The sequence below is a fragment of the Amia ocellicauda genome, chromosome 8 (assembly GCF_036373705.1).
Source record: "Amia ocellicauda isolate fAmiCal2 chromosome 8, fAmiCal2.hap1, whole genome shotgun sequence".
In the NCBI taxonomy this organism is placed as follows: domain Eukaryota; kingdom Metazoa; phylum Chordata; class Actinopteri; order Amiiformes; family Amiidae; genus Amia; species Amia ocellicauda.
Window position 1 is genome coordinate 21,893,253 of NC_089857.1, and position 61,928 is coordinate 21,955,180.

A 61,928-nucleotide genomic window follows, 5' to 3' on the forward strand; every position below is an offset into this window, starting at 1 on the left:
TATTATGGATTTGCAAACACATTCATAAAAATCAAAAACAAAACTTCCCAATAGATTTTTTTTTTCAGATTTGGCTAAACAGCAGAAATGTAACTCCTCCATAGAAATTGCCTTTCAAAATACGGATGTATTGTGAACTACAGAAGTAAAGTATCTGTGGATCAATGAGGACAGGGATATAAAACTAATGACACATCTTATAAAGGATATAAGCTAATTAAGAGAAATATAACAATGGTTTTTACTTTTGGACAAATTAACTCATTAATAATTTGAAGTGATCTTCATATATGTAATCTCATTAGGACAAAAGGTATATAGAAAGCATCCTGTGTGTGGAAGTTAATATTGCAATATTGCATTGACTTGATATTGATCAAATAACAGTATAACAGCTGAATTTCCATGTCAGTGTTCCTTCCTTTTATCCAGGCTGGATTAACCTTTATGAGGGTTTACAAATTATACTGTTATACATCACCTTCAGCAAAAGAAACAAGAAAACACAGTAAAAACATGTGCCAGGTAGAACAGTTTTCTAACATCATAAAAAAGAAAAACTGTACCTGGCAGGTAAGCCACATTCATGAAGAGAACAGTCCACTGAAGGGCACCAGCCAGGCCAAGGATCTCTTTATCTCCATCCTCTTCATGAGAGTTGGTTTTACAGTTTTTCATCACCATGCACACCTGGAGGCAGAGTGCCCCTGGACCGTACATGACCAGGTTTGTGGAAATGGTGGCATCTGCCCTGTGGAGGGTAATGATTGAGAAGGCACAGGTGTCTGTATTGACATGGTAGATGTCTTGGAGGCTGAGAAACAAGCTAATGGCCACTATATGAGGAGCGACGGAAACAACGACGCCAAACAAGAACCTCCTGGCAAACTGGTTGCCGAAGACGGTGTGAAGGAAGAGCACGATTGTGTCCAACATGCAGACGCAGAAGAGGAGGTAAATGCTCAGGTGCTCGGTATAGAACAATATGGAACAGCCAAGCCTTCCGTAGCGCCACCGCTCACTCAGCTGGGAATCGGCCTGCAGGGTCCACACCCCCACAGAGGCGAAACAGATCAGGGATATGTTGAAATAAAATCCACGCACTAATACGTTGCCTGGCTTTCTGGGGTCAGACACTGAGGCCAAACCAACCATAAGAGCAGAAAGAAAGGCCGGGATCATGAGTGCTATCTCGATGCCAGATGCAGCTTGTGTAAATTGTATATCACTGAAGTCGCTTGATGCATTCTGCTCCATTCTTGTCACTGGGCGTCTCAGAGAAAAGCCAACCAAAGGATGATTGTGCTCCTTTGCATGAGACAGCAGTCAATAAACTATTTGCATTAATGTGTTGAGGTAGATTAGGGAAGCATCAATGGGTTTCTTAGTCAAGCAAAAGATCATCATCATTGCTCTTCTTATGCAAGACTCCAGAGGGTTTATCAGACAGAGATCCTGCAAAACAAGACTGCATGTGCTCAGTAAAAGTCTTGTAAAAAGGCACAAATATTTCCCTTTTTTATGTCACGTTTTGCATTAGCTACCTTAATAACTGGCCAAAAGTAAAACATAAAAAAAAATGTTTATTGTTAATGATGTGGGTGAAGTGAATGTTTTCTCTTGTCTTTCTGAAACAGTATTTGGTCTTTTCTTAAACTCAACAGCGAGGTCATTTTAAACAATAGCAATTGTTTCCACAGACCATACACTCAAAATATTGCCTTCATTAGACATAAGCATTAGTTATTTTTTAGCTAGGTATGTGGCACACATATGTCTGTACACAAACATCCTCACACAAACACGACAGCCACATCAAACATTTAACATAACAGCTCTTCTTACTTCCTGTTTCGTATTGGTGGTAAATTGAAAAGCAGTGCTAAAGCTGTTGTCCAAGAAAAATGATACAAAAATCGATCTTTTTCCACATTTTTGTCATCTCTTTTGTTGCTATCCAAGCCTCAAAGCATTTCAGAAGTAAGTATTTGTAATTAATTTTGGTGTATTCATTTTAACTTAATCAGCTGTATTGCAGATACTCCTGTTTTTATTGGTTGGTATTTAATATTCTTGAGGTTGCAAACACAAAATAATGGTTTATGTTATTTCTTAATCTTATTCACACTTTTTGTAAAACAGTAATTATCACAATGGCTACTTTTTTCTCTTGTAAAAAACCTGTTTGTGTTCTACTTTGAAGTGGTAAACTTCAAAAAAGAATGATTGTGATACTTTCTGTTATTGCTGCTAATGTTCAGTATGGATCTTGCATAAACAGTGCATTGTTTACTTTGCATTTACAAATTGCAGTCAGATACTTTGTTTTTTTATTAACTGTAGGTTCATGTGCAGATTTATTAATAAAGGTTAATTAATAAAATGTATGAGTCTAGGAACTGTGGAGGTAATGTCATTTTCTTATTGTATAGAATTATGCAGATTGTCTTTATCATAAACTTAAAACAATAGTTTGTACAAATTACTTTCAGAGAGTTTATATTCTAAAATGTAGCTTCCCAAAATTGTGAATTGTCTAATTGTCTATTATTCCAAGAAGAGATAAATAGACTTAGCATTTTGGACAGCAGGACAGCATGTTGCTACTGAAAATTGTATTATTCAAAGGGTTGCGAATATGTGAAGACTTTACTTTCTTATTTACTTACTTATGTAATTACTAATCTACTGTATTAAATTACAGAGAAGAAGTAGCCTAAGAAAAAAGGGAAACTGATTTTGAAGCAAAGGCTTTTTCAAGACTAAAACCAACTTCAACATTAATATGTGAAGAACTGAAAATAATTCCAGCAACTATTAGCTATTAATTCCTCTTTTTAATTTTCTTTTTTACATTAAAGCTAAATATTTTGCATTTCAGAAAAGATTATCCCTTTTTTTTTTCTTTCATACTCATACCAAGATGGTTTCTGCAGTGACGCAGTTGTGTGTGATGGTTAGCCATTAAGCCAAGTAACTAACACAATTAATTTAAGATGTACTTGCATTTAACATTCGTCTCTCTGACAATTGGACCGGGTTAGGCTAACAGGATTATTTATGTAATATCTGTATAATATAATGTGTTTAAAATGTATGTCAATATGGACTCCAAACTATTATTAGTGTAATGAGGGAATATACACATTTATTATTTTATATTATTTCACTGTTAGTTTGCGCGGAAGGAGATTGATGTCAAATGAATAGCCTAGAAAAACTTCATACACAAACAGAGGGGGGAGACGAGAGAAATACTCCATCATTGTGTCCCTCAAGTCTGAGATTGATTGGTTCTGGAGTATGTAGCACATATACAAGTGATCCCAGAATATTATAAGGGTTATGTTCAAACATGTCTTCCACAGCATAACCTATTCCCCCTTCTGTGAAAGCAACTTAAAGATTGCAAGTGCATATCCATCAGGGGTAATAAAAAGAGCTATGAAAAACTATGAAACTTCTGTGTTTCACTTTAGCATAGTAAGACAGAATCGGTTTACTTTAAAGGATTTAAATGGCTGCTTAAAAGTGATTTCCTTTTGAACAATCAACATTTGTTTATCTTTGTTTTTGCAGATCTGTGTTCACTTCAACGTCTACACAATATAACTGATAGAAATGTGTCACAGGTATTTACAAATGGAATGAATTACACTTTGAAGTGCTCTGAGGGCTTTATTCAAATTAAGAAGGTTGTCCAATGTATCACTAAACATCATGCATTTAAATGGACCTCTGAAAAGCCTTGTGTGGGTAAGCATTCATTCAAGAAATTGCCTTTTTACTCCATTTGCTTTGGGAATACAAACCTGAGACATTCAGAGAAATACTGAGTAGGAAACATGTACGTTGTAAGAAAGCTGAAGTTCTTATATCTGTTCTGTCACTCTCCTCATAGCTGTCTCATGTAAACTATGGTATACCGTTGCCATGCTATCTTAATCTTTATGTCCATTCACCTCTCTGTCCAGCTTCTCTTTGCTGTCCCTTTGCTTTTCCCTTTCCTTCTCCTGTCACTATTTCACGACTTAGTTTGGGGTTGTCTTCGTTTGTCCTGTTAAATACGTCTTACTTTCGAGCCTTGCAGGTGGACGTTACGATCAATGTGCTTTCAATCCCACTCGGGCCTCTCAGAAGCTTTGTGTCCCCTGTGGTACTTTTGTAAACGCTATGTTTGGTATCTTGAACCTATCCTCCACAACTGCAAATATAGCAGCAGTAGTATCAATTCTTACTGCAGGCCATGACAAAGAATCCAATCTGAGCGTGTTTATTGAGTTTATGCTTCTTACAAGTGGTATTCACTTTATGGCTGATGGTGTGTTCGTTTGTTTTGCACAGAAAAACCGAAATTGTGGTTGAATTGGAATGAGAGTTCTTCAGAGAACATCAGTGTGACATGGAACTACACAAGGAATGAACTGCATCCCTATTATCTCAATATAACCATGACTTGTCAGCTGGAGATTTCCTTTGGACAGAACTGCTCAGGGCACAGAAATACAACTGTCCATCAGGATGGAGACACAGCTGCAACTTGCATGTCACTCCAGCCATTCTCCAGCTATTCCCTGAAATTCACAGTGAATATATATAAAAATGTAAAACGCAGGCTGTTGAAACGAGTGCCTCTGGAAACCAAGGAAACATTCATCATCAGCACAGCTCAGACAGGTATCCTATTTGAATCTCACTGCATGTCTTTCACTGTGTCACGCTGTGAATTAGCAACAGTCTTTGCCAGGTGTTAACAGGACTGAAATGCTCACAAATAAAATACTTCAATGAATGCAGCTTTATAACCCTCATAAGCCTGTGTAATAATCCAACAAAATCCACAAGCTTTTTCTAAGACCATATATTGTAAATAACAATATAAATAACATAAAACTTGTGTTTACAAAAGATTATACCAAGAGGTAGTAAATCATATTGTAAAGCTTTCTAAAGCTCCATGTAAATTAGCCCTCAACAGTCCATATAAATTTAATATTTTGTCTGTTGAATCAATACCTTGCATTTGAACTTTGCACAGCTGCTTGACAAACTAAGTGAGACTCGCCTCATACAAGAACAAATCGAGTGCCATGTGTCTCTCATTGTCTCAGTTCCAGACAAGCCAGAATTAGAATTTGTGCCCAGCAGTGGATGGCTACAGTGGAAACCACTCTCCAACTGTGCAGGGAGAATAACAGCTTATGAGGTATGAGGCGTTTACAGTAATGGGTCTTCTTTTGGGGGTTTCAACACCACGACACTGACTCGACTAAGTTTCAGACCACAAAGAGACCACAAATCTGGAATAACACAGGACCAGCATCTGAGGAAATAGTTAAGAAAAAAACTGTTTTGCTCTTCAAAATATAGAGAGACTAATTACATTACAAACTAAAGAGACTAGAATCATGCCCAAGTTTCACAGAGGCTGTTTTCTGCCCAAAATCTGCATTTTCACTGTCGACATCAAAGTCTGTTTAGGTGTAAAATGTTTAGGTGTAATTTTCCATTACAGAGAAACTAATACGCTTATAACTTGAGTGTATACTTGAGGTTTTGTTGTTTTTTGTCTTTTAGCTTAACTACAGAGGGAAACGAGAATATAATAAATCGTTCGAAGAATCGTATTCCCTGCTCGTGAATTCCTCAGTGACAACCTGCGCTCTTCCACATTTGAAAAGTGCCACTAATTACTCCCTGGAGGTACGCGGCTTCACCGAGGCAGGAGCTGGAGATGCTTCCCATTTGGACATTGAAACAGAGCTGAAAGGTAGCAATGTCACCTATATGTGATTAATTTGAAGCATTAATAATGAAGCTGTGGGCGCACCATTTGGACATATTCCAGTGGTTTCGTTAGCTGGGCATTTCAGTGCAGTTTCTTGCCAATTTGACGAATCCTAATGAGCCTACTTCTATAGGGACTATCTCTATTATCACTGTCACTATCTTTGTTCCTCAGCCATTAAATCGTCACATTTAAAGAACAAGAATAACACATTTAGTTAATCCACAGCCACAAACCTAATTATATGCTGTAAATACACTCTTCTTATATTGCTTTGCTTCACCAGAGTTCTCAGAATGTAAATGCAACATTTCCCCTGTAGATATGAAGATTACATAATCCATGTATTTGCCTCCACAGAGCCAGCTCTTCCGGATATTGGCATCCTCACCATGGTCAACATCACTGGAGGCACGGCTCTGATCCGCCTACTTCCCGCCTTTGACACCAATGGACCAATCAGGTACAGAGGACAGCAGGGGTGAGTAATTCCAGTCTTCGAGGGCTGCAGGGGATGTTGGATTTAGTTCAACCTCATGACTCAATTACTTAATTGAAGTTGTTAATAGTTAAGCAGTCAAAGCACCTGTTTATTCTAGGTCTTTATTAGTTGCTGATTTAAATGTTATTAGAGAACCTGCAGGAGCCCAGCCCTCGAGGACTGGGATTGCCCAGCTCTGGTCTACAGTATGTTGTAAGAATTGTTCTGTATTGTTAATTTGTGAACACAACATGTCCATCATATAGGTTTTGATCACATGGGGGTTAATCATAGAACAGAAAGCTGAGATTGAAACATGAACAGGAAGTCAACTCACAACTGTCCTGCCTGTTTGTGACTGGCAGACAAATCCTTTGATTCTTGGAAGCTGATCTAGTAAAAATTGTTCTGTTTCATAATTCATGTGGTTTTTGCTGGCAGTAGAAACATTTCAGCCATGACACTACACAAATTCAACTGAGATTGTGAAATCAGCTGAATTGGGTCATTTCATGCATTACAAAGGACTTGTTTGTAAAGAAATGAGGGCAGTGGGGGCGGGAGAATTTAATTATTACTGACTTCCGTGGTGATCTGCTCACTGCTTCTTTCAGCTGTTATCAAGTTATCGTGTTGGAACATGAACCTGCTGGACTGATGGGAAACACAAGTTTAGCACACATCTGTTCCAGCACTGAACTGGTGGGGTCCCGCAATATGAGTTCTGGGAGAGTGTACATCGCTCGAGAAATCCAGCCCGAAAACCTGACAGAGCTCTCAGAGTTCACATTGGGCGATGGAGGCCAGTATGGAAAGTTTCACAACGTACCACTGCAGCTTGGAAAAAACTACTCCATCCTCATCAGGGTCATAAGTAGATGGAAGCAGGTACACCTGTATTCTGGGAAATAATAATAATAATAATAATAATAATAATAATAATAATAATAATAATAATAATAATAATAATAATAATAATAACAACAAGGCAAGATATCATATGTGGGTGCTAGTAATCAGCATATAATTAGATTCAAAACGTCTTGTGTACATGTATGTAAGTATGTATGTAAGTATGTGATCTAGTTATGTTTTCCATATTAGTATTTTATAGGTAACTGTACATAGGGGTAGACCAAATGAACTTTACAAATCTGTACTATACTGTGATACTCAGGTGGGTTTGGGTTTTGATTTGGTCTCATAGTTTACTTTGTAAATAAACTATTGGCACAGTGTTATTACAGTGTAATTACATTGTAGTTAAGTGCCATGTGTAACAAAGTGTTGTCTTTTCTCTTTTTTTGTACTAGGATAGGAAGTTCTCCTGCTCAGAATATGAATCGTTTTATAGTAAGTAATGAAGTGCAAATACATAAATAAAGTAAGAATGGCTGAATTCTTCAAGTTAATGTGAGGCAGTTTCAGAAGAGCTTCAGAACTTCTCTGAATGGGGTTGGAGATACATCATTGATGGATTAAGTGTAACAAGTCTCAAATTTCAAAATCTTGGCCTCTCGGTCTTGTGAAGTGGCAAACAAGCAATTGTCAATTGTCTCATGAACAACAGACTGGGCCCCCCAGCAGAGAGTCCAAGGCCACAAGACTATAGACAATTTAAGTAACACTGAAATTGGACATCGCATTATCACTTGAGGTGTCCTTAAATATAATACTATAATTTGTTAAAAGGCCAAAGTTTGGTATGTTTTATTTATTTTAGTTTTTTCTTTATGTGTTTCCATATGGCCCTGGAGAGCCACTATTCAGTTCAGTGGCATCCCTTGTGAATTCAGTCACTTGTATCGGCAACATTTTCTGCTTCTCTAAATGGAATAAAAGACAGAAAAATCATTTTAAGGATTTAGGATTTTTATTATTATCATGTTGTGCTATTTTACTAGGAACTCTAATTAAAGAGCTAGTCTAGACACAACAAAAGTATTTTGGTATTATTTATTTTTTTGTAATTTCAATATCTCATATAATGTCATTAAAATTAACAAATAACAACAATCAAGAAAACTGGATCATTTCCCAGAAATTCCCAGGAAACACCTCAGGAGGTTCACAGTTCATTAGCTGGTTCTATTAAAACGAACAAAAGATCTCAAACAAAGGTCTTTTCACAATTCAGTCACGCAATTAGTCATGTGATTTAATGAAGAAATGACTCCCTCAGTGCACTAGTTACACAGCAGAAGGTTAGACCTGAGTGTGTGATTACCAATGGAGATACGGTGCTCTGTGCTCTGTGTGAGACGGGAATGATTGAAATGCCATGAATCATGAATTAACTCTTGTGAATCCTAGTCCCTGCCGCAGAGCAACAGATCGCTGACCACCTGATCCTGCTAATTGCTCTGTGCGCATCTGTCCCTCTGATGTGCAGTCTGGTTGCCTTTGTCTACATAACTTGGTCAGTATAACTGTGTTTTCTTCTTTATTTAGTCTCATTATTTAGGTACAATGGCACAATGGTTCTAGACAGTCAGGATAGTATGGTATCCCCTCATAGAAAATCTCCCTAACCTGGTCTTGAACAACTGTAGTCATCTAATCCTTCTGTACCCTCTACCGAGGCTTTGACTCTTCTTGTAAAACAGTGACTAATAGGTGACTAATGTGTCAATTAACCACCAGTATTCCTGTCGGATTCATTGGCCGATGTAACATTGATTGCGCTCTGATAGGGTGACCTTTACTGAGAACTGCAGACTGCATCCCGTTTATTCCTGAATAAATGGTAAAGAAATAAAACAATCATTTATGGATATTGATCCCATAACTGTGTGCTGCTGAAAGACAAGCAATGTTCTGCTAAATTATCGCTAAAGACCCCAGTGTGAGACGTATATAAATAAATATGTCACATTTAATTGGTTTGACAAATATATATTATTCAATTTTTTCACGCCTCTGTATGTGACATTTAAGTGACACTATATTCCTAAGAGATAATATATAGACTACCTACTTCTTAATTTTTATCTCATTAGGAGGAGGACGCATAACTGGAGAGAACCACAAAGCAAAAGAAGCGTCCATCTCTCAGTTTTAATACACCCAGGTAATGGATGAGCCAGGCAGTGATACAGTTCTACTGTTTTCACACAGTAGTAACTTTATTGACCAATATCTCAAAGTGCTCATAATGGTCAAATAAAATTATAAACACAGATCTCGTATTGCCAGGGAACTCCAGAAAGCAGAATACATAGCAATGCTTAATTATGTAATAAGAGCAAAATTCACACGTAGAAAAGTATTAACCTGTTATCTTTCAAGTCAGAAGCATTGCCCAAGGTGGAGGTTTCTGCACAATTCCATAGTCAATCTATTAAAGCTGACATTGGCTCCTGTGCCCGTCACTCAAACAGGTCCCTTCCCACTTCCAGTTTGTATAAAAGGTGATGTCTGCACATGATCTTCCTCATTTGCCGAGAGCTAGGACTCCCGCACAACCTTGCAACCCTTGGGCAGTGCTTCCTTTTTCAGATAACCGGGTTTGCATTCGCAACCTATCGTTATCAGATATTGATATCGATAGGTTGCGAATGCAACCCCGGTTATCTGAAAATGGAAGCACTGCCCAAGGGGGAGGGGTTTCTGCACATTACCGTAGGAACCTGATCAAAACGTCACTCTATCACAGCTGCCATTGGCCCCTGCACACATCACTCGGAACAGATCCCTTCCCACTTCCTGTTCCATAAAACATGACGTCAGCGCAGGTTTGTCCTCTTTTGCCGGGAGCCAGGACTCCCACGCAACCTTGCAACCCTTGGACAGTGCTTCTTTTTTCAGATAACCGGGGTTGCATTCGCAACCTATAGTTATCTTTCAAGTCGGAAGCACTGCCCAAGGGGGAGGGGTTACTGTATTACTAAGCCGTCGCAAGGGAGGAGGTAGCGAGCTGATAAGGGAGCCTGCCCTGAGGTGACCGCTAGGGGCCTCGGCAACACAACTCCAGACAGTAACCTCAGGCATCTGACCCGCCCAGGAGCCAGGACCGTAGTCACGCTCTTACCGGGAACTGTCTAGAATCAGCATATGCAAGGCGGGGCCACAGAGGTCAACTCTTACGCCCTCCGCTCACAATAGCAAGGCCGGCTGCTCTACTAGTACAGCTAGGAGCGAGGCCAAATCTACTTGCACAATATCTGGCGCAATAACTTGTGCAGCCTCCGCGCTTATCATGGCAGTGGACTCCTGATCCAATAGGAATGGGGCCACAGATACAATGTAAAAACAACAGAATACATAGCTGGCTAGTCAACAGAGTAGCCGAGCTGAACAACAATATACAATATGTACATACGTGCGACATCTTCATGCTGTCAGCGCGCAGCACAGGAGCATCCAACTCAACTGAATAGTACAGAGTGGAAGAGCTCTATTGTGCTGACAATTAGATCTCGTACAAACAAACTATATACACCATAGGCCGCAGGAACCTGCTCATGCACCACACATGGGACATCAGAGCGGTGGTCGCTTGTTCCACTAGCACAGCTATAAGCAAGGCCATACCAGCTTGACCATGTCGTGACAAACAAACTATATACATCACTTGGTGCAGCAGCCGGCTCATGTGCCTTACGTGGAACACAGGAGCAGTTGACACCTGCCGAATAGCACAGCTAGCGTAGGGCAACTACAGCTCTTATCGTGTGAATAAATGAACTATGTACACAGCGGGGCACTGGAGACCTCAAGTGCCCTCCGCTGGAGGACAACAGCAGTGGTCCCCTTGCTCCATGGCATACATAGCCAGAGCGGGCCACAGACCTGCTGACCAAGGAACTATATATACAGTGAAACTTGAGCGCCATCAGCTGAAAACAGCGGCAGTGAGCTCCATGCTGCACAGGTCAGGTGGAGCCACAGTGCTGCTGTTTAACACATATTATATATATATACACTCACCTAAAGGATTATTAGGAACACCATACTAATACTGTGTTTGACCCCCTTTCGCCTTCAGAACTGCCTTAATTCTACGTGGCATTGATTCAACAAGGTGCTGAAAGCATTCTTTAGAAATGTTGGCCCATATTGATAGGATAGCATCTTGCAGTTGATGGAGATTTGTGGGATGCACATCCAGGGCACGAAGCTCCCGTTCCACCACATCCCAAAGATGCTCTATTGGGTTGAGATCTGGTGACTGTGGGGGCCAGTTTAGTACAGTGAACTCATTGTCATGTTCAAGAAACCAATTTGAAATGATTCGACCTTTGTGACATGGTGCATTATCCTGCTGGAAGTAGCCATCAGAGGATGGGTACATGGTGGTCATAAAGGGATGGACATGGTCAGAAACAATGCTCAGGTAGGCCGTGGCATTTAAACGATGCCCAATTGGCACTAAGGGGCCTAAAGTGTGCCAAGAAAACATCCCCAACATACTGAATCTCAGTAAACCACACAGGCAGTATATTTCGTGTACTAATCAAGAATTAGGTAAACCACAATTACATAAATCCTAGTTGTGTATGAGATCTAAATTGTAGGAACAGCTAGCGTAATCATAATACTTGTTTGTTATTTTACATGTTTCAAAACTCAAGTATTGGATAGATCTCCTCTCACTCTTACTTTTAATATTATCCACCCTGCTTGTCTCTATCCTATCTTTGCAAATTCATGTTGTCTATTTACATTTTTAATAAACCTATATCTGTATAAAACGAAACAGCCTCAAGGTTAATTCATGCAGATCAACCTCACCACTAATCTGAATTTGTATTACTAAAGTATTGTGGTAACTTGCATATCAACCCGATCTCGTTTTCAGAGGACTTGATCGCTGTGGGTTGTATGTATGGGGGTCACTAGATAACAGGACTTTATTCAGCAATTATTATTTCTTCGGATATTGATACCAGATAAAACGGAAACTCTAGTTTAAAGTCCTAAGACAGTCGAAAGTACTTACTAATAAAACAATAACTGTAATGATAAATTAAAACAATTTGTCCATTGCAACATTTTGGCTGTATCTTATGAGATCAGCATCCTTTCATTTCACCAAACTATTTATAAAACTATATACAGCGTGGCTTCATATGGCAGCGTGCCTGTAGGCCGCATGACAGACCCTGGGAACATATCGACAGGTCTGACAGTAAATCCAGGAGCAGCTTGTGTGGGTGCTCGACTGAAAGGCATAGTCCGCGCAACTGCGCAAATTTAAGCGACGAGGCCCAAGCTGCAGCCGCACAAATGTCTGCCAAGGGGCCGCCTTGAAAAAGGGTCCACGATGTGAGTGGACCACCAGGTGTTCAGGCACCGGGGTCCCGGTGGACTCATAGGCCATGGTAATGGTGTACACAATCCAATGCGAGAGGCACTGCTTTGAAAGCACCTGGCCCTGTGTCCACGCTCCATAAGACACAAACAGTTGGTCTGAGCGCCGAATGTCCTTAGTGCGTTCCAAATAGTACCTGAGGGCCCGCACCAGGTAGAGCAGGTGAAGCTGACTCTCTTGCTCTGAAGCGAAGGGAGGAGGATGAAAAGCCATCAACTCAATAGGCCTGTTGACATGGAATGGAGACAGCACTTTCGAGGGGAACGCAGGGTTAGGCCGTAGCGTGACCCTGGAGCCATCTCCCGCAAAACGGACACACGATGGGTGTACGGACAGGGTGTGTAACTTGCTCACGCATTTTGCAGAGGTGATTGCCAGTCTTAATTATCACCAGCTTCAGCTCAGCTGAGTTCAGTGGCTCAAATGGGGCTTGGGAAAGTGCGTCCAGCACTACTCGCACTACATGCGGGCAGTGAAGGAGTGCGAGGAGGCCACAGCCATCAAGCTCCCTTTAAAAACTGCACAGCCAGAAAATGAGACACAGGGGGTTTGCCATCAATCTGGACATGACATGCAGAGATGGCCGCCAGATACACTTTCAGCGTGGATGGGGACTTGCCCTAGTCCAACAGCTCCTGTAGAACTTTAAGGGGCAATTAATTGGGTCTTGACCGCCGTCTTGGCACCAGGTGCTAAACGTCCGCAGCGGTAGAAATACTGTGACCTCGTAGAGGGAGCTCTCGCCGACTGAATAGTCGCTACTACCACGTCAGACAGACCCCAGGCAATCAGTCGCTCCCGCTCTGGGGCCAGGCCCAGAGCTGGAGGAGGCCCGGATTGGGGTGCCAAAGCGTGCCCTGCACCTGGGACAACAAGTCTGCTCTCACTGGGAGCCGACAAGGCTCTCCGTGGAGGAGGGCGATCAGGTCTGCGAACCAGAATCTGCAAGGCCACCGAGGGGCTATCAGCAGAACTGTTGTTCGTTCTCTCCTGACCTTCTCCAGGACCACCGGGAGAAGGGAGAATGGTGGGAATGCGTAAAGGAGACAGCACGGCCACGTGTGGGTTAGCGCGTCGATCCCTAGGGTTCCTGAGCAGTCTCGGACGGAGAACCATAGTGGGCAGTGTATGGACTGAAGAGATTCACATCCGCCCTGCCGAACCGGGTGGAGGCGCTATTCCGAAACTGGGGGGCTTCCCCGGGAGAGGAGGTCTGCTGCCATGTTGGACAGGCCTGGGAGGTGAACTGCTCTGATGGAGCGGAACCGTGGCTGCGCCCACAGAAGCAGACGGCATGCTAGGCAATACAGTCTGCATGACCGGAGACCTCCTTGCCTGTTGATATAGGCGACCACCGCTGTGTTGTCCGTCTGAACCAGCACATGTCTGTCCCGCAGGACTGGCAGGAAATGAGACAGTCCAAGGAGTACTGCTTGTAACTCCAGGACATTGATATGGAGGGCCTGTGCTGGCTCTGTCCACCTGCCTCGGTCTCCACGTCCATCACAGACTGCTCGTAACCCTGCTTGTTGGCGTCTGACGTCATAACTGCTCAGTGGTAGACTGGTCCCAGGGGCACACCAAGGGTAAAATTGTGAGGGCTCCACCACCAACGGAGCACCTTCCAGCATGCCGGAGTAATTGTGACCCGACGTACTCAATCACGGCGAGGATGCATCCTGAGAGACCTGAACCACCACTGCAGCCGCCTCAATTGGAGGAGGCAGAGGAGGAGGGTCTGTGATGCAGCCACTAGGAGGCTCAGCAGCCTCTGGCAAAGGGACACCCTGACACGAGCTCTCAGTCGGAAGAGGGTGTTGGGGAAAAATATAGAAATCCTATCCTATTAGTTTAGATTGCCAATGAAATCGCTGATAATTATTAGAAATTACCATTCAGACACTGATTATAATATGTTAAGGCCCCTTGAGGGTATGTCCCAGAGGGGGTATAAAAGCTTTGTTCTATCTTAAAACTTTTGGGGAACAGCATCATGCCGGCATAAAATCCTTTGAGTTTTGTGTTGCGCTGTTCCTCCCGTGCCCGTAATCAATTCTGATTAGAACTCCCGACTCCCGACTCCCGACTTTTTTCCACTACAATTGAGAGACAAGTGCGTATGGAGGCAACTCTCTCTGGCGCCAGCGTGACAAGCATGGCAGCGGAATCGATGCGCAGTCCAAGGAAGAGGTGGCCTAAAATCAGGTTTGTGTGTTTCTGAAACCGCTCCCTCAAGTGAGAACAAACCAGCCAGTCGTCTAGATAATTGAGGATGCAGACCCCATGACAACGCAAGGACATGGTGCGCAGGTTGAGCATCTTGAAGCGCAACACCTTGAGGTGGCAGTTCAGGCACCTCAGATCCAAGATGGGACTGAAACCGCCATCTTTCTTGGGCACAAGGAAGTATGGGGAATAGAATCCCTCATGCTGCGCCGGCGGGGGCACTTTGCGGATTGCTCGCTTCTCGGATTTTACTGCCTCTGCTAGCACTCCTGCTGTGGAGGAAAAAGCCCTGTGGACATAAAAACAACACAGCAAGCAGACGGAATATATAAGGTACTATATAAACTCGACTATTATTTTTAAAGTGTACTATTTGTAACTGAAACTGACCCGAAACTGAAACCGAAGTGCACCAGAGCCCCGGAGCGCGGATGGAACAGAGTTGGATTAGCTATTAATAATAACTAAACAATACAAATAGTCACAGTGATAAGTGGTGGTGACAGCACAGCTGTGAAGCCAACCAACAGAATAACAATAATTGTTAACAACAATAAGTCTAATGCACGGACAAGACACAGAGAGCTCACATTCTCGGGTCCAGGCGAAGTGGCATCAGAGGAAGAACCTGCATTGATGTCACGTTTTATGGAACAGGATGTGGGAGGGGACCTGTTCTGAGTGACGAGCACAGGGGCCAATGGCAGCTTTGATAGCGTGACGTTTTGATAGGGTTCCTATGGCAGTGTGCAGAAACCCCTCCCCCTTGGGCAGTGCTTTGAAAGATAACTCCAAATTTCACTAATGTCCTTCAGTTATTCATCATATTGAAAATCATATCTATATAAACAATGTTAAAATGAGTCCTGCTTCCCTCCGAGGCCCTCTTGATGGTGCCGATTTGTCAGACAAGCAGGACCCAGCAGAGGAGATTCTACAACACATGCTCCGTCTAAAGCAGGAGGCCTGGAGAGGAGAGCACAGTGAGGAGGAACACGGCCTTACCAAAGAGTTCAAGGTAGTAACCTTAGATATGGCTCCATTGGTACTGTAAAAATATAAGAACATAAGAAAGTTTACAAACGAGAGGAGGCCATTCGACCCATCTTGCTGGTTTGGTGTCCATTAATAACTTAGTGATCCAAGGATCAGGTCCTGTCTTTATTTGAATTTTCCCAAATTGTTGTCTTCAACCACATCACTGGGGAGTTTGTTCAAGATTGTGATAACTTTGTCTGAAGAAGTGTCTACTGTTTTCTGTCTTGAATGCCTTGAAGCCCAATTTCCTGGTTTGATGTGGTTGATGCCTTGATTTTGAAGACTTGAATCAAGTCCCCACGTAGTCTCCTCTGTTCCAGGGTGAAAAGGTTCAGTTCCCTCAGTCTCTCAGTAGGACATTCCCTTCAGACCTGGAATGAGTCTGGTTGCTCTCCTCTGAACTGCCTCTAGAGCAGCGATATCTTTCTTGAAGTGTGGAGCCCAGAACTGCACACAGTATCCAGATGAGCTCTATCTAGTGCATTGTACAGTCTGAACATCACTGCCCTTGTTCTCAATTCTACACTATTGACAATATACCCTAACATCCTGTTTGCCTTTTTTATTGCTTCCCCACATTTTTGGATGTAGAAAGTGAGGAGTCCACATAGACTCCTAGGTCTTTCTCATGCGTTACTTCATCTACTTCTATTCCTCCCATAGTGTAATTATAGTGGACATTTTTGTTACCTGCATGTAATACCTTGCACTTGTCCACATTGAATTTCATCAGCCAGGTGTCGGCCCACAACTGAATGTTATCTAAGGCCCTTTGAATAGCCACCTATCTTAGTATCATCTGCAAATTTGACAACTTTGCTAACTATCCCAGAGTCCAGATCATTAATATAGATTAGAAAAAGCAAAGGCCCTAGTACTGGTTTTGTATAAATTTCTCCTGAGCCTCAAGTAGTATATTTTTAAAATATAACCATCCATTTTCAACTGAATCTGTATCCAGTGTGCTCCAGTCTACCTCTTCTAAGTGCCGCCTTATACCTTCAAGATTTGTTTTTCTAAAATTGTAGACCATTGTTTTAGACTTGGTCCTTGTTTTTTGAAAGAATGCCTCAAACAACACCATATTGTGATCACAGTTTGCCATTGGTTCTCTAACTAGTGTCCCTCTGACTCTATATTGGTCATTTGAAAAGATCAAGTCAATGCATGCACTCTCTCTGGTTGGTTCCCTGACAAACCATTTCTATTTCTGCTTCTGTAGTCCCCACTGGGCTTTCCCAGTCTATGTTTGGGAAATTGAAATCCCCATTATAACAGTCACATCCTTGCTACATGCAGTCCTGATTACATTGTGCAATGCAACATCTTGCTGAATATCTGAGTTGGGTGGTCTGTAACACACTCCTACCACTACTCCTGCAGATCTTTTATTCAAAAGTTGAACCCACAACGATTCTGTTTTGCTACTAGGATCTAATTTGAGTTCTTCTGCCACAATGTCATTTCTGACATATAATGCGAACCCACCACCTCTTTGATTTTGCCTGTTTCTCCTAAACTATATGTATTCTTTGAACTTGTATTCATCCCCATCATTTTCTGTAAGCCATGTTTCAGTCACTCCTACAACATCATAGTCACACGCCAGCACTGTGGCTTCAAGGTCTATCATCTTACAAACATTTCCTACTAGCAGTTTCCCTTGGTTTTCTTTCCTTAGTGGAACATCTCCCATTGTCAGAGCTCCCTGCCCACCTGGTCCCTAGTTTAAAAGATTCTCAACTACTCTGCACATATGCTCTCCCAATGCATTAGCCCCCCTTCTGTTTAGACCTAACTCTTAAAACTTTAGATACCATGCAGGTCTCCTTATCACTAGAACACACTGTGTGATCTAAGCCTCTAAGAAACGAGTATCCTACTATAACTACCTCCCTGTTCTTAGGGGAAGTGGGCACAGTGGTGCTCCACTGCTCAACAGTAACCCAGCAGTTCTCTACACTTTCCTGCTCTAAGGTCTCAACTCTCCTAGGTTTTGGCGTGGACACCATCTCTCTAATGGGCTGATTGACCAATTCTTCCATATCACTAATACAGCGCAGATCAACAAGCTGAGCCTCAAGATCACAGACTCTGATCTCTAGGACTTCAACATGCTGACAACGTTCACAGAGTAAATCTTTTTCGATGAGTTAATTCAGGAAGGGAATCATTCTGCTGTAGTAGCCACATGCTTCTAAATTTAGCAAGTTGTTGGTGCCCTAAAACGTCTCTTGGTGTTTGTCAACTGCTTGACATTTTTGTAAACGAGAAACAGCACAGCTTTTGTACCTTTTGCCTAACTGCCACCAATCGACACCTAACTAGCTCCGCCTGGCACAATGCAATTCTCAGAATTCCTCGAACTTCTTGAATATATTGCCTCTCCTTCAATCTATTTACTGTAACTGTAAGTCAGAATCCTATTCAATTCACTCTCCACCCTCGCCAGGCAGTATTGAAGCAGCATGCTGTCCTGGATGTCTCTTTCTTGCACAAACTCTAAAAGAGTAAAACATTCGAAAGGGTTCAATTTCTCATTCTTTATCATCTTGAATCACTTTATGACATGTATGTTTTAAGTTACCAGTAGTTAGTTAGTTACATTAGGAAAACACATAGGTTGTCAGTATTGTTCTTGAAGCCTTATGTCTTACTAAATTTTTACCTTTACTCTTTAATAAATACTGAAATGCAGAATATGTTTATGATCATTTTTGATGAAAATGCTTTTAAAATCTTATTATTTTGTGTATGCATTTGAGAACTTGGACATACATTCAGACTGCAGAACAAATACATTACATAGAAATAGAATTAAATATTAAACTGGATTTAATAGGTTATGTATGTATGTATGTATGTATGTATGTATGTATGTATCTCTCGCTCTCTCTCTTTCTATATATATATATGGTAAAGATATACACTATAATTACTGAGTCTCATTTCATATTGAGTCCTCAATTAGGCTTGCATTTTTTCTCTGGTTGCTATTTATAGCTTTTATTTGAATACCAAGAATAACTTTTATAAACTCATCTTATTCTAATTTGAATGTTTCCTCTCTAGAGCTTACCCAAGAACTGCTCTGGTACCTGCGATGCTGCTAAGGAGCTGTCTAACAAAGCAAAGAACCGTTACAGAAACTCTGTTCCTTGTGAGTTGAAACACACAGCTTTGTTCATGACATGCTGTGTACTATGGGAAGAGGCCATTTGTAAATGATTGCCTTTATGTGTACTCTATCAATGTTACAACATTTCTTAAAGGTTCCCAGATATACAGCATGCAGGAAATCTTTAAAGACGAATACGTATAGTACTGGTATCCTTCCAAGAACAATAACAGTCCTTTAAAAATAAAGCACGCTTTACCACTTCCTGTGGGGGTCGTGACAATGAGTAGCAGATCTGTTGCTTTAACACAGAGAATCATTAACAATCAACTTGTTTTTGCAACATAGACTCATCTGCATAACAGAACTAAAGCTAAAAAGATAGATAATTACTTTTATATTTTTATAATGCCTATTACTATCCAAGCACTGTTTTAGATATAGTGTTTTTAAATCACCAGGGATAGACACATTAATTTAATTAATTTGCCTTTATATATACTTTTTGTTCATATCCTATTCTTATACTTCTGAGCCAGGTGGTCCCGCATTCAATATGTCAGTGTGCAGCTGTGAGAGCTGTGTCTTGCAGATGCCAATGCCAGTGTCAGTTGCTGGGGAAGTAGCTAAAGGAGATATTAGTAAATGACACACTCAGCATATTTCAGCATCAATCATGAGCTTTAAGCCAACGTGTCAGACACATTTAAGATTGTGTAATTCAGGAGTTCCTTTATTTTTAACACACACTGCTATTAAGATTATGTTTGTCCTAAGAAATATATAAACAAACAAAAAACACATAAATAAATAAATAACAGCAACTTGTTTGATCTCATAATCCCATGGAATGTAAGTTTGATTTAAAAAATACATTGTGTTGTTAGCTATTGTGTGGTACTGAAACAATATTTTAAAAATATAAACTGACAGTTTTTTTGTTTCGATTTGTTACCTAGACGATGCTTCGCGGGTCATTCTGACTTCATCTTTAAATGATCCTGGATGTAATTATATCAATGCAAGCTACATAGGTGTAAGTGAGAACTGGAGATACTTGTGTTTTTGTTGTTGTTTTTTATATATTAACAGAATGTGTTACATATGGAACAAAACATCTCTGTTTATTACAGGGACTGGAGAAGCCAAACTGCTACATTGCAACTCAAGGTATTTTTTCATAAATCACATGACTGTGCTGTGTGTTTGAGGATTTAATTCCTAGCCTGCTGTTATTAATCTCTTTAGCCCTTGCTACTGGCTGCTGTCTCCTTTTCATGACTGTTCTCATACTGAAAAAAGGGAAATGCTTGCTACATCCTTTTTATCCTGCTTAGTCAGTTCCTCATAAATTAATTAACCAATGTACCATATCGCTTTAAAAATTTAATTAGAAACAATATAAAAGCTTTCCAGATCACCATTAGTCACTTGTTGGTTGCTGTCTCCGATGCTTTTTTCAGGTCCTCTCCCCAACACAGTTGCAGATTTCTGGAGGATGGTGTGGCAGCAGAAAACCTCCATTATTGTGATGCTTACAGGTGTGATTGAAGGGAATAAGGTGAAAACTAAGTCCATCTTATTGACATTTATAAAGTCGGTAAATACTTTGGCTCCAGTTATGTATTATACAGCAGATTCATTATTTTGATTTAATGCTATTAGGATAACACAACTGTTGGCTGCTTTAATCCATTACTATCGCTTTCCTTGCAGAATTTTTGTCAGTACACTCCATTCAGGTCGTTTTCCGTAGAGAGACGATACAGAGCTTTCAAATGGTTTTATTCAACAAGACACCTTAATAAATCTGCAACAAATTGCTTTCTATTTTGGATAAATCATACATTCTGCTAGGCGACCGTCAGGACAAGGCATAGAGATTGATTCATTATATGTAAATAACCGCTAATGTGCTCTCCCTGTGGAGCTTTTAAGCCCATTTTCTCCACGACACTACCCTAATGATGGGTATCAGTAAATTGTCAAAACATGTAAGTGCTATGGATATCAAACTCCAACATATCACATCAAATGTCATGTTGGCATATGAGTTAGGTTGGGTGAGTTGGGTATTGATCTGTGCTAGGGCAGTGCACCCACCTTTTTAGATTCCACTACCCTGTAATCGACTTCAAAAAGCACCACACACCCATGGTTTTGTACGCTAAACTTGGAATTTGCTGTGCAATAGAACGTGCCCTCGTTTCTATGTACGACAGACAGCCAGACACAGAAAGGTATTTCAACACCAATTTGCACCCTCCATATTTCTTTCTCTCCATCATTCCAGAGTGACAGGTGCATGTACCAGAAATTGGGTTGTTCGATATTCTCGCTTCTCTGTCTTCAGGATGACAGCAGGGTTCTGCTCACACTCAATGTGCACAGATTAGCTAAACCGTGTCTTTGAACACAGGGCCCCACTAATAACAGCCCTAAATCCAGTCGGTGAGGCGCTGCACACGCACAGAGGATATGATCAAAAGAGAGACGCGTCATTTGTAGAAATCCTTACAGTCTTGCATAATTCAGGTTTGTACGTATGTGTGTCCATTTCGGCAGACCAAGTGTGAGAAATACTGGCCGGATGAGTTGCAGGTCTATGGTGATATCCAGGTTACACTGCAAGCCCAAACGATAGACTCGGAGGTGACGACACGGGTCTTCGGACTACAAGAGGTAAATGGACTGAAATCAGGCAAACGGGGTGGGTGTAAATAAACACAGTAGAAGAAATTCCTTCAATCCATATATTACATACCTTACATACCTTGTGCTTTCAATGTAGGTGTTTCTTATTGTGTCTGTTCTTCAAGGTCGGAGGTTGTAAACACAGATCTGTCAGACAGTTTCATTACACGGTGTGGCCTGATCATGGAACACCTAAACAACCACTAAGTCTTCTTCGCCTCATCAGACAAACTAACAGGTGGATGATGGATACCTCTGGGCCAATAGTGGTCCACTGCAGGTAAGACATTTTAAGAATAACACCATAATAACACTTCAGCATATCAAAAGTGAGTTATTTCCATTGCTTTTATCAGATTTGCATTCAAAATTGGACTGGATTTTTTTCTTTACATAACTAATAACAGAAACAAAAATCAAATTGGGGCGGGAAACTATGGGAATGTTCAAGACTACATGCATAGAATACATTTAATATTGTATAGATTAATAAAGGGATAATTTTATATATCAATACCTTTTTGGTTTATGAAAGGTTATACTTAAACCTATTCCTCTGGGCCAAATATAGCACAGATGCTGAATGAAACTCACAGTTGTTGCCTTAGCAGAAGCTTTAATTTCACGACAATATATAACTCAATGTGCTTGGAGCTTATTCACAAATGCTGTAATTAAAAATGTCCTGTCAATGTGCTGGAACATTGCCTTTTTTATTTTATTTATTTATTTTCTCCATAAGAGTTGTAATTATGTTATATTAAAAACCCTGAAGCTGAATGCTAGGAAGCAAAGAAGCGAAAAGGAATGCAAATGTTTAATAGCAGTCTATATGGATGGTTATTTTGGAAGTTGTTAATTGAAATAAAGTGAAAAGTTATTTAGTTGCCAGACAAAGTACACTGACAGGTCTATGACCAACCATTCAAAACCATCCATCTTAGGGGCTTATTTTAGCTGTTCATCAGACCTAGCAGAGGTTCAGGAAATTAGGTTAACATAACTTATGTCTATTTGCATTGCTACAGAAATAATAAAAAACTGAAACTAAGACTGTATTTTAGTGAGGTTTTTAATAGATCTAGAGAAAACATGTCTAATGTTCACATGGGCTTTGCTTTCCTCAGTATGAAACAAATAATTACCCGTTTGTTCAGATGACACATTTTCCCATTAATTCCATGTATGTAGTCATCTATGGTTTTAGATTAGTGCTAAAAAAAAGTTGAGCAAATCGTGGTGAGAGGAGGTCGATTTTTCAGCTCACCCTCCCTGGTTGCAGTGCAGGGATTGGACGCACAGGTACCTTCATTGCTGTCCACCAGTTGCTGGCCACGGCTGAGAGAGGACACAGTGTGAATGTGTCCCAGTGTGTCTCCAACATGAGGCGGAGCAGGGACGGCATGGTGCAGAACGAGGTCAGCAACGAATCCCCCTCACCTGGCTTTCCCACGTCTCCCTTCACCCACTTCCACCCGACCCTCAAGGCTTTCTTTCTCACTTTCCTTTTCCAGTTTTTTTCATCCTATCTCCATGCCACATATCTGTCTTCCATCTCTCCCTCTATGTCCACCTTTGTGTCACATTTAACTTATGAAAATTCAACTATATGCCCTCGGCAAAAAACAAAAACAAACGATTTTTTTTTTTAAATAGTTCCTCTCAATGAGCGTCTGCCCGGTACTGAGTGTCAATCTGCTGTTCCCTTAGTCGGTTTACTGTTTTCCTGTTTTATTATTTAATTCTTCCATCTCTCTCTCTCTCTCTCTCTCTCTCTCTCTCTCTCTCTCTCTCTCTCTCTCTCTCTCTCTCCCTCTCTATGTAATTAATAATGCTATAAAATTATATTTGCAAATGTATCCTTTATTATATATTGTACATAACTGCATACATTATACATACATACATACATATTACTATACAGTGTTGTATACACAAAACTATGTTTACTGCACTTTATGGGCGATTTAAGGGATTTTCAAGGGTATTTTTGACTATATGCAATTTTCCCCTTATGCACTGACATTGGAACTGAACTCCCATGTAAAATGCGATTCCACTGTATTGGCGTATATTTTACATCTGTTTTAGTCTGAAATCCATATTTATATTTTACTGGTTGACAATATATTGTAGAAATTAACCTCACCAAATATTTTCAACTTATTAAATAAATGTAATCTAAAATAGACTTAAAATGCATCCAATATATTGGAAATATACATATAAAATATGAAAAATATATATTTGTTTCATAAGGGTCAGTCACCTTGATTCTGTCTAAAGTATATTTTGTGTTTAGACAAACAATTCTGATCTCCTCTTCCCTTCCCTCTATCACTCGCTCTGCCCCCCTCCATTCCTTCTCAATCTGATCTTTAATGACTCCAACTCTTACTCTTTTTTCTCTTACCAATCCTATTCTACTCATCTTCACGCCTCAATACCTCTTCCCCTCTGTCCTCCTTTTAATATTTATTTCTGCCACCACATTTTTTCTCTTCTGTTTTTGCATTCACACTCTCCCCCAGAGACAGTACATGTTGGTCTATGATGTTCTGCTGGAGGCTTTGTTGTGCAGTGACACCCAGTTCCCTGCCTCAGAAATTCACCAGCAGGTCAGGGAGCGACAGAAACAGAGGCCTCACTCCCCCTTGACAGGATACGAGACAGAGATGCAGGTAAAGGAGCAGGTCATAAATGCTGCATTTATTTATATGTATTTACTTCATACTGAAGCACCAGTTTGGCAGTTCTGAAAGGGCAAGTATATAAAAACTGTTGAAGCTTATTCAATCTCATTCAAACAGACCCAGTAAAATGTCACTTGAATAATCAGGAAGGCACTATAAACAGGGCGTTGTGACACTTTGTAATTGGTAACATGTTCCCAAGACAAAACTTTTACTTAGAATCAAAATGCATTCTGTTGTGTTTATTTCGCAGGCATTGAAAAGGTTATCAGCTCTGCACTTGGCCGCCCCACACTGCACGGCCCTGAAACCTACTAATCAATCCAAGAACAGGGACATCAGCATTTTACCAGGTGTGAAAAACACAACATGCTGAAGAAAGTTGAGTTCCAATCAGCACAGCTCTCCATTTTTATCAGCAGCTTTATTTTGGATGTCTGTTTTAGTTCCTTCTTTCTCATTTCCTGTTTTCTGCCTGTACATATTGCCAGCTGAGAACCACACCACTTATGTGTCAATTTCTATAGCTGTGTTCTCTGTTCACTGATTTCTATCTGCTACTTCTGTTGACATAAAGTGTGCCATTGCATATATGCTATATATGTTAAGATCGTGCAGCATGCCAATGGTTTTCTGTCTTTCTTCTTTGCTTAGCCATTTTGAGATGCTAAAACCAATGGTCGCAATAGACAAGTAACTGTCCATGTGTCTATGCACACATTGGGACATTTGGTATGTGTTGTATCCCACGCTGTAGTGAACAATTCACTGAGAAAATTCAAATGCATTTGCATAAGTTCCCATGTACAAAACTAACGCTATTTTTAAAATGATAATATTATCATAATTCCCACTTTCCAAATATTCCTCATGTTTTAGTAAAATCGGCTAAAATCATTTTGAAATGGATACATTAATGTGATATTTGGACAGATTGAATGTTTTCTAACAAGCAGGATATCATTTTTGTTCCAGATTTTTGGCTAAATGAAGCGAGCAGGTATTACTAATGAGTGATTTGCATGTAATTATGGCCTATTTTTAATAAACATCTTTTCCAGCAGATTTGTAATTATGACAGCTTAATTTTGCTTGTTAATATTGGCAGCGCTTCAGAGTGTGATGGTTGCCTTGGTCGCTATTATTAGGCAGTAAATTACTGATTGATTCGTTTTTATGAAAGGTGGCATAGAAATGAGGTTCCTTCATTTCAAATCAGTATGCTGTTCAAGCATAAATATTTTGACTGAGACTTTGACTGGTGAACAGGAAACAGTAATTAGTATGAACTGATCTTAAATTACTTATTTTTTAATAAAACTAAGGGTGATAAATAATACCTAAATACATACATACAAACATACAAATGTCCTGTTCAACATAAACTCAGATTGGACTTGTCATGTCAATGTGGTATTTTACTAATAGTCTTCTGTGTGACCACCTGCATGAGACCTAGAGCTAAGTTACCCGACACAGATACACTAGTGCATCACTATTGTGAGTTTTGAGGTTTTGCTGGTGAATTATGGCCATTATCTGGTCAAGGCTGCAAACTTTAGCATTGTCTCTTCTGTTGTTTTTTGCACATCTGTATTTCAAGCAAGACTATCAATATTTTTGGCCATTTCTAGACCTTGTTGATGATAAAGAGATAAAAGTTGTGTGGTTCTGACCACTTCCTCTTCCCCAGCCGATGACGTTCGTTGCCCTCTTATGTCTGTCACTGGTCCTGACGGGTCTCCAGGTTACATCAATGCAGTGTTTGCAGATGTGAGTCAATACCTCTTCACTTATAACATTGCTATTACAACATTGCAGAAGTTCACAACTCCAATTCAGTCTTGGAGTGAGTGATTCAGGGGGTGGCTGGTTTGGAAGCAGGGGGTTAAAGAGGTGAAACTGAGCTAGGCGAACTCTCACGAGATTGCTTGGGATCTAGGGGGTGTGATCTCTAGGCCAAAGCATAACAACAATGGCTATTGCTTAGATCAGTGTTTGTAATGGTCAGGTTCAAGATAAGAACATAAGGAAGTTTACAAGTGAGAGGAGGCCATTCGACCCATCGTGCTCGTTTGGTGTCCATTAATAACTGAGTGATCCAAGGATCATATCCAGTCTATTTTTAAATGTTCCCTAACTTTCAGCTTCTACCACATCGCTGGGGATGTTGTTCCAGATTGTGACGCCTCTCTGTTTGAGACATTTTTCTAACAGAATGTTAATTGCTTTTCAGGGCTTTATAAAGAAGAATAGATTTATCATCACACAGCTCCCTCTAAAGGCAACAGTCATTGATTTCTGGTCACTGGTTTATGACTACAAATGTTCAACTGTGGTTATAATGGACAAATCCAAGCACAAAGATGAGGTAAAAAGATCAGTATATTCAAATATTAATGAGAGAATAAGAGAGGCTGTCAATGTTATAATGAATAATGATAAGATTGCTTTTTTGTTGTTCTGTTTCTCACAATTATGTTTGTTTGTTTTGTCAAAACTAGACTTTTCCAGTATTCTGGCCCCGTTCTGCAGTTTGTACGCATGGGCCCTTCAGTATCAGTCTCTGTAAGGAGGACCAGAAGGATGGCTTCACTTCCAGAAGTCTAAAGCTCAGTCACACCAAACAGGTGAGCTCATGACTGAAATATGCTTTACAGGACAGTAGCTGCAGTAATGTCAGCTGCAATACAATACTGTTAAAATGAGGAGAAGGAGAGACTGAATTTAATACTCCTGATTCACAGCAGTCTTGGCCTTATGTGTTTGTGTGTTTGTCAGTGAAATATTAATATTCCAAAAGAGCAATCCTGATGAAAACAATAGTCTGACAATCATGCATGCACACGAGCAATAAATCCAGCACCCGCTTCAATTATCTCTCTTCCTCACAAGTAAAATGGGTGTCTCCAAGGACCCCAGATGTGTGTCATTAAAAAGTGCTCAACACCATTAAAATGCGTGCACAAAACGAATACTAAATGATGTTAATCAGAATCACAGCAGAATGCTTACCTGTTCTTTTTGTCTCGTCGTGTGTGTGTGTGTGTGTGTGTGTGTGTGTGTGTGTGTGTGTGCTTTAGAGGATGGAGAGTACACTGCAAATAAACATGTTCCAGCTGGACAACTGGCCTGAAGGAGACACTGTGCCTAAGACAACAGACACCATCATCAGATTGTGTATTGAGGCAGGACAAAGCCAAGACTCTCCTATTGTAGTCATGTGCAGGTCAGCTCCTCACACCTCAAGCTCACCATAATGATCTCAACCACTATGAGCGCCTTTACATATATATACACTCACCTAAAGAATTATTAGGAACACCTGTTCAATTTCTCATTAATGCAATTATCTAACCAACCAATCACATGGCAGTTGCTTCAATGCATTTAGGGGTGTGGTCCTGGTCAAGACAATCTCCTGAACTCCAAACTGAATGTCTGAATGGGAAAGAAAGGTGATTTAAGCAATTTTGAGCGTGGCATGGTTGTTGGTGCCAGACGGGCCGGTCTGAGTATTTCACAATCTGCTCAGTTACTGGGATTTTCACACACAACCATTTCTAGGATTTACAAAGAATGGTGTGAAAAGGGAAAAACATCCAGTATGCGGCAGTCCTGTGGGCAAAAATGCCTTGTTGATGCTAGAGGTCAGAGGAGAATGGGCCGACTGATTCAAGCTGATAGAAGAGCAACTTTGACTGAAATAACCACTCGTTACAACCGAGGTATGCAGCAAAGCATACACGTACAACCTTGAGGCGGATGGGCTACAACAGCAGAAGACCCCACCGGGTACCACTCATCTCCACTACAAATAGGAAAAAGAGGCTACAATTTGCACAAGCTCACCAAAATTGGACAGTTGAAGACTGGAAAAATGTTGCCTGGTCTGATGAGTCTCGATTTCTGTTGAGACATTCAGATGGTAGAGTCAGAATTTGGCGTAAACAGAATGAGAACATGGATCCATCATGCCTTGTTACCACTGTGCAGGCTGGTGGTGGTGGTGTAATGGTGTGGGGGATGTTTTCTTGGCACACTTTAGGCCCCTTAGTGCCAATTGGGCATCGTTTAAATGCCACGGCCTACCTGAGCATTGTTTCTGACCATGTCCATCCCTTTATGACCACCATGTACCCATCCTCTGATGGCTACTTTCAGCAGGATAATGCACCATGTCACAAAGGTCGAATCATTTCAAATTGGTTTCTTGAATATGACAATGAGTTCACTGTACTAAACTGGCCCCCACAGTCACCAGATCTCAACCCAATAGAGCATCTTTGGGATGTGGTGGAACGGGAGCTTCGTGCCCTGGATGTGCATCCCACAAATCTCCATCAACTGCAAGATGCTATCCTATCAATATGGTCCAACATTTCTAAAGAATGCTTTCAGCACCTTGTTGAATCAATGCCACGTAGAATTAAGGCAGTTCTGAAGGCGAAAGGGGGTCAAACACAGTATTAGTATGGTGTTCCTAATAATCCTTTAGGTGAGTGTATATGTATATGGTTTCTGATGCAAAACTTGGAATTTGTGTAATTTCTGCACCATCTTTCAAGCAAAAACAGAATGAGTATTATTGTGTGATAAACAAAAAGTTCTCAAAATGGCGTGAACTCAATACTGTGCTGATTATCACCTAGAACAGAATTCGAATTTTTAAGTCATACAGGACACTAAACTGACATATTTTACTATTTCCCCACCACATTGAAATGTACATATGTTTTTTGGTGCTATATATACACACACATAAACATTAGAGTAACCACAGTCAATAGTTTTACCAGACAGCAAGAATATGCTGTGGGTTTCATACAATGTCATGTTTTTTTGCTGATTTGGTGCAAAATGAATATATAAATAACAGAACTGCTTCACAAATGCAAAATGCAAATCTGAGGGGTGCAGTTGCACAATGTTCATTCTCAATGAGCTGCCTCATAGCCCTTTGTCTCTGACCTGGTATAGTGGTTTAGAGAACAAGATCCCAGTCATGTTTGTTTTGCAAGTGTTAACAGTGATTGACAGCGTTTGGTTCCCATTGTGTATGATCCCCTGACATTTTCATACCAGTCAATTATAATGAAGGGCCAGGCTTGACATTTGGAAAGCAATTGGGAGTTTCTGATTCATACTCCCTCTTGAAATACAGACTAAAACCACTCGCCTGCTAGGTTTCCTAAATGAGCTGAAAGGGTCGAGTCTTCTGCTACGCTTGTTAAACTAAGTTGCACAAAGCAGGGCTACATGCATTAATTCAACTTCTTTCAAAGTTTGCAGTGTTTTAACTATTGCTCCAGGCTCTCAATTAATTACACTTGCCATCAATGGTACTAAATGGTCTCCGTGCAATAATCACATTTTCTGTTTAATTGCGTTCATTTTGTCCTCAAAAAACCTTAAAATGTATCAGCAGGATAATTGCATATAGTCTGTTATAGTTTCTCTGCATTTAACATAGTTTTTTGTGCGTTGTTGTGTACACATTTAGACTATATTGATTATAATCAATGTAGTCTAAATGTGTACACAACACAGCACAAAAAACTATGTTAAATGCAGGGAAACTATAACAGTCTTTATGCAATTATATTGAGTATATCGTCTGCACATACAGACACATAATGCCTTTTAACGGCATGGAAAATGTGTAACATATGATTTATATGATTGTTTGCTTGTACATTGGAGAAAATGCTTCCCTTAGGAGTCCAAAAGTGTATTTTTCTCTGTGTGTAATTTATACAGCCCTTGTTCTCAAGCTGTCCATTTAGTATCGCTTCAAGATTGCCTTTGAATCACTTCTAAGTTCCAAATTAAACTCATATTGGATTCAAATGGGGTATATATATATATATGGGAGACTGTAGATAATGAAGATAAAAGGGATGTATGGGGAGGTACAGATACACCACAGTAACATGCCGACTGATTCCCCACAGGGACGGGGCCTGTCGTTCCGGGCTTTTCTGTGTGGCCAGTGTGGTTTGGGAGCAGCTGCAGGCAGAAGGACAGGTGGATGTGTTTCAGAGCTTAAAGACTCTGCACAGGGCCCGGCCTCAACTCGTCAAGGATATGGTAAGCCTCTGTTTAGCCCATGGCTTAGGGTGAGGGTTCAAGGTTAAGGTCTTGGCCAGGAGTGACCAACCCTGTTCCTGGAGATACATTTAAATAAAGCATTTAATAGTGTATATATATATATATATATATAAATAGGACAAATACAAGATTGTCATGAGGTTTTTAAGGTCCATAGTTTAAAAGGAAGGGTGTGTAAAAAAACTAAGAAAAACTATATATATATATATATATATATATATATAGTGGCACAGTGGGGGGGGTTGATTTAGGTACAAGCAGGTTGTATGGGTGCTTGCAAGTAGGAGAAGTACCCCTGAGGCTGTGGTTCTTTTAAAACAGAAGTCAAAGGGTCGTTGTCATTGTTCTTCTTTTCCTGTTTTTATGCTGCTACTCAGCTGCCCTCCTTGTCCCTGTCCACAATGGGTTTGAGACAAAGAACTAAATGTTTGGGTCCTCCCTTTTATGCAGGCAGCCCTCAGACACATGTTCCTGGTGGTGGGTCAGCTGAATGCTGGAGTAGGTCAGCTGACAGGAAGTTGAGTGCTGGGGTTTGTGGGCAATGTAGTTTTTTTTCTGTGTTTGTAGGCCTAGCAGCCAAAAAATGAAAGACATGTGCAGGGATATATCTGTCTTATTTCTTCTATAACCCTGCCCCACACTGTGTTACTATATATATATATATATATATATATATATATATATAGGTAGATAGATAGATAGATAGATAGATAGATAGATAGATAGATAGAGAGTGAGAGAGTAAGAGATAGAGAGAGATATGTTTTATATATATATTAATGTATTCATAGATTTATTTGTTTTCTTTTCCCCACAGGATCAATATATTTTCTGCTACAACATTGCAGCAAATTGCATAGACCCTTAAAAATCTGGTCCACCATTGCAGTAAATCACTTCTGTTCACCAATGTTTTAAGACAAAGCATGAATTACTTATTTTCACATGTGTATATGAATAATAAAATAAAGTTGAAAAAACTATGCAATGTATTGTGCATGGGAGATTAGCATTTCTAAAAAAAGAAAATAAAACTTGAATACTTTTTTATTAGTTTTAGTATTTTACATCATCAAAAAATAAAAACATTCAAAATTGTAATGCTTTTGATTTTTTTTTTTTAAATTCCATTCTAAAATCTCTAACATTAAAATCATAATTGATACAAAAAACAAAAATTCTGAGTGAATTCAAAATAAACATGTGCATCAAAGCAATCAATGTGTCAATATGGCAAACTGCCAAAAGAACAATTTAACAAAACAGTCTAATACATTGAAATTAACGGGAAATGCATCAGATAAAACAGACAGAACATCAAAGGAGCAAAAACAAAACAATCTGATGAATTTAAAGGAATAAGAATGGTCAATGCATTAGACAAAAAACAAAACAAAACCACCAGTCAATCAAAACAAAAAAATCAAGTGTATTTTAAAACAGATCTTTCTATTAAAAACTGTTAAAACACAAGTAAAAGCACATTCAATTAAAAACACTTGGACTAGGGCTCCAGCAGGGGGAGTATCTGTCCTCGGAGGTGGTATCCCAGCATGGGATTTTGAGCTCTGATATTCCAGTTCTTAAAGGCTTCCTCCTTGCCCCTCTGATGGATCTCCAGATTGACATGATCTCTCACTAGGGTCATGCCCCTCTGTGCGATGGTCTTTGGATCCAGCTCCTGCTTATTGAACAAGCAGATGTTCCATCCCTCGCACAGGGCCTGTTTCACCGCGCAGACGACACGCCACCAGCACCTCAGAGGTATAGATGTCAATCCTCTGGCTGGACTGTACAGGATCTGCTGGGCGGTAATCCGCACAGGAACGGTGAACCTGTGGAGGAATGGACAAAACAAGAGCCAGACCCAGCAAGCGGAGGGGCAGTCCCTAAAAGGCAGCCCTTGTAGGGGCAGGTGTCAAACAGGGCTAAGCCCTTGTGTATATGAACACTCGAGTGGGGAGACAGTGACTCACAGCCATCCAAGAGACCTCTTTCTGCATATTCGTGAGGCAAACATGTGTTTCTGCAGGTTTTGGGAGGAAAATCTTCTATTCTCCTGGACCAGCGAGGCTTTATCAAGGCCTACTTCAAGTGCAAAGTTTCAGAGTGCCCTGTAGAACAGCGGGGGATGCCATGAGTGCGGCCTGGTATTGTCCATGGTGCAGAGGCCGAGTGGTCTCAGGCTGCTGGCAAGAAAGTGAGTTTCATTAACTGTTTTTACTTTGCCAGCAGCCTGGATGTTCTTAACCACATATGCCAGCCCCTGTGTTTTAATGAGCCGCACCACATCAGCGACACCCCTACCTCCATCCAGGGCGCCCTTCACTATCTGCCCTTGTTTCAGCCTCTCCATTTTACTCCCCCAGACAAACCGAAATATAATTCTTGTAATCAAGTTTACTTGTATGCCTGTCTGGGGGAAATATCATGCCTACATAGAGAAGAATATGGAAGAGAATGGCCTTTATGACCAGCACCTTACCAGTCATCTTACCAGACCTTACCAGGGTCCTTGTGCTCAAGCCGTGCATCTTCCTTTGTACTTTGGATGAAGCTTCCTCCCAGCTCAGGGTGCCCGTGTTGCTCCCGTCAATCATGATCCCCAGAACCTTAATAACCGGATTCACAGGGAACATGGTCGGCGGGTCATGCGTGGGAGACGTAGACCTCACTCTTGCCCTTATTTACGACAGCCCCCGTCGCTCTGCAGAAGCTGTCCAGCAGTTCTTCCACCCTGGCCACGGACGCGTGTCCGTGCAGACCACAGCCACATCGTCCATGTAGGCCTGGGCTTTCAGTTGCTCTCCGCCGGCTCCATGGGCATCCCGGCAGATCACCTTCATGAACGGCTCCAAACAACCCTGTCGAACCCCCAACCTGACCGGAAATGGTTCAGTCGGCCGCGGTTCACAAGGACCCTGCTGCTTAGGCTGCAGTAAATAATCTTCGCCCACCTCCTCAAGCCAAGAGCGAGGCACATCCTCTACATCACGAGCTGCAGGTATCCGTGGCCCACTCTGTCGAAGGTCTTCTCCTGGTCCAAGCTGATCAGGACCAGGGGAAGCCTTCTCTTGTTCCAGTAGGCCACAACGTCCCTCAGCAGCATGGCGTTGTCAGCCGCCGATCTTCTGGTCCGGACCCACGACTTGAGGGACCGGCCACTGTAGCCAGAGCATAAGTGCTTTGGCCAGTATCTTGTAGTCGGTGCACAGGAGGCTGACCGGCTGCCAGTTCTTCAGATCCTTTGGATCTCCCTTCTTATGGAGAAGAATTAGGATAGAAGGAGCCAGTCTACCCTCTCTGTACACCGACCCCAAGACCTGTGCCAGATCTTCCTTAAGCAGCCCCTAAAAGATCTTGCAGAATTCAGCAGGGATTCCATCGGGACCTTGTGTCCTTCCAGAGTTAAGACTCTTCATCACCTGGGAGAGTTCAGTCCTCCTCCTCCTCCTCGTCCCCCTCCTTGCGGGCCTCCAACAGGGACAGAAAGTGATGGATCACAATTTGATCCACCACTTTCTGGTCATATAACTCCCCATAGAAGTCCCACACCACTGTCTCGACAGCCTCTCTGCCCTCCACCTCCTGCCCAGAGGAGTCGATCATGGAGGACATTGCAGGTGGCCTCTCCTTTGTCTTCTTGAAGAAGAAGCGGCTACATTTCTCATCGTCTTCCATGATTTGGACCCTGAAAAGGACCTTGATCTTTTCCTGTTCCTCCCTATAGAGGGTAGAGGGGCTCAGTTTAACCCGGGCCACCTCATCAGCGAGGTTGAAGCCTCAGAGCTGCAACAGACCCAGGCACTTGAGGCGGGTGTTCAGATGGGAATATCTCGCCCCTCTCGTGAGCTTTCCGTTTCTCTAGCTGAATGAAGTAGCCCTTGGTTCTGACCTTCACCATCTCCCACCACTCTATGGGAGAATCAAAAAGGTCCCTCAGGGTCCTCTACTCCTCAAGGTGTCTGCTAAAGGTCTTTACAACACGAGGATCATCGAGTAGAGAGGTGTTGAGCTTCCAGACCCCAAGGTGACTAGACAATTTAATACATTTTTATTAATTTAATCTTTTTCTTTGTCCACTCAAACTATACCCTCTCCATTAATTGAAATGGATTTGGGGAATTTACATTTGGATACATGCATTAATACTAATACCAGAGCACAAAGAATCTGAGGTTTTATGAAATATGCATTTTTACTGTGCCTAATACCACAGGGACTTAAACAATTCAAAAACTATATATGAAATGATGAAAAACCTGGACTCCATTATCATCGAACAAATAGAAATAATGCAAATGGCTTCAAAGACTGAAATAAGTAAATGCACATCAGCACAGATCCACATAAGACATTTCAAAGCAACTGCTTACCATACTCATTCATATTTTCTTTTCCTGCTGGAAATAAGTAATTTTAAATTACGTAAATACAGAATACAGAAACAACAGTTAAAAGCCTTGAACAAAAAAATAATAATAATGTAAAAAGCTGATTTTGATCCCAACCCTTCATTAATGTATAAGCTTTGGTGACCTCTGCTGGAAGAATATACTCAGAGCAAGTCAACTCCAGATTGAAAGCTTATTGATAAAACAGAAAGTCATATTATTGCCATTCCCATGTTCTCCTTATTAGAGAGTGGATGTAGCAACTTGATTAATTGCAATACAGCACCATTTGATAAGAAAATGGAGCAGTGGTTTACTATTCTTGTGTCACACCGGGACAACTGTGAAAATGTTATTATTATTATTATTATTATTATTATTATTATTATTATTATTATTATTATTAATAATAATAATAATAATAATAATAATAATAATAATAATAATAATAATGTCTATACAATACTGAAATTATATTCTGATATTCCATGCATTCATCTCCTTTGTCATAATATTTACAGATGAAATCAACCCTAATATTGTCAAAGACAGAGAAGCTGTTGTTCAGCAATAGTTCCACCAGAATGAATTGTGCAGTTCTAACAGGCTTTGGATATTGATTTGCCGGTAGGAAATGCTGACACTAAAATAGAAATAAGGTGCATTCTCAGCAGGCATGTAATGACAGCTAAGCATTTCTGTGAGTTTGCTCCGTCCCATAGAGGGATTCAATATTAAACAATAAGCACTCATGATAGCCCATAACAGCTGTAAGTAAGCCACTGAATTTCCTTGTTTCCAGTCCAGAACCATCCAATCAAGTCTATCAAGCCAATCAAATGAAAGTAAAATACAATGCACCAAAAGTATAATTGCATGAGCATCAAACAGATATCTGGTAAATTACAAAATATTGTATGGGCAACTGATGCACATACATATATGCATTTACATGCGTCCCAGTCATGTATCAATTATGGCAAGCCAAATTATCATTTAGAGATATCTCTAAATGCATTTAAAGATATCTTCAAATATTTAAAGATATTTCTAAATCATTTAAAGATATATATAAATGATTTAGAGATATCTGCAAACGATTTAGAGATATCTAAATAAGGTGCTTTTTAAAGATATCTCTAAATGAATTGCAGATATCTTCAAATCATTTAGAGATATCTCTAAATGTACTTTTAAATTAGATATATTTAAATATTTGAAGATATCTGGAATTATTTGAAGATATCTTGAAATATTTGCAGATATCTTTAAATGATTTAGAGATATCTTTAAATGATTTAGAGATATCTCTAAATGATAATTTGGCTTGCCATAATCAATAGTGTAAACCTAGTGTAAAATAGTGTTCAGCTCACTGTTTTGCATCTCATGCTGCATTTCATTTTCATGTCATATATATATATTAGCTAAGGGCTTTCAGTGAGTGCTTTATTCTTGCAATTACACACCCCAGACACTAAAACAATGGCCTTGAATAAAGCCATTTACCTTTTATCACGATAAAAGGTTAATAAAACTGGCCACTTGGGTGTGCTTGGGACATGGATCTGGAAATAGCTGTGTTTTTCTACGCTGTGCATTATTTAACAGTTTCAGCTTGTTTTCCGTTCTGGCTGTGACGGCACTGTATATTTCAGGGGAATAAAAATGATTGTTCACTTATTTAAAGACGACGGAAAGAAAGTGCTGTGATGCTTTTAGTTCAGGAGAAAGACATTTCTTATGGGCTCTACAGCAGCTCGTTCACTTCAGCCTCATTGATCCTAAAGGAATACCCACAGAAAATAAATTCAACATCATACAGAAGAGTGAAAAAAAAATTCTAACAAAGCAGACCAGCAAAAATATCTATAATTTTTTTGCCTGCATATGCACTGTTCTTTATCTCATCAGTCCTGAACATACGTGCTTTAGTAGGTCACTAAAGTCATCAGTGTTATCCTCGAGGCCTGTTCTGCATAACTATCAAGATTTATCATCCACTGTTATTGCCTATGCCTCAGCATATGTCATATACGCCACGGCAACCAAATTCATTCTGTTCCTGTATGAGAAAGACCATATTGCTTCTATTTAATATTATACTTTTTCAGTGCTGCAGTTTACCCGTCAAATATATTATATTTAAAATGTAAAATAAATATATTTTTTAGTAAACCGTAAAATCACAAACAATACACATACGTATTTATGTTCAAATGCATTTAGTTAATAAATTCAATACTGTATTGCACTGTAAACTACTTCAGGGTTTATTTCAAACAATTTGCCTCAAAAAATTGAATGCAGGTAAAATCATTATCAGCTATGTGTTATGGTATTCTGGGGGTAAGAGCTTACACAGGATGATAATTAAATTTCCAAGAGAGCGCTTTGATTTTGAGAAAGGTCGGAATGCGTTCTTCTGTATCACAATCAATAAACATTTTGACAGTATTGCATTGATCGGCGCCGGCATCAATAACTATGACCTTTCCCTTCAATCAGCTTTCACACGGTTTATGATATAAACACAACCGGGAGATATTATGCCTGCTGAAATGCCTTTGAAAGGATAATTTTAAGGAGTGGATTTAAGCTCTTTATTAGAGCTCTTCAAAGGAGAGATAAATAGTATGTATAGCTACTACTTTTATACCAGGAAACATGTGGAAACACAGATATATACACAGAAAGGTACAAGAAGATAAGGAAAGATGACAGAAGCCAATTGGCGGACATTTGCGGCCCTTCCCACACAACAAGAACAGCCCCAAGTCTTCTTAAAATAAGGTCCAGTGTAACTATTTATAGGGCAGGGCAGGGGCAAAGGATTCTGGGAGATCTAGTTACAGAAGGATTGGTCACAACTTACAATAATACCAGCAATTTCCTATTGAATACTGTTTGATTACAGGATTGACATACAAATACCTCTTCTATTTATTTCAGATGTTAGTCGCATGCATGACATGGTTAGAATCAGGGTTAGGGATACAGTTACAGACTAGGGTTGGGGTGGAGGCTTACACATGAGTTTAACATGTTCTGGGGAGGTGCACTACATATGTGTGTGTGATTCCTGAGGTATTCATACAATCATTCTTTAGGAGTTGTGCTCATTAATGTGATTCGCTACTGAGGGATCCATTACTTGAACCCTTGACCTGGGCACAGGCGAAATACTACAGTAACATAGGTAAAGTTATTAATAAATGATAATCAGTCATCTATCTGTCCATTATCAATAATAGCATCTACCAGGACAGGGTCATGGTCAGCCGGAGCTAAATCTGGAGGACACAGGGCGAAAGGTAGGGTACACCCTTCACAGAAATGATGATGATGATGTTGCCTTTTAGACTCAACCATCTAATTATGGTTTAATTATGTCATTAGTCAACACTGACTGTAAAATAACTATTCATAACACACTAAAGAGTACATAAACAATAGGCAAATTGGCTGTTTATCCATTAATGCTTGGCTTCGATGGGATTTGTACTAATTTAGAAAATGAGTTTAAAATGAAAACACAGCTTCATAAAAATAATTGTGTTCATGCTTTAGCTCTGTTCAAAAGCAGACAGAATTACTCTTATAAAACAAGCCCCCACCTAATGAAGAACACTTGTTTCAGTGTACACTCGGTCTATTTTTATTGCACTGCTTTAAAAGCCTGTTTCCTTCATGAGTCAGGCAAAAATTAGCTGTTATCAGCTCCCAGCTTCCAGAACTGTTTTGATGTAGATGCCATGAAGCTTTACTTTGAGAGTCGAGCCTTTTTTTGAGCTTTTGAACACTGGGTCTGCGCCGCACGTTGCTTTGTTTATCCACTTCAGGATGGAGTGAACTTTTTCCTTTCAAAGTTTTAATTAAAGATTAGCTCACTGAGGTGAAGTCCTTCACATCTCATTTGCATGTGTTTGCTCTTCATGGGTCCCATTAATTCTGATTCAGAGGCTGCAAACAACTGCGTTTTCTTTTCTTTTTAATTTCTCCCGGCTGATTTTTCTGAGCTAGGAGGGACGGAGGAAAGAACAGATGAGTGTTAGGCGTCTGAGACTGACCGACTTCTACTACTACGGCTACTGGTGTAGAAAGGACACACGATGGAGGAAATGGGGGAATGATGGTTAATACATTTCTAGTTATTAAGCGTTCAACTAATATTGAAACGTATAAATATGATGGGAAACTGACTAATAAAAGCTGTAACTGAAATACAGATTAAGCACCTTGTGCATGATAGACTGAATCCATGATTAGCTAGTTAATTAACTAATTAATATACAAATTAATCACTAATGAACTGCTTATTCTGAATACATTATAGAACAGACATCAGTACATAAACACACAAACCTTGGGATGCTTTGAGGTGGAAGTGGCCCTAAAACTGAACAAACTGTAAAGCTTTAAGTCTTTCCTTTACTGGTAATGTAACATAGCTATTGTGAGACAACATTTCAATTAAGCTGAATTGTATTGAAGTCAAAACATAACAAGGATTTATATGTTATATTGCCTAAGTATGTATGAATTTAGGCATCAATATTGGGAAGTATCGTAAGTGTATTAACATTTAGTCCATTTATTTTTAGGGTGAAACCAGCTGAATATTTTCTTCGTATTACTAGATAAACATACTCATGGGTTCCCATCCACAGGAATAAACTCATAAACTACAGGATCTGGAATAAGGTGTGCTTTCGTATTGGGATCAATAAGCTATGAACAGCCAAATGAGCAAGATGAAGTGATTTCTTCTCCTTTGTAATTTCACCCCTATACTTATGTTCTTACGTTTCTTTTAATCTCATAAACTCTTTGATGATTCAGTAGCTCTAGGTCCACTGTCAATTTGCAGTAGCAGTGATTCACAACTCAAAGTTTGTAGCCCTCATTTGGAAATGAATAAAACAAAATAGAAGTTAAAATGGAGAGCAGTATTTGAATGGGAAAGAGATTTTTATGAGATATGACCTGTTATATTCCTTGTTTATAAGCATGCATTGCCATAAGGTATGTTCAAGTTGAGTTTGGAGAATAAGCATTGATGTTAATTAGTATTTTCTTAATTTAAATGAAAAATCAATTCACTTTCTTGGTAAACAGTAATTAAGAAGACCTAGAAGTGTTTTAATAGGTGACCTATGGCCTGTTCATTGCAGTGCAATTCAATTAGTAAGTAGAGAAAGAAAGGGAATTTGACCATCCTCACACACTTATTGTATCACACATAAACTGTAGTTTAATATAATGGGTATAAACTGACGAAGAGATGACAGCTTATTAGCTTCATTGAGTCATTTGCAGCAAAGCAGTTCACAAAGGGCTTTATAAGAATTTATAATTAAATTCTTTGTGAATGTGTCAAGTCCCCAGGGTTACAATCTTGGTCAGTTTGATTCTTCTATTTCTTTTTTGCCCTTAATTACTACTGTGCTAAAGGAGCTCTCTGTACAGCTTCTCTCTGTAAAATGTTTGTGTTCATGTGATATTTAATTGGCAATGAAGATACTAACAATGTAAGCATTATGTGCATGTACTGTCACAGCCATGGCATAAAGTCATATTGTTAGTATGTGATTATATTCAGATCATATTCAGTCCTGAATGTTATGGAAGTTGATTGCAAACCACAAATAAATCCTATGTGATGATAGTGTTGATTTCATATGATGTCTAGTGCTACAGGAGTACTGCTGACTGGAAGATTGTATTTATATGCAAACATGTTAGTGTACAGATTGTCATTGTGACGATTCCATTACTGGGTTCATTTAACACAATTACAATCCTTTCAATTTAAAAAGCATTTAGTGAGATATTTCTTATGTATTAAATTCTGCTATTGTTCTTTAGAGTATCGGTGAATCACTGAATGTTTCCCAGATTAACGATTACGAAACCTCATGTCCTGCAGCTGAACCTAGATAGATCATCAAATACAATCTACAGCACACACATGTGAGGACCATTTATTCCCCGACGATGAATCAGTGCGTTGTTCCTTACCTGTGAAAAATTCATCATCCATATTAAACTATTGCTCATACCATGGGCATATTCACAAAACAAGGATGGAGTATAATCAATTTTGTTTACAATGGAATATATTTTTTACTGAAATGTGGCATTAAAAGAAGTTCACTTTAAATGTGGATGCAAAACCTTTTTCCACATTAGGGTATGTATTTCAAAGCCAGACTAGAAGACATGTGCATGATATCTTTTGAACGGAATCAATGCAATCAATTAATATTGTGTAATCAAATCTTGGAAAGTGGTTCAAGGAGCAAAAAACACAGCCAGTGCAGTCTATGTGGCGCCACGGTGCATGCATAACTGATAATATGTCTTGAAGAAAAATGTCAGTGCTTTTTCAGGTTAAGTAAGATCACAAAAAACATGGTTCTATCTAACGGACATGAAGACATATTTAACACACCGGCCGTAGTTCAGTATTTATTTTCAAGGTTAACCAACGAGTATCTTACCAGAAAATTCCTTATTCATCATCATGACAACCCGGCCACTTGAAATTTGAAATGCTTTATCGGGATGTATCACTGTTGCCTTATTGCTGATAATATTGCATTAGTGTAGGATGGTGCTGATATCTCTATGAAAGAATGGATTAAAAAAAATGTGTCCCGTAGATCTCTAAAAGGAAAGACATTCACCTTCATTACAGCAGACAACCCGCAGCAGCAATCTTTATTTTGCAGTGCTATCAAGGCTCCGGGCACAGTGTTCTAATCCACTTGACAATAGCATTTGGATTTTTCTTCCAGTGCTTTAACCTTTGCAGAAACACCATCTGGATTTTACATATGCAAGATAATCGATTTGTGCATACTGTGCATTATCTTTGGATCTTGTGTAACACAGTGATAAATCACCCCAGTTTTAATATGAGGGCAGAGGGTGGGGATCCAATTCACCCCATTACTGCACTAATCTCCTATAAATGGGGGTTTAACTATTCTTTAAATCTTTAAACCCACAAAACAGACACCAGACATTATTTAAAAATATGTATTTTACTATAAACTCAATAGAACATGAACTGAAATTGACCTAAAAGCATATTTGGAAAAAACAAACAATGTCTTTCCTTCACAGAACTGTGTAACAGAAACTCAACATTTTGATTTGCTATAGCTTTTGGAATTAGATACAACGTGACAGATTTGTTCAATTCAATATACTTGTTTTAAATAAAAAGTTCTTATGTGAGTTAAAGTTACATGTTTTTCTGGTGTATAATATCATGTTTGTTTTAGTTTTTTTATAACACATTGATGTAGCCGCTGAGACAGATCTGCCTCCCAGATGTGTTTGGCTATGACACAGTGTCAAAGACGATTGTTGGACCATTTTAAACTCCCCAACTTTTCATCCAGTGTGGTCTTGGAGCTGCTTAAAGAACTTAAACCTTTGGTTAAATTACTAATTTTCTTCTGAGATGGTAGTTGTGGTAAGAAAAGATCTACCTTGGAGTCAAAATTGATTTTCTAAAAGCAGTTTCTTTGTGCAAATAAGATAATAATGATAATAACGAGAGCATGTGTTTTCAGTTACAAAATAAAATAAACACAGACATTTTATCACTTTGTTTACAAGACTGTGCCCTAGAAACTAACTGTTGTCAACTGAGCTGCTATTTTGGGCTAGTAATACACAGAATGAAGGCCTCAAATGCAGTCATTGTTTTTCAGTGATAGAAAGAGAGGGATTTTTTGTTTTTTAAGAATTCCTCAGCAATGGAGTGAATATAATATAAAATATAACATAAAAATAATGATGAGAGCGGCTGAATGAGTGTGTGTGTTTGTGTGGGTGTGAGTGTATGTGTGTATGAATTTATCTGGATAAACTTTCTATCAATTTGAAGAGAGAAAGCAAAGAGTGCCACAATAGCTTTCTCTGCTGAATTATTCATGAAGCAATAAGCATTACCGAGACTGTTTTTAGACCCTTTTATCTTACTGAGTTATGCAACACAGGGAAAAAATGAAGTTTTACTTTGCAGATGCTCTTCTTTCTCCACAGAGGAAACAAAACATCGAGCTGGCATTCAAGCCCGCACACACTGGCACTACAGCGAGAGCACTGTCGCATGAGCATCACTTCAGAGGCCGTGCTGGATGAGAGCACTTTTGAGTCTAGTATAAAAGAAAATCAAAGCAACTGCTTGGCAATGTTTAAAATGTAACATCTCCCTTAGTTTCCTAACGCGATCCTTTGGTAAAGCATTATTTTGTTTCACCTTTATTTCCAAATAAACAGGTTCAGTTACCAATGGTGCAATGCAAATAATGAGGAAAACTCAAGGGAGCTATGACTGGAGTTATGTTTCCTACAATCACAGAGGCTTTTAACATTTCACATCATGACAGCGTATCTTCCCCTGTCATTCTTCACTTTTAGTTTAAGATAAATAAAAAAGCACTTCCCTTAAAAAACAACACCATGTTTAGATGATAAGGGACTTTCACATCTGAGTCTCTGCTGTATCCTTTGGTCTTCTATTTCTTGGATTTACAATTTCTACAATAAATACTAAGTTGTAGTCATTTGAGCTAATGGAGTATTGTCTCTGTGTTTTGAAGGCATGCAGTTCCTTCCCCTGCCAACATGATAGCAACACAGTCAATCATCCTTTATGTCATATGTCAAATGTGATCTATTTCCATTCATGTCTACTGATGTCATAAAGTTTATGACATAAGTAGACATGAATGGAAATGGAGCACATTTAATGCTGAATAGTAGAATCACATATTATATATAATACCATATACCATTTCATACCTTTTAATGCTATTTTTGAGTAAAAAAAACAAGTGAGGCTTTGCACACGACCCGAGGAGTCCAAAGGCAAAACAGCAAAGAGGAAGTTCTGGTGTGTGTTACCATATACACCAATATGAACTTTTTTTCCTTCAAGGAGTTTAATTTCTACAGCTTCTTAATTACTGCCCAATGTGGTGAAATAAAGAGTACATGAAGTAGCACAGCCAACAGCAAACTGAAGAGTCATAAAATATGCAGTGGTTCACTTCAGGAGGTTTGGTCTCCACACTGTTCTGATGAGAAATCTCTCCTCGTACACACTTGACCCTTTTTGCACTTGTACTAAAAAACTAATGGTTAAGATGGTGCTTATACGGAAAATATCATGAATTAACCTCTTTCAACAAGAACGCTACCTGACTCATTTAAATCAGTCATAATTAAGCCTCACTTATAAAACACCAGGTGTTCAGATAGGTAGTGAAGTTAATAACCAAATATGATGTGAAGGGGTTTTAAGAAGCTTCTCATGATGCCTGAATATTCTTAAAACTCTATTTCAGGCCTGTTCCACATCCTGGTTTGTGGCCTGTGTAATGCAAACTATTGCCCTTTCTAAAAATATCATTTATATGTGCATTGTTGTGTTGGCAGGAGCGTATAAATAAAGTATCTTCAATGTTATCATATTACCAACTGTTTACACTTTTTTTTTTAATGGCGGCTGTGAAGGGGCTATAGGAGTGAATCATTCAAGTTACAGGCAGCGCAGTCTCATCACTTCCTGGATACAGAAACAGAGAGGAAAACAACTACAAGAGCAAGGGATGTGTCTTCCCCATAGTAACTTGGGTAATAAGTATGTTAAGTGATGCCTTAGCCATTGATAATAATAATAATAATAATAATAATAATAATAATAATAATAATAATAATAATAGCTGTGAATGTGCTTTTTAGTTTTTATCCTTAATGTCACAATGTACAATCAACAACATTTTACCATTAAAATACTTTAATCTACAGTAATATTTTATACATAATCCTTGACATGATTGCTGTGGCTAATTTTTAATTATAATTTTATTCATATCAGTTATCTAAAACCTTAATATAAATTGAATTAGACACCAGCATTAGGAGATACAAAAATAATAAATCACGTGAAGTGAATAGAGAGAACACAATGAACAACTTCAATGTATATCTTCTATGTATATCACAGTCTTGCTGAAACACATTCATTAACAAAGAGTCCAATGCAAAGAAATGAAGAGTTTTTGAACTGTCTCATATGCCAGCTTTAATGTAATTCCATTATCTTGTCTGCAAAGCACAAACAGCAAAGTATGAAGAAGAGCCGAGTGCCTGTGTTTCACATTACTGCTTAATGTGCTGTGGCGATATTGAAGTCTGCTGTAGAAATATGAATTTTTAATCAGCATTGCCCTTATGGTAGCTCATCTGCTGCCCACCTCACCCCCTCGCCCTCACCACACAGTTATGTGGCACACAAGGGCCACACCTGTGGAAGCCAATGCCTAGTAATGCCAGCTTCGCGAGCACCACTTCTGAAGACGCCCTCGGAGAAAGTCCACCGCTTACTTATGCGTCATCGCCGCTCATTCAGCAAGCTGTTAGAGAGCCCAGCTCCCCCTCTTGTATCCAGGCAACCCAGTTCAGTGTGTGTTTATGAATTATCATCAATAGCTTTAGAAACAGCTACCTGTCCTTTCCTAACAGTGTACTGAGCTGGAGGATGCGATAAATTAGCCAATAGAATAACCAAACTGAAAACATATTTGTGTGGTAGTTAAAATGTGTAGGTCTGCATCAGATGAGGAAAAGAAAGTGAGCAATGGCCCAGTAGGAAAAAGACATTGTGAGCTGAATTAATCACCGCATTGTCTATTGCACATATGTCTTGTTTTGTTGAAGTTATCCACAAGCTCCATACGAGAATGTGAGTGTTATCAAACAACTGCTTTTCTGAGAGAGGCAGGATTGCGAAGATAAACCCTCATCTGGCACACAATGTTGAGTTCAATTAGAGTTAGTAGTTGCAAATTATAAAGGTCTTGCCTTTTTTCTGAAACTAATTAATGAAGAAAAAACGTCTTTATACCCTTGTGCATTTGCTGATACCATCCAATTGGATATGTCTGCAAAACATCATGTATCTGCTTCTTTTTTTAGAGTGTTTATCCGATTTTCCATACTTTAATCAGACATCACTTCCTACAATTCAGTCCTAATAAACCAGAGACTGAGGTTACTGGAGCTGCTGCAAGACTCTTACATGGGGGAGATTTCCCCTGAAAGATATCCATTGCAGTTGTTTGAGGTCAAAGAGAGGATGGGAGAGACACAAGGAATAGGCCTGTCGATGCAGTGCTCTATATCAGCGGGGGCCAGGCCTGTTCGTGGAGGGCTGTAATCCAGGTCTCTCAAAATCCCCAAACACTGCATACCTCAAACGCATTGAAATTTGAACTAATTAAGACCCACAGTTGGCTCAGTTAAGCAATTGACAATCTGGTTAAAACAAAAATCAGTAGGCACCGAGGCACTCCAAGGCCAGGGTTGCCCACCTCTGCTCTATATATTGTCACTCAAAAGGGCATTTGCACAAACCGAATCAATGTGGAACTCTTAAAGGAATTTCTCTTTTCTCTTCTGTGATGCACTCATGATCTCACATGAAAATATACTACAACTCTTATCTTCTTCCATTCAAACACACGCTGGACTCTAATGGGACGCCCTCGTGTACACATGGTGCCACATCTCTGTGCTGCGCTGTGCTGCTCTCTGCTGCCTCTCATCAGGAATGCTGATGTGATGGTACATGTGCATTAGCAGTTTCAATGTTCAGTTAAGAGCACTACTACAGTGTGCATGCAAACCGTGGAGTGTGTGACGTCTCTGCAGTAATGGCTAAAGTTTTTGAAGAACGTGCGTCATTGGGGTCAAATACTGTTGCACTGGAACTCAATTGGTATTTAATCTTCTTTTTCTTCTGAGAATCTAAGAACTTGTCTTATTCTGCAAAGCACTTTAGGTGCATTAGCAAACATATACTGTATTATTAGCTGTGGCAGTCTGATAATGGTAGATTTACTTCATTCATTTATATTATTTTGGGCCATAAGCCAGTAAAGTACACACAAGAAATATCACATCTTAATCTTAATGACAAAGCAGGGGTAGGGGGGTGCTTTTGCAAAATGGTATCTTCTTAAATGCTATTCTGGATTAAAAAAACAGGGTGAATAGTTATTTGTTATTTCAGTTTTAAGGGGCATGGCATTTAAGAAATGTAGCTTGATCCAAATAATGATTAAGAAAACATTTTCTATAGTGGGTGTCCTGAAATGAATATTTTCATTTGCAGATAAGACTCAGCCCATGTTGGGCCATAACAAACCAACACTAGCTGTAATTATGAATGAAAACCAAGTTAGATTGGTTAAACACTTGAATTAAAAATGCCCCATTATAAATAATGAATTAATTTGTCTTGTGGTTAACTCTGTTTCTCAGCTTGATTATAACAACTCTGCAGAAATTCAAAATTCAGAAACAGAGCACCGTGACTCCCGCTCTCACATAACTTCCTGTTCAGGTATAAATACAGGAAATGCCCTTCCTCCTCTTAAGGTTTCGTGTTCTGGTTGGGGATTCATACTACCTCTCCTCACGACCACGTTGTTCTCCCTCGGCTGGGAGAATAAAGCCAAAGATAATCAATGGTTATCTGTTAGCTGCCAAAAGATTCACAACTGTAAATTGTGGATTGTTGACTTAATCTATTCAATCAGTTACTGTTTTTTTTCTGTTTATGAGTCACAACAAAGAGGTGTGAGTGGAAACAGGAGGAGGATTGTTGTTGTCTATTGCTTATTTTGTTTCCAAAGAGGACAGAACAAAATGACAGGGTGTTGTTCAGCGTCTACATAACAATAAGTGCTATTAACTGTTTTGGTGTCCTACACAAACAGGGGAAGAATAGATGTAAACCATTCATCTTTGTCCTCCAAAACGTCACTATACTCCTATTTTTCAATGTGTAAGAAAATATCTCTGTCTTACAGCTGAAAGAATATGTTATGGGGCATCAACGAAGTGTGAGGGAGATAAAAATATAATCTGGAAGAAATATAATCACAAGTAACCAGTTTGTTGGTCTAGTAAGTAGTTTGTCCAGGATGTTTTTTAACTGGACACCAGCCAAAACTGCTGTGGAGTTAAAAGGCAACACATACACTTTTGTTTTAATAAGTATCTCAAAACCAGGAATGCTAGATCAGAGCTGATTAAGTGAACAATTATCTGTATAAGTGGACAATAGCTGCATGGTCCTTGTGAGAAAGATCACAACAGCTCACTATAGTAGTCCTGTCATAGATATAAACAACCTTTTTCACAGGAAATCACATTGTTGGCCTCATGGGAGACCATGCAGCTGTGAGCGTCTGTGATAATTTAAGCATGATTTCCATAATATGGAATTTATAGAGACTTAAGAACTGCAACACCAAGCTGAGCAAGGCACAGCACAATCTACTGGTATTATAAAACATAATTCCATTCTGTTTCAACTGTACATAACATTAAGTTCAAAATTATACCTAAATGTTTGTGCTTAGAAATCTTAGAAAGTGATACATATTCATCCCGCTACACCTACCTTCTGTATCAAACCAAGAATAAAATAAAGAAAGAATATTAGACGTGTTAGAAAAACATATTAGGCAAATGCTATTTTTTTTAATTAAATATATGAAATATTAAAAATAAACTGTATCTACCTGTTTCTACTGTTCCTGAAGTATTTCTTTAATAAAAAAAGAATAATAAATACATACATACTATAGTATATATTTTTTCTCTTTAAAATGAAAACAAAGAATTTCACAGTTGCATTCATGAGATATGAATAAAACAAAATGCCAAATGTCATTTTATTTCTTGCAGAAGGCAGATTGCTTTAAGATTAGATGCCAGATCCTCGAGTTTTTTACCTTGGTAAATGGCATTCCTAGATTTTACTCTCTGAAGTCTGTGCTTCATTTATGAGAGATATTAAGGTACCATCTGAAAAGCTATCCCTGGGCATCACCAATGTACCAGTGCATTACTTAAATACCCATTGCTTGACAGCTGAATTGGTTATGGGATCTTGAAACTGTCCTTGTACACGTTTAAAGAACTGAGAACAATCTGCTTCAAAACATGTTTATACTGCACATTTATTGTATACTTTGCATAACCATGAAAAGAGAAGAAAAGCATACAGAGGTCTAAATATAACCTAAAAAAAATGCCAAGGTCAGTTAATCAAGATGTCTGTGCTGTTACATAATAGATTGTAAAAACAACATTGGTACACTGCATCCTTTCCATTGCACATCATATAAAGTCTACCAGTTCACACAGTGGATACATTAAGCAATTAAAGAGAATGAAAACTTCCCCAACACTTGAATATGAATTAAGATAGCAATAGGCAGATCAGTAATCGAAAGGGCACAGAAGCAAATCAAATTGCGTTGAATTCGTGCATTAATTGTATTCAGTGTGACACAGCCGGGGGTTGCAGGTCTGTCTCGGGAATAGGGGCAAAAGGAAGAGAGGTCCGGAGAAAAGCTGAAAAAACACCAAAATAAAACTATTGCTGTCCTGGTCAACAACAGACCGACACTTTTCCTTTAGCCTAAGAGAAGAGGAATGACCTCGGCGAGAAAGATTTGTTTGCATGGTTTGAGTCTGGTACCTTTTAATGCTTTCCTGGATGATTCCTTTGATTTAGTTATGTAAAGAACTGTCTTTGATGTAACCCAACCTCATCCACTGCTTTCTCCCCGGGGTGAGAACAGCCCGCCTGTATTCTGTCTCAGCCCTTCAATACCGTAGACCTCTAATCTATAACTCTGCTGTTTCAAACACTTGATTTTGTTTCAAAATGTGCTTGCCACTGGGGAGGGCACTACTAAAGATGAAGAGCTCTGATGGAGAATCCTTTAAGATGCCTGTCATGGATATGGACGAATACAGGCAGAATGATAATGGAGCTCTCAGGTTTCTGTTTCTGAGTTGCTGGCAGGTTCCCCTCCAGCAGACAGTTGGTATTGGTGTCACAGATCACTGTTTGCTAACCTTTTCAAGGCAAAGACAAACCTATTTATTGAAATGGTGCATTATCTTTCTCATGTGCATCTTTCCAAAATTCTGTCATACACTAAATTTGACAAATAGGGACCGTTAACATCCATTCAACACTCCAGTGCAGTATCATAGTCCAAAATGAGGATTCTGAACATTATGTTTAATTAGGGATACATATGCAGGTAGGAATAGCCACATTTTGGTTATTTAGAGGCCAATGTGTTGTGTAAAATAGCTCAATTAAGTACTGAAATTAAATGTAGCCTTTACATTATAGTTACTTTTGTGTCACAGTTATGGTAAGTTTATGGTTGGACTCCTCAGTTAGCTTGCTTTTCTACTGACTTAACTCAATTCGGTGTGGATTTCATAAGTGAGCGATTTCCCTTATTAGATTCCAGGATTCATTATGAGACTATCATGTCAGCAGTAATATGAAATTGGAACAGACCATAAACAAGAGAAAAATCAACATTAAATATGATTTAATTAGATGCATCCTATCCCTGTTCAATGGACAATATCCCCTCTGTCCACAGGATATAATTAGTTTTTTTTATTGGCTTCACAATCCATTTGAACTATTACTCACATCAACAGGTTCCCCTTATATAATGCTGTACTTGGATTAAAAAGAAACAAATGCTAGGAAAATAAACCGAGGAAGCATTGGGAACGTGTGCAACAATGGCATACCTCTCCTTGAAATACAATCTCTCTCAGATGTGTTAGGTTAAGGAAATAGCAGGTGAACCAGATACCACAATGTAGTATTATGTTTTGTTTACAACTTGTATTTTCTGAAATGTCAGCAACAGAACACTGCAGTTTTCGGCTAATGATTCCCAATTCTGTAGCCTCAGCAGACACGCTCTTTGTGATGTTTCACAGAAGCTTTAAGATTTACATTTTTAATTAGTGCGTTTTGCATTGCAGATGTGATGGGGGGGGTGTGGGGGGGGGTGTAGGGGGAATAATCATTATGAACCTTTTAGAAAACACATTACTGAAGTGTTCTGTTTTCTGGCAGCCACTGCTTGCTGGAATGGGAGTCAGATTGGCTTGTTTGCTTAGTCAATATATGAGATTGTCCCTCCAAGATCTTGAGTGATTTTTGCATTGCTCGTCAAAAACTGTCTGTTCTGATTTCAATTAGATGGAAAATGGATGGCAAGATAAATGGAGACATCTGAACTTTGGGACCATTTTGTCATTTCTGAAGCAACAAAACATATATCCTTTAATTCATTTTTTTTGTATTATTATTATTATTATTATTATTATTATTATTATTATTATTATTATTATTATTATTATTATTAATCAATTTAAATATAATACAGGCATAGCCACATCATAACCACTCATAGATTCATAGTTTTGCTTCCTGACAGCTACTCTGAGGTCAATGAAAGACCACCCCTGTTAATCACGGTGTGTTATTCAATCCTCCTGTGGTTGTCCAGGGAGAAATAATAAAATGTGTTGTACTTATTTATTTATTTCCATTCCAGTTTGTTGTTGCTTTGTCAATTTTATTGATGTTTTACAGCACAAGCAAGAAGCATTAAAATTCAAAGTGAAGGAGAAATGTACAATTTGTACACCTTGTGCTTAAATCTATGTAACCATTGGTTTAAACGTCTTTATAAAGACAGTGTTCCTGTAGCCTTGAAATATCCTTTGCTTGCATTTTTCTTTCGGGAGTAACTGCCTATCCAAGCAATAGATAATTATAGATTTCTGCACTTAAAAGCAATTATATTTAACAGAAAAGGCACTTTAATATTAAAGCCAGAGGCCTGAGTAATTAATTCACATTAATACGAACTTGTATTGATCCAGGATCTCAATCTGATATTATTTTAATCACTTACTGAGTTCCTAAGTGATTTCGATGTCCCTAGAAAAAAAAAGTCACATATTATATGTTTTCTGCAATGGTGTTCGGCAATCCATCATATTCTGTAAAATAGGCTGTAGAAATTCAAGCTATGTTCAATTATATTTGAATTTTACAGCTATTCATAATGTAGTTTGTGCTTTCACTTTTAACTCCATTCCAAGACACATTTAAAAAAATGAAATACTTGCTTTCTTAAAAACTCACACATGCTTATATTGATAAATATTTGTTGTCACCAAGTGCAATAAACATAATCCTTTACCTGTGTTGTTGATCCTAAAATAAATAATAATAAAAGTAGGGACATTTTTCCTCTTAAATCACAAAATACGATGATTTATTTTTTCAAAGCAAGCACGTTTTTTTTTTCTGCAGTGTGATACTACAAGTATCTGATTAATATTTGATTTGTTAGTCTATGCAGCTCATGATGGTGTGACAGTCTCAGCAAGTAGAAATACAGACCACAACAGGACTGTACATGTTAAACAACACAGTACAGTGTCAGTATAATAACCGCAAATATCATGTCAAGTGTCAGAGATAAAAAAAGCAGGCTGTTGCCCAATGCTGTTGTACATTGTAAAGAAAAAATATATATTTTCAAGTCCTCCCCTTTATAGACCGTTTACTCATGTCCGTTGGAAAATAGGTACATGACAGCATGTCTGAGATGTCATGAACAGAGACAATTAAACTGTAATGAGACCAGACACAAACACACACACACAATCTGGAACTTCAAAACGTTGTCAGTTAGAAGAACAACAATTACAACCAGGAGCGTTCCCTGAAGATGCCAAATGAGTGACAAACTGTCGATCAGTGAACTTCCTCTATTCCCCCAAGGTTTCACCAGCTCTCACTAGCTCATAGTGCTAGCTGATCCAGCAATCCCACGGGGATAGGACTCATCTGAGCTGTTCTGTGTTCCCGACGCCTCAGTAAATGTCTTTCTGGCACCGTGAGGAAAATTGACTATTGCTGGTTCTGCCGCATCAAATCAAGCCTTGGTGGATCAGTTTAAAGAAATGCCAGAGTGGTAAAGAGTATCCTCAGCTTCGTATTGAACCCATTCCAGTTTCTAGTTGAGTATGCTGTCAGCTCGGCTCAAACTCCACAGGCTAAATGATAGACTGCACAGAATTACACACTGGAAAACACTTCCTTCTAAATATATGTCCTTCTATAGGGTGACTGGTCTGGCAGGCCTGGGGGAGCTGGATTTTGTGTGCAATACATCAAAATGAAACTAGAACGCATCGCTCACAGCAATATTTCAGTATTGGAAACAAAAATATGTTCGCACTATATTGAAGTGCAACTCTTAATCTGTAGCACATAGGGAAGCTACCACCAATGTATCTGAGGTGTCGTTCGCTTGTAAATAGCGTCCATTTCACTTCCAGTATGACTGAATAAGGGAAGATTAAGGAAAAGAAGAGAGTGCGTCTGTTGTTTTTACATGACCCTCTGGTTTATTCCAGCAATGGCACTTACATACAGCTAGGGGGAATGTCAAAGCAGTGTTTGTAAATAACTTTCAAGATTGATAAATATAGAAACCGACTCAGTGAAAGAAGTGTCAAATATTCTGCAGCTATGCACATTGTGATTTGATATATTCAGTGTAATTATGGGGGCTGGGGGGCATGTGCATAACTTCCAGGTGCTTAGCTGCATCTCTCTGAAACATTCATCAAGACTTTTCTTTGTGTGTGTGTGTGTGTGTGTGTGTGTGTGGTTAATGCTTTAAGCAAAACGTTGCTGTCAGCTCCGAACAGCTTAGTTTGAATTGCCGTCAGTGTGGGAATGTGGCATTTTGAGCATTTCTAAATATAACATGCTGAGGAAACAAGAAAACGACAGACTCGACTCACGCCTTTGTTTCTTGCTTGTTATTGTACACACAGAGCAGGTGAACTGTGTGTTTGATAGTCTACGTATGTATGTTTGTATGTATACATGTATGTACAGTGCCTACACAAAGTCTACACCCCCTTGAGCCTTTTTTCAAATTTTGCTTTCATGCATTTAAATGAGGATTTTATTCCACTAATCTGCACACCATACTCCACACCGCTATAGGGGGAAAACATCTATATTAAAAATACAAAACTGACATATCATAATTGGAAAAGTCTCAACCCCCCTGAGTTAATACTTGATGGAATGGGTGACTTGGGATAATATAAGATTTGGCCACTTTTGACCACTCTTCTTTACAAAACTGTTGAAGCTCTGTTAAGTTCCTTGGGGAGTGTTGACAGATGACAATCTTCACGTCATGCCACACACTATTGATTGGATGTAGGTCTGGGCTCTGACTGGGCCACTCAAGGACATTTACCTTTTTGATCCTTAGATGCTCCAGTGTAAAAGCAAACTTTCAGCTTTCTTGCTAAGGGCAGCAGGTTTTCCTCAAGGACTTTTCTATAATTTGCTCCATTCATTTTTCCTGCTATCCTGACAAGTGCCCCAATCCCAGAATGAGAAATATCCCAATAACATGATGCTGCCACCACCATGCTTCACATTAGGGATGGTGTCCTTTGAGCCTGATTTTTGACCTTATTTTGTTTGTTTTTTGGTGCTCATGGTCGAGACTTTGCTTTGAAATGCACTATGTAGCAGAGGGAACCTACAGAAACAGCTGAATTATCCATTAAATCATGTGAATCCCTACAATTTAACACAGGCCGAGGCCACTTAATTTTGTGTGTGATTTTTAAGATGATTGCTGAGCTAATTAAGGATTACTATTACAAGGGGGGAGGACAATTATCCAACCACGATATTTCAATTGTTATTTTGAATACATTTTCTACAGAGATTGATGTGTAGATACATTGAAAACATTAACTATTTTACTGCAATTTAATTCCAGGTTATAGGGGAAAGGTGAAAATGTTTAGAAAATGTATCAGTAAAGCCATACCACTTATGATATCTGATATTGCAAATTGTCAGTTGCAGAGCTGCCTAAGAAATTGTGTACACCATTACAAGTGTGATTGTGAGTGTGATTTACACGGGACATATGCAATCATTTATTAAACCATTTCACTTAAAATAAACAATCTAATCCAGAGACATGATTAACATGTAATCTGCAAACTCAGTTACTGAGGAAGAATCCCCAACTTGTCTGACATCCAATCAAGTAACTCAGCCATCCATTCACCACCAGATGCTAAGGAAAGTGAGTGGGGAGCTACTTCTGCTTGAACATTGGTAATGCACTGCTCAATCGGCCTAACTCCTCAGTGTCAGACCTTCACTTAGATGTGAAATTATTTGTGTGTTGCCTTGTTAACAGAACACGCTACACTAGCCTTCATTAGCATTATTGTTGTGCTACTTTATATTGCACGTTTGGTAACATCTAGAGCTGCGCATCTCCATAGCATTTAGTCAAGCTGTGTGATTGTTCCAGTCTGTGATTCGGACTCAGCGGGGTAGAAACCTCAGGGCTGATCATTCGCACAGTTTAAATGACTGAATAATTTTGTAAGGAATAGACTCATTAATATTGGGGCGTCCCTGTTTAGCTAAAGCTTCTTTATATGTATTAAACAGGGTTAAACTACAATAATAACAATAATAATAATAAAGTACACTGCATGAGCATAAAACATAATAAGCTTCTATTTTCTCTACTGTAAATGGTTAGGGATAATTTAATTAATTACATTTTATCTAATAGAAACTGGATATCATTTCTCCATACTTCTTTTTCATCCTTGAAATCAAAATCTATTTCCAATCTGTCATAAAACTGAAGAATTACTTCCAAATGCTCCCATGTTCACAACTTAGTCAGAAATGGTTGAATCCCTGCAACATGTTTTCATGAATGTATATGTTCATATGTAATTTTGCACTTAAGCATCACACCTAAGTTTTTAAAACTTTTGGAAAACGGAAATAAGAGCTTAAATACTTATTTTATATAAGATATTTGTTGCGATTTTAAGCCGGTGGGTTGTCTTTACATACGATACAAATATAACTGATTTCTCATATTCCCGAAGTTCGTAACAGAAGGGTCAGACCGCACTTGTTCTATTGATTCGAAGCATAGTTTCACATGTTCCAAATCCACCAATCAGCAGTCACCTTGGCCATCCCCCTCCTCAACAGCTCAGCGGTTTGTCCAATCAGGAGAGAAGACGCCGCCGAAAAAGATCCGATAGGTCGCGGTCGAGTAGCGCAGATGTCCGCAGCTCTGCGCGGATTTGCGCGGCTCCACCAATGGGACCGCTGAGATTCTGCAGATCTGCGCGACCGTGGAGTTGCCTCGCAGACGACAGTACGCTGCCAAGACGAATGAGATGGCTATTGAAGAGCCCTGAGCGTTGCTTACTGTGGGGCAGCTTCAACGAAATTGATAGAGACACCTACGTTTTAGGGTCATGCCTGCCTTTCTTTAATAAAGGCGGGGTCTAAGCTTTTATTTTCTTGGACTGGGGCAATACATGCATTGTCTCCTGTATTGATTTACAAACGAGTGTTTAACAGGGTTGCTGTCTTTACCAAGGATCGTCCAATGTCAGTAGTGCACAAAAAGTCGATTAATCAAGTTCAGCTAGTTCACCGGTCGGGCGCTGCCTCTGATCGTGTACCTCCACACAACAAGCGGCTTCAAAGACCTGATGCTCCGTCTGCGCAAAACTTAAAAATCGCCTTTATTCGGTGTCCCTGTGTGTTACACTTCACAGCCCCACTGGCCAGTGCCGCACTTTTGCTTGTGGTGCTATAAAACCACGCATTGCCATTCAAACTTGTGGATCTCTCTCTCTCCCTCCCTCCCTCCCTCCCTCCTTCTCTATTGACAACGGGAATGCCAGTGCGCTTCGCCCAATGAGGCAGAGCCGCACACACCCGCAAAGACGGACACAAGATGTGCACTGATGGATTGACAGCAGAAGCCCTGGATTGCAACAATCATTTGAACCGCTGTCTGCCTTTTGTTTTGTATTGGCCGCTGGATCTTTCCATCAGGGATCGTGAATGTGGATGCAAGGACCACCTAGATCGGAATTGTAGTTATTGAAGAGGATTGGCGGTTGCTTTCTCAGATGCCATCTCGTCGGCAGAATTAAAAGGGGATGTAAGTTGCTTTTCTGATACTGTATGCACGAAAATCACATGCTTTTGTTGTTTCTTAGAAACCATTGGCTTTTTTAAGCTCGGTGGTGAAAGGACATTGAAGATAAGCGTGTTTATTTCCCAGGGAGGGTGAAGTATTTTGTTGTACTGTTCAGGTTTGTGAAGTACACACCCATCTTTCAACTTGCATTTTTTGCAACATGTATGAACTTTGTCTCAGTCCAATAAGACATTGCTAATGTAGAGAATCAGTCTAATAACAACGCTGCAGCATAAACTGAATTAAAGTTCACTTAGGGTTAAACTGCATCACTGTGTCTATCATAGACCCGATGTGTTCTCCCCCCATCCATCACCAGATTTACACTGGCACTTGCTTTATTATTATTATTATTATTATTATTATTATTATTATTATTATTATTATTATCTGTTATGTTTTGCTCTCGTGTTTATGGTTGTCTCAATGGTTTAAATTGCATTAAATCCAATATACTATATCGTATTATGTCTGCTATGGGAATCATGGTTACAAATTAAAAAATAAAATAAATGCATGCATTATTATCACTGCTCTGAAGACTGATGCATTTATTTACCCTTTTCATCTAACTGCATCACGATGTAGTGTAAATTTATATACAACAAACTGACAAATGGATAGATAAATCCATAAATAAATCCATAAGTACACAACCAAAAATGCCCACCTCTCTTGATCGGAGCCCAGAGAGGTTACCCAGGTCTCTTACTTAGGAATCTGGAGCTTCTTGTTTAATATTAAACACATCGCAGACTGAAGGATCTCCCTGATCAATACGGAGGTTTCAGCTTGTCTGGTCCTACAAGACTTTACAAGGTATGCCTTGTAACCTTGGCAATTCAAACCCCATTCAATGACCTTATCCTCGGCAGCTTTCATAAGAAGTTTGAGTCATTTTAGATCAAGGTCAGATGAGAATCTAAAAATTGCAGGTCTTTCAACTTCACACAATAGGATCACATTTTGGATTTGCTTTTAAGTGTAAATTATAACACAAAAGTCAAAACACGCATAAATACGAAATTGAAATTACATTATTATTATTATTAGTAGTAGTAGTAGTAGTAGTAGTAGTAGTAGTAGTAGTAGTAGTAGTATTATAAGTAGTAGTAGTGTGCATTTGCAAATATTATGTGGCAAAATTAAACTAATGAAATAATACTTCAATTAATAATTTCAAAAGACTGAGTTTGAGTAACTCAGTGTTTACAATACAAATAAAGATAAAGGTATGTTGCTTTATGTTCAGTGATCTATATTTGGTTTCTAAAAGCATTTTTTTTTCTTCTCTAATACCTACCGGGATTCCCTAGTGGCACAGAACAGTATCCCCACCATTCTCTGCACCTAGATCCTTGTCATTTCCAAGGATAGGTGCGGGTTTTGCCCCCGTCACCGCACTGTATGTTGGTCCCACACGGCTCCACTCACTGGGTTGTAATGGGAGACTGAGCTCCTTATCCACTATCCTGTTCTGCAGTCTCCCAGTCAGCAGTGATCTGCTGAAACCACGGCTGTCTCTCTTCTAAATTGGAAATGCTTTTTTTTTAACGAGCAGAGTCCTGTCTAAATGGTGTGTGTAATGATGAGAAATTAGTTTTAAGGTCAGCCTGGGAAGCAGGAGATGATGATGTGGCAGGTTTAATCCTTGACATGGTAGGTTGCTCATTAATTCAAATAACTTCTACCCTTTAACCATTTCTAGCAAGCCGCATCTTAAAAGGTTGTGTTCTCTTCATAGGAACATGTTTTGATGCAAGGATGCACAAGGGTGAAATTATTATTTGTTGGCTATTAATCTTTATGCAGGAGGGAAACTATTTTCTTAATGCATTCCCTTGTCAGTGTATCTCTGATGTCTATTTTCAACACATTGCTGACAGCATCTTGAGCACAGTTTATTTAGAGGCTTATGCAGTGCTTTGCTGCTGAAAGATAGAGATCAGTGATTTAATAGCTTAGTTCTGCATTTTACATATTATTGCTTATTTATTATAAACCTGTGTGTTTGGGAGACAGGGTTTATATTGAAGGAACTTTTCCCAAATAATGAAAAATGTTTATAGTTGTTGACAGTTTGTTTTAATAATGTTGCATTACAAAGTCAACACACTTAATATATTATGTGTTTATTGCTGTTTTGTATTTGTTTTTTAACTGCAGAATTGAATTTAAAGAAAAAACACAACCACTCAAACTTCTCTTAGTACAAAGTTTATAATAATGTAATCTGTGATCAATAAGTCAACAGTGTGATTTCAGTAGAAAAATGTCTTACATTGTATGTAAAGTCAATTAAACTTCAATTGGCAATTATTAAGTAACTCTAAACTGTCTCCCAGCATCCCATGTAAGTCTTTATTTATGAATCAGTTCATTATAATTAAAAAATAATCAAAACTTCTCTGCCTAGGGAAAGAGAATCTGTCACATTCCATTATTGACTAGCACATCAACACTCGTTCAAAAAGCTTAATATCAAATTAGTTTTGCAGTTCCTGTTTCTCTATAGTATACAGGGACTAGTGAAAATAAGGTCATGTAATTGTAAAATGATTCCATAATTTGTTTATTGAGGTCCTCTGCCACACAGTGTCCAAGATACACATCATTTGTCTTTTTTTTTTCTAAATCTAGAGTAATTGTTGCTGCTGACTTTAATTGCTTTGCTGAAGGGACTTTTTGCAGTAAGCTTTTGTATCAGCAATCCACAAAGTTATAACTGTCTGCAGTGCTTAAATCGCTATTTATTCATCTTGGCTATCTTTAATTCTGTTTACAGCTGTAGAAATAAAGATTAAAAAAACTAATGTTTATATTCCATTTGTTTGACTTTGAATGTACTTTGTTTACTTAGATAGTAATTGTACCTTAGGGTGTAACAATACCTTCCAATCTCTTAATTGATGCCTCACATTACAAAGGGAAATCCTTGGTATACGTTTGCTGTTTCAAGTCATTCTAAGGAATTGTTCTAGATTCAAATTTTTCACTTCATTTCAGGGATTGTTCCTAACTAGAGTGACTCGAAATCAATTGAATCTTATTTACTCAAGATATTGTTTCTTCCTTTCAAGGACTACATGTATCAATCATGCTGCTTTCCAAGAAAAACCCACCACCAAATAGTGCAAGAATGAACAAACAACAAATAAGCTGTTTCTCTTGGCAGATTTTACAGCTCAACGGCACTGTTTCCTCAAGACTCGTTACTACATGGTTATCTGTACAGCCGCCTGAGTGACACATATTTGTGCAAAATGTTTATTTTCTGTGCACAAGAGAGCTGGTCGGTGACCCAAGATCGCCTACCAATCCACTTGTAGTTCTTAATTTATTTTTGAAAGGCTGTGTGTTTAAAACATGTTGAAGCTGCACAGTTCAACAGTCCAGCGCTCCCAGCGTAACATTCGTGAGAAAACCAATAACAATGAGGTGTGTGCAGAGGATTAGTTATAGTACTTCACTGATTTCCAGAGGGTTGCATACACGAGAAAAAGCCCTCATTGTGAGAATCTGATTGCCCTATTTCACTGCTATTGTTGCTCAAGATTCATTCCAGGAGCAATATACTGAAATTCGCTGACTTTAGCCAATAGTTAAATAAGGGCCAGTTGTGAATGCCTTAAAACCTAAATGCACTATATCATGCCTTTAATGTGTCCTCAAGGGATTTGAATGAATAACTATTCACATCAGTAGATTTGTGTGTGTGTGTTTATAAAACGGGAAAGGAGTTTTACTGAAAGATTTATGCATACAGTAAAATGATCAATTCCCGGTGAAAGGTTTTATTAGATTAATTTACTAATTGGAAAAAGGATTTCAACCAATACTAAGTGGGTCACTTCCTCTAATGTAAACCACATCTCTCAAATCTATAAAGAAGATGAGATACAGGTTTTCAGTCAATTAGATCTGATCATTTAGACTATCAAAAGGATCTGCTGATTTTTGAAATAATCTGCTGTTTGTGACAAAGGATTTGAGGTGCTTGTGTCTGTGATATTGTGAGTCATTATCTCACCATTCCCATGACAGATGACTTTTGCAACAGATTATCATGCTCAATTTGAGCAGCGATAATCCCATCCCTTTTTTGTGTGCTGTTGAGCCCAGTTGACCTTGTCACTCACAGTATTACAGCAGTGCTCAATAGGGTTGTTTGGTCCAGAAAGCTATAAAAGTCAGGTTCATCTGTGGACATAAATTTGGTGTAAGTCATGCCTGAATAAAAAACAGCCGCATAAATCTCCGCTTCAAACTGACAGGCTTTTACTACTTGTTTCCCAGCCCAAGCGTTTGTATTTCCCCCAGTGTATTGTGTATTGTAATACTTCCAAAAGCAAATCCGATAAAAGATGGAAAATGTTTGGGCCTATATTAAATGTGCGGATGTTATTTTAATGAGTAGTGATTATGAAAATGATAGACCCGACTCCAATGAAAGAAGATATTCTGAATGGAGGGGGAAGTTGTGCAGAAGACAGACAGTTTCAAACAATACGCTGTCTGTTTTCATGACTGTAGAGGATAGATAGAGGGGGAACAGAACATACTAAAATACAGCTACAATTTAAATTAATAAAAATTGGTTTGCCATTATTTATATATACAGTGAGGGAAAAAAGTATTTGATCCCCTGCTGATTTTGTACGTTTGCCCACTGACAAAGAAATGATCAGTCTATAATTTTAATGGTAGGTGTATTTTAACAGTGAGAGACAGAATAACAACACAAAAATCCAGAAAAACGCATTTCAAAAAAGTTATAAATTGATTTGCATATTAATGAGTGAAATAAGTATTTGATCCCCTATCAATCAGCAAGATTTCTGGCTCCCAGGTGTCTTTTATACAGGTAACGAGCTGAGATTAGGAGCACTCTCTTAAAGGCAGTGCTCCTAATCTCAGCTCGTTACCTGTATAAAAGACACCTGTCCACAGAAGCAATCAATCAATCAGATTCCAAACTCTCCACCATGGCCAAGACCAAAGAGCTGTCCAAGGATGTCAGGGACAAGATTGTAGACCTACA

General features: G+C 39.1%; 1 protein-coding gene across 1 annotated transcript; it reads left to right on the top strand.

Moving 5' to 3' along the window:
• Positions 1-1,869: 1,869 nt before the first annotated feature.
• On the top strand, positions 1,870-31,532 carry LOC136754664 (receptor-type tyrosine-protein phosphatase epsilon). Its single transcript, XM_066710694.1, has 26 exons — positions 1,870-1,980; positions 3,580-3,756; positions 4,345-4,677; positions 5,112-5,206; positions 5,578-5,770; positions 6,149-6,251; positions 6,884-7,157; positions 7,583-7,622; positions 8,583-8,688; positions 9,269-9,339; positions 15,690-15,826; positions 18,919-19,006; positions 19,924-20,000; positions 20,098-20,134; positions 20,428-20,525; positions 21,530-21,646; positions 21,784-21,938; positions 22,941-23,076; positions 24,190-24,339; positions 24,605-24,704; positions 26,045-26,124; positions 26,588-26,722; positions 26,856-26,981; positions 27,435-27,580; positions 30,306-30,441; positions 31,280-31,532. Exons 1-26 carry the CDS (start codon positions 1,905-1,907, stop codon positions 31,328-31,330), a joined length of 3,237 nt encoding a protein of 1,078 aa, XP_066566791.1. The 5' UTR covers positions 1,870-1,904; the 3' UTR covers positions 31,331-31,532.
• Positions 31,533-61,928: the final 30,396 nt, after the last annotated feature.

What these genes read in the sequence shown, in the direction of transcription:
- LOC136754664 (XM_066710694.1), top strand. Translation starts at nt 1,905, where the DNA reads ATGATACAAAAATCGATCTTTTTCCACATTTTTGTCATCTCTTTTGTT. An exon ending in GACACCAATGGACCAATCAG is followed by an intron (nt 6,252 to 6,883) that starts GTACAGAGGACA and finishes TGCTTCTTTCAG; the next exon opens with CTGTTATCAAGTTATCGTGT. An exon ending in CCAATAGTGGTCCACTGCAG is followed by an intron (nt 21,939 to 22,940) that starts GTAAGACATTTT and finishes CCCTGGTTGCAG; the next exon opens with TGCAGGGATTGGACGCACAG.